This window comes from Oxyura jamaicensis, chromosome 14 (genome assembly GCF_011077185.1).
Source record: "Oxyura jamaicensis isolate SHBP4307 breed ruddy duck chromosome 14, BPBGC_Ojam_1.0, whole genome shotgun sequence".
In the NCBI taxonomy this organism is placed as follows: domain Eukaryota; kingdom Metazoa; phylum Chordata; class Aves; order Anseriformes; family Anatidae; genus Oxyura; species Oxyura jamaicensis.
This window is the reverse complement of record NC_048906.1, coordinates 1,745,794-1,802,513: the sequence shown is the minus strand read 5'-3', so window position 1 is coordinate 1,802,513 and position 56,720 is coordinate 1,745,794. Positions and strand designations below refer to the sequence as shown.

General features: G+C 50.0%; 6 protein-coding genes and 1 long non-coding RNA gene across 9 annotated transcripts in view; 4 read left to right on the top strand and 3 right to left on the bottom strand.

The window, feature by feature from the left end:
• CHTF18 (chromosome transmission fidelity factor 18) overlaps window positions 1-685 on the bottom strand; it is a 12,207-nt gene extending 11,522 nt beyond the window's left edge. The window contains exon 1 of the mRNA XM_035339484.1: window positions 524-685. The gene's annotated coding sequence lies outside the window, so the exon portion shown is untranslated. The remainder of the gene's footprint in view (window positions 1-523) is intronic.
• On the top strand, window positions 14-3,749 carry RPUSD1 (RNA pseudouridine synthase domain containing 1). Of its 2 annotated transcripts, none has more exons than XM_035339492.1 (5): window positions 14-202; window positions 360-483; window positions 630-732; window positions 813-914; window positions 1,179-3,749. In XM_035339492.1, the coding sequence occupies exons 1-5, from the start codon at window positions 102-104 to the stop codon at window positions 1,577-1,579; spliced, it is 831 nt and encodes a 276-aa protein (XP_035195383.1). In that variant the 5' UTR covers window positions 14-101; the 3' UTR covers window positions 1,580-3,749. The 2 variants fall into 2 exon arrangements, with proteins under 2 accessions (XP_035195383.1, XP_035195382.1); XM_035339491.1 differs by having other exon boundaries at window positions 17-283.
• A 2,594-nt stretch (window positions 3,750-6,343) lies between these two features.
• On the top strand, window positions 6,344-14,073 carry LOC118174400 (mesothelin-like protein). The gene is made up of 16 exons (XM_035339707.1): window positions 6,344-6,631; window positions 6,809-6,840; window positions 7,221-7,270; window positions 7,803-7,923; window positions 8,000-8,085; window positions 8,483-8,609; window positions 8,700-8,890; window positions 8,979-9,069; window positions 9,150-9,294; window positions 9,817-10,001; window positions 10,411-10,566; window positions 10,719-10,852; window positions 11,064-11,194; window positions 11,282-11,376; window positions 11,598-12,633; window positions 13,365-14,073. Exons 1-16 carry the CDS (start codon window positions 6,586-6,588, stop codon window positions 13,445-13,447), a joined length of 2,709 nt encoding a protein of 902 aa, XP_035195598.1. The 5' UTR covers window positions 6,344-6,585; the 3' UTR covers window positions 13,448-14,073.
• Window positions 14,074-14,836: 763 nt separating this feature from the next.
• Window positions 14,837-30,129, bottom strand: MSLN (mesothelin). The gene is made up of 23 exons (XM_035340014.1): window positions 30,101-30,129; window positions 29,685-29,770; window positions 27,031-27,071; window positions 26,411-26,432; window positions 26,269-26,296; window positions 25,249-25,420; window positions 24,716-24,931; window positions 24,440-24,610; window positions 23,378-23,524; window positions 23,175-23,224; window positions 22,792-22,912; window positions 22,382-22,467; window positions 21,683-21,812; window positions 21,361-21,551; window positions 20,502-20,592; window positions 19,923-20,034; window positions 19,495-19,679; window positions 18,540-18,686; window positions 18,170-18,303; window positions 17,457-17,584; window positions 16,731-16,825; window positions 15,953-16,142; window positions 14,837-15,394 (listed from the first exon to the last, which is right to left on the bottom strand). Exons 2-23 carry the CDS (start codon window positions 29,752-29,754, stop codon window positions 15,300-15,302), a joined length of 2,622 nt encoding a protein of 873 aa, XP_035195905.1. The 5' UTR covers window positions 29,755-29,770; window positions 30,101-30,129; the 3' UTR covers window positions 14,837-15,299.
• Window positions 30,130-38,329: 8,200 nt separating this feature from the next.
• CIAO3 (cytosolic iron-sulfur assembly component 3) lies at window positions 38,330-51,292 on the top strand. 2 transcript variants are annotated; one of them, XM_035340022.1, is made up of 11 exons: window positions 38,330-38,454; window positions 39,735-39,830; window positions 41,159-41,302; window positions 41,617-41,749; window positions 42,109-42,243; window positions 42,596-42,714; window positions 43,767-43,896; window positions 44,112-44,184; window positions 47,922-48,059; window positions 49,095-49,252; window positions 49,892-51,292. In XM_035340022.1, exons 1-11 carry the CDS (start codon window positions 38,389-38,391, stop codon window positions 50,128-50,130), a joined length of 1,431 nt encoding a protein of 476 aa, XP_035195913.1. In that variant the 5' UTR covers window positions 38,330-38,388; the 3' UTR covers window positions 50,131-51,292. The 2 variants fall into 2 exon arrangements, with proteins under 2 accessions (XP_035195913.1, XP_035195914.1); XM_035340023.1 differs by lacking the exon at window positions 38,330-38,454 and adding an exon at window positions 39,269-39,543.
• LOC118174597 lies at window positions 44,191-45,462 on the top strand. The gene is made up of 2 exons (XR_004754702.1): window positions 44,191-45,317; window positions 45,394-45,462. It is a non-coding gene; the product is annotated as an uncharacterized LOC118174597 (long non-coding RNA).
• Window positions 51,293-53,138: 1,846 nt separating the features above from the next.
• Window positions 53,139-56,713, bottom strand: HAGHL (hydroxyacylglutathione hydrolase like). The gene is made up of 9 exons (XM_035340035.1): window positions 56,563-56,713; window positions 55,836-55,900; window positions 55,623-55,740; window positions 55,229-55,337; window positions 54,970-55,073; window positions 54,722-54,823; window positions 54,553-54,632; window positions 53,980-54,232; window positions 53,139-53,713 (listed from the first exon to the last, which is right to left on the bottom strand). The coding sequence occupies exons 1-8, from the start codon at window positions 56,665-56,667 to the stop codon at window positions 54,067-54,069; spliced, it is 849 nt and encodes a 282-aa protein (XP_035195926.1). The 5' UTR covers window positions 56,668-56,713; the 3' UTR covers window positions 53,139-53,713; window positions 53,980-54,066.
• Window positions 56,714-56,720: the final 7 nt, after the last annotated feature.

The following is a 56,720-nucleotide window of genomic DNA, read 5'->3' as shown; positions in this document are numbered from 1 at the left end:
CGCCCCGGGACGGGCGTGCGGGGCTGCGGCGGGCAAACGGCCCCGGTACCGGCCCCGGTGCCAGCCCCCAGCCCCGCTGCTGTCCCCGCAGGGCGCTCGCCATGGAGCCGGGCACCATCGACAACCTGTGCATCCTGTACCAGAGCCCCGACTTCATCGTGGTCAACAAGCACTGGGACGTGCGCATCGACAGCAAGATGTGGTACGAGACCCTCACCCTGCAGAGCCAGCTCAAGCGCCGCTTCCCCGAGCTGGCCGACCCTGACACCTACTACGGCTTCAGGTGAGCGCCGGGCCCCGTGGGGGCCGTGCGGCGGTGGCCGAGCAGCCGGGTGCTCCCCCCTGCCCTCTGCCCCCAGGTTCTGCCACCAGCTCGACTTCTCCACCAGCGGGGCCCTCTGCGTCGCGCTCAACAAGGCGGCGGCGGGGAGCGCCTACAAGTGCTTTAAGGACCGGCTGGTGACCAAAGCCTATCTCGCCCTGGTAAGTGCCTCCCGCCGGTTCCTGCTCCCGGGTATCTCACCGTGCTCGCTGCGATTTGGCCTCCGCTTGCTTGTCCGGGTGCTGCTGAGGAGCGAGTGTCAGTGCTGGGCTTGCCCCACAGGCTGCCTCGTCCCCTGTCCCTGCAGGTGAGGGGCCACGTTGCCCAGAGCCGCATGACGATCTGCTACGCCATCGGGAAGAACACCACCGAGGGCATGACCCACATGATGTGCATCGATGGGACCGAGGGTGAGCGCCCTGCCCGCGCTGCCCCCGCCGCCCTCACCCGGGGGGCCACACAGAGCTGACCCCTGCGGATCTCGTTGCAGGCTGCGAAAATCCCAAGCCGTGCCAGTCGGAGCTGATCGTGCTGGAGCACGGCTCCTACAGCGGAGACCCTGTGACCAAAGTGCTGCTGCAGCCGCTGACAGGTGGGAGCTGCGGGGTGGTTGCAGCAGTGGGGGCTCCGTGGGGGCTCGCACTGCCTTAGTGCAGAGTGCTGGGGCCGGACAGGTCATGCAGTGGGACCCTGTGCTTGCAGCCGTGGGGCTTGGCTGCATGGTGCAAAGCCAAGACTAGAAAGCGCCAAGCAGAGCTGAGAGCTCGTGGAGGATTTGAATTCTCTGGCTGGGGGGCACTAACGCCGTTTGGGAATTGGGTGATAACCTGTGTTCCTGCTCCTGCTTTCCCCCCAGGGCGCACCCATCAGCTCCGCGTTCACTGCAGCGCCATCGGCCATCCCATCGTGGGGGACTTCACCTACAGCCACAAGAAGGACAGCAGCCCCTACAGGATGATGCTCCACGCCTACTACCTGCGCATCCCCACCGGGAAGGAGCTCATCGAGGTCTGCGCGCCCGACCCCTTTATCACCGCGATGGACAGCAACTGGGTGCCCCAGCACGTCACCCAGCGGCTGGATGACACCATCCAGGAGCTAAAGGACAAGGCGATGCAGAAGGGGGAAGCGGAGGAGAGCCAGAAAGCCGTGCTTGGGGACAGAGGAGAGGAGGCGCCGAGCGAAGCCAAGAGCCCGGAGACAGAGGAGCAGCGAGCCCGGTGTGAGCAGTGGCTGGCCGAGTGGGCTCTGGAGTGAGCACAAGCCACGTTCCTGCATTTCCAACCCACTGCTCCATTTGTGTCCCGATGGGTCCCAGAGCCCAGCGCTGACTCCGCATCCGCACTTTCCGTATGCCGTGGCATCCCTCACTTCTGGGGCTGGGATTAGGCAGATTTTAGCAGCAATTAGGATTGGTTTATTTTTTTAACGTACCCATCACCCATCTGGCCACCGGACGCCCCTTTCCTAATTGTGTGCCTCAGCAGCCGTCACTGCGTCACGCGCCAGCTTAGAGTGACCCCAGAGCTTCACGGCCCTGTGCCGGGGCTGGGGCTTGGCCACTGGCTTTTCTGGGAACGTGGAGGGCAGCTCCAGAGCCCACCCGTGCTGGGATCCGAAAGGCAGCCCACCAGGACGTGCTGGGTGCAGCCACAGGATCCAGCAGGTCTGCGCCCCCCGTTCCAGCCTCCTGTGGTCAGCGGCAGGGCCCCCAGTGCAGGGGACGCGCTGCCTGCCCCCTCCCCACCCCCTCGCTGCTTTTTTTTAAAGGCTTATTGAAGATGGATGAGTTGATACTAAGAGATTTTAAACTTTTTTCAGGTTTTTATGAGAAGAATCTAGTCTTTTAGCAGTTGTGAATACCGATGGTCCCAGAGATGCATTTATTTTTAGTACTTCCCTTGTATTAAATTTGCCAGCATCCCTCAGCTTTTTCTAACAGATCCCACTATTCTTTCTACTAGCTTTTCCTTTCCTTAGTGCCCACCTTTTTCCTGGGTGCGGAGGTAACTCCTGGTGAGACGGATCAGAAGATGGAGGCTTCTTTCTGCTTTCCCCTAAGGAAGGGAGCAGTTACCACGTTTTGGTCCTACAGCTCGACCGCCTGCCCAGCGGGTCGCTGCGGGGCTGTTGGCACTAGATGGTGCCGGAGACAGGCCCTTTGCTTAGGCTGTTTGTTAGTGCTCTGGGGCAGCGAGAGGAGCGGATGAGACGACTGAACCGAAAAGAAAAGCTGCAGGCAGCAGGAAGGAGCTTGTCTCTCACCTTGGCGCTCAGGTTTGCAACGTGCCAAGATTCGTTTCTGTAAAAACGCCCTTGCTTCGCCGGCCAGCTTCGTCCTGCTTTGCTCTCCAGTTTCCACCCCGCTTCTCTGCAGCCCTTGGAGAAAACGAAGAGAGCAGGTCAGCGTGAGTGGGATGAGGAGAGACAGCGCGTGGGCCACGGCGCCCAAAGGGACGGGAGCCACTGAAACGTGTTCCTGCGCACCGAGCACCAGAGCCCCGGGCACCAAGCTGCCCCGGCAGCGCATGCCGCAGGTCCCACCAGCCCACGAGAAGCCCTGGTCCGTGTACGATGCACCATGTAAAATCTCACGTGATGCTCCGACCCAGCGGGTGAGCCGAGCAGCCCAAAACCCTGCAGGGTCTTGCATCGCACGTGGCCCTCACCCTGCTTGGCATGAAGCTGCTGGGGGTCAGGACGGGCGCATGGCTCTGGCACCGAGAGGGCACCGAGTGGGCACCGGGGGCTCGCTGGAGCCACCTCCTCCGTGCCAGGTACCATCCCCACCTCCAGGTGTGGCCGGGGAAACAGCCACAGGCAGGTCGGAAGGCTGTGAATTGATGACATGAACTGTTTGCCAAAGAATTAGCGTCAGCGATGTGCCCAATGGGGCCCAAAAGGTTACGGGTGAGGTTTGCTGCCTCGGAGCCGGGATGCGCCCGTCACGCAGGTCCTGCGTGGGGACGTCCCCGCTGCCACTGGTGGCTGCAGGGACAGGGGCTGCCCTCGGCTGCGTGGGGACACGCTGTGCCCCCGCACATGGGGATGGTCATGCAGATCATCACGGCCTGGGGCTGGCACCAAGCCCTCACCTGGGAGCACCGGAGGAGCCCCTGCATCCCGCGCCGTCCGTCGTGTGTTGCACTCGATGTTGCAGGAACCAGAGAAATCTGTAATTTTCCTTACGCAGAGAGGGGGTCACCGGAGCCCTGCCCCTGCTCTCCCTCGTGCACCGGTGGGCAGTGCTGCCCGCACTCACTTCCACGGGGCATTTGCTGCATCTTGTGTGAACCCACTCGTGCATGTGCCGTGGGGGGGGTTGTGGTCGGGTGTGCGTGTTTCGTGACATTCTGTACCTCCGGGAGTAACCCTTCTTTGTTGTGTGTTTGTGGACATCACCATAGTAAACTGTCACCTGCAGGCACCGCGGTTCCCCCTGTGGTCTCCTCCTTCACCCCGTGCTGCCAGGCGAGCCCAGGGGCTCTCAGGAATGAGCACGGACCGGCACAGCGGGGCCGGCCCCAGGGCTGCAACCCGGCCAACCTGTCCTGCCAGCACCCACTTTCGTGCGGGCACCGGCTTTCATCCTCACCCTGGTGAAACCCCCCTGGCCAAAACCAGTGGGATTATCCGCCCAAAAGCCCTCCCGGGAGGGCAGAGGAACTTGGAGCAGCTCCACCACCATGGGGGATTCGGTAGCTCCCGTGCGGGCGGTGAGGACGCACGGGGAGGTTGGGGCAGATGCTGCCTGGCCCTTCCCCAGCCCAAACCTCGCACCCCCTGTGCCACCCCACGGTGCTGTCTCCAGGGATGGGGTCCCCAGGGATGGGAGCAGGGAGGGTTGGCTGTCCTTGCTTGCACAATCCTTCCCCGGGGACCTTTCCCATCTCAAATACCCACAGTCCCACCCCATTTCGTGCTGCCCCAGAGAAGGGCTGTGGGTCCCAGCCCTGGCAGCGGCGTTGGCACTGGTTGAGCCCCCCATGTCCCCGAGGGTATGGAGGGGTTTGGGACCCCGGGGGCCACCTGGGGCTCTGTCCCCTCCTGCACACACACCCCGGGGTGTGCTCAGCCCCCTCCAGCCTCACCCTGCCGCAGCTGCTCCGGCCCCTCTCCCCCCCGCAGCCCCTGGCAGTGTTATGCCAGAAGCAGAACCCTGCGTCACCCAACAAAAAGCACCTGACTGACAACACCGGCGGCTGGGGCTGTCCCAAACCAAACATCAGAGGCGAATGGAAAGCACTTCCTAACTGCTAAGAGTGCAGACCTCTGGCAAGGACGGGCAGGAGCAGCGCAGCCCCGCGCTGCTGGGCTCCGTGGGGGTCGTGGGGAGCGCTGCCTACAGGCATTGTTTTTCGGTGACGCTTTTACACCAGTAGTTCATTCCTCACCTTGGTGCAGCTGGAGAAACAAAGATCCCGAGGGATTACGTGCAGCCTTCATGTTGTGAGCCTTTAGGGTTGTAGCTCTGGCCACAGCGGGGAAGCAGCCGCCAGGAGCGGGGGCTCTCCTGCTGCCTCCCGACGCGGGAGGCTGGGGATGCAGCATCCCCGTCTCACTGCCAAAAGGCCCCCAGCACATGGGGTCTGTGGCCACCTCCCGTGATGGGTCCAGCACGGCCCCTGAGGTTGTTTCAGGGCCAGGTTTGTGCCCCGAGCAGATTCCGTGTCCGTGGTGCCCCCACAGGCACCCACGGTGCCCTCGCCCCTACTCCCACCCTGCACTGGCTGGGAGGGCTGGGGCGGTGGCCACATCCTGCCAGCAGCCCCACACAAGCCAGTTTCTGTAATTGCACCATTCCAGCAGCAGCTATTTTTATCACAGATCCTTCTGAAATAGAAACCAGAAACCTCTGCCAGCAGCTGCCCGAGCCCCTGTGCTGTGGGACCTGTTCACCGGCTCGGGGACGCGGGGACGCGGGGGGCAGTGGGCGCTGCACGGCCCCGCAGCGAGCAGCCCCCAGCCCTGACAGCACCAGGACACGACCCCCACATCCCTCAAACAGGAGACACAGGGAGGGGAGTGCGGCCCCTCTGTGAAGGCTGACGTTCCCCAAAATACGCCCAAGGGCAAGGGGAGCTCCCACCTCTCTGGGACACGCAGCTGGTCCCCGCTGCTGCCCAGCTGCCGTCTCCTCCTGGGCTCAGGGAAGGGCACGGGCACTGCGTTTTCTGTCTTGCGTCGTCGTTTCCCTCTGGCTTTTCATTGCATCTCCTTGGAAAGGCTTTGCTTCCTCTTTTTCTGCATCTTTTTTCATGGCACGTGCTGGCTGGCACCAAGGAGCACGACCAGAAATTCCAGGGAGAAACCTGTGAGAAAGGAAACAGAGATTGTCCACCGCCAGGGCAGGAGGAAAACAGTGAGGAAAAGGGGTTCCGAGCCCTTACCTGAGGACTGCTGTGTTCCGAACCCCAGCTGCCCTATAAAATATATCCCCGAGCATCTCAGGGGGTTGTGACTAACCCGGAGGACCTTTGTCTCCATGAGGAGCACAGGAGCTGCCGGCCCGGAGGCATTAATTCATTAACCCCAAAGTTGAGAGTGACCCTTTACATAACTTAAAAAAAAAACGGGGGGGGGGGGGGGACACGGACGGTAAAAGGGGAAAGGGAAGAAAGCAACTTTACAAAACACTGTTGAGAAACTGCCTCCGTCACACCCCGTTTTTCAGAGCACCATCCCCACCCCGCAGGAGATAAGGGCTGCACCGCTCCCCGGCGCTGCTCATCCCTGGCGGCTGGCGCGGGGCAGGCGGGCTCCCGGTGCAGGTGGGGGCCTGAAACCCACGGCAGAGCAAAGCTCCAAGGTCAGTCAGGTAATTCTCAAGTCTGCTGATCCAGCTTCTGGAGCAGGGACTTATTTTCTGTAGGGGGGACTCTCGGGGTCGGGATGCAGGGGGTGCAGCACCTGCTTTTGCTCCCCACGGGCTTGGTGCAGGGCTGACAGCCGCCTTGTGCTGGATTTCTCCCCACCTGCACTGGTGTGGCCCCATGAGGAGCCGAGGGACCACGGGGAACCCAGCTCTGGGTGCCAGCGAGGACATCTCCTTATGGAGTTCATTGTATTAACGGGCAGAGAACGAGATCTGTCACCCACTACACAGGATTCAGAAACCTCCCGCGGCTGCACGAGGCCCTGTGCAGGCAGCACCGGGGCTCAGCTCCAGCCCCAGCTCCGGACGGAGACAAGCAGCACCAGGACCCCCCGGCGGCAGCCCCCGCTTGGTGCCCACCTGCAGACGAAGCCCCGGCGCAGGCAGGATGGTGCTGGTGGCCCCCGCCCTGGCCGCCGTCGTCCTCGGCCTCCGTGAGTCACCGCCTGCCTCCGGGCTGCGCTCGGCCTCCGCGATCCCCATTTATTAAACACTGTTAACTGAGGAAGGAAATCTTCCTGGCCTGTAAAGCCGGAGCTGCTCCAGAACAGCCCCCATCACCTCTACACGCTCTCCTGCCTGTTTTATAACACTGTCTTGCTTTGTTGCAGGATTTTCCACAGGCCTGGCACAAGCCGCACCGGTAAGCCCCTGCGGGTTGGGTTGTTTCAGGGGCTCCAAAGGCACGGCAGCGGTCCAAAAGCAGCAGAGCTGTCACCGTGCCCCGGCCCCATCCCCATCCCGGCCGTGCTGTGACCCCACAGTGCTCCTTGCAGCTGCCCCGCAGCCTCCCTGTGCTGCTCCCAGTCCAAGGAGGGGGTCCCAGGGGACGCAGGGGGAGCCCCGCTGCCGAAGGGTTGGTCCCCGACCTTGACACGGGCTCTGGTGGCTTTTGCACCTGCGCGTGACCTGGAGCATCCCCCGGGCTGCGGCTTGCGGGCACAGCAGCCAGGCTGGGAGCACTGCCCAGCCCCGGCAGATTTCGGGCTCGTTGCAGCTGATTTCTGCCTGTCCTCCCCCCAGGCTGCCCTGCTCTTCGGCACCGTCCTGTCCGCCACCCAGCCCTTTGCCGAGTAAGTACCGGCCCTGGCAGGGCTCAGCGAGCGCGGGGGGCTCAGGGTGCGGCCGGGGGCTGCTGGCTGGGGCGGACGTCGCATTTCTCCTCGCGTGCGTCACCACCGCCGTGACAGGGAACTTGGGCTGGAGAAGATTTAAAACCTTGTGCAGCCGGTTCTGGTACTGGGCTGGGATTTCAGCTGCATCGTCTTGTGTTGTAGCACAAACAGACAAAAAAATGCCCTTCCCTTTGCGGGGCTGGCACAGATACCACAGGAGCCTCCCCTGGGCCAAAATCTGGGCTCTGCTGGTTTCTGCCTCACCCACAGCCCCGGGCGCCCTGCTGCAGCTGGAGCACCCGCACCGCCCCAGGCTGCAGGGGAGACATGCCTGTGGCTCTAGGGCATCTCCTTTGTCATGGCATCTCTGCCCCCTTGCCCCACACAGCCACAGACAAGGCAAAGGGGAATTCCCCGAAGGGTAGGGCAGGTTCAGGGAAGGCAGGCACCCAAAAGAGGGGTGCGATGCAGCTGTACCTGCCCGATGCAGCCTTCCAGCCTCGGTCCTGCAAGGATTCCGGTGCTCCCAGGCCCATCACCTGCCCGCCGCCGCCGTCCTCGCGCTCACCCGGGAGATGCGGAACAAAAGCGTGGAGCTGAGCAGTGCCCAGGTGGGCAGGGGGGGGCTGTTGGGGTGGGGGGCTCACACCTCCTTGGTGTGGTTAATAAAAGCGTTTCTTTGCCCAGCTGTCGTGCCTGGCCCGGCTACTTGCTGCCAACAACCTGACAGCCAGCTTCAGGGGCTACCCGCCTGACCTGCTGCTCTTCTTCGAGTGAGTACCAAAGGTGCCCTGGCACCCCTCGGGAGCTCCACACGGGGAAGGACGTGATGAAAATCACCTGCTGCTGGTGGCACCTTCAGACCAACATGGGGCACTCCCAGCCCTGCAGACCCCCAGCCCCTTCCTCACCCTGCCCCTCTCCAAGGCCAGGCAAAGCAGCGTGTGGCTGTGCCACGCTGGCTGCGGCGAGGGGTGCGTGGGTCCCTCATCCTGCCCAGGGCGAGAGGAGACCCCCCAGCACGGGCTAACGCACAAGCTCACCCCATGCCACTCATTGCTGAGAAGGGAGGGACGCCTTAAAACAACTCTCCAAAAAGGGGCAGGGCAGCCGCTGTGCCCTGATTTCCAGGCTGTCCCTCCCCACACCGCTGACTCTTGCTCCCCGCAGCGTGGCCGAGGTGCGCGGCGAGACCTGCGAGGAGTTTTATTCCCTGGCTGCCCGCGGGAACCTGGAGCTGCTGCCCCGGGGCTCAGCACAGCGCAGGGCAATCCTGCACGGGGCTCTGGCATGCGTGGTGAGTGGGGGCCGTGCCGCGGGCTCTGCGCTGGGGATGGTGAGGGTCCCCTGTGCCGGGCATGGGACGAGCACCACATCCGTCTCCCAGGGCGCAAGCGGCTCCTGCCTGCACCCCGAGCAGCTGGGCAGCCTCGGGGCGCTGGTGTGTGACATGGAGCCAGACACCATCACGGCCTCGGATCCTGGCATCCTGGAGAACCTGAAGCTCTGCCCAGCGCTGACGGGGGCCCAGCGGGTTGCTCTCAATGCCGTGCTCCTCGGGGGCGGCACGGCGTATGGGTGAGGAGCCCCCGCTTGCCGGGCGGTGAGCAGGAGGGGGTGTGGTGTACCTGTGGGGATGCTGAACCGTGCCTTCTGTCGGCTGCAGGGATCCTTTGGGCTGGGATTTGCAGACTCTGCAAAGTCTGGGGCCGCTCGTGCTGGCTTTGAACCAGACCACGCTGAGCCTGGTGGCCAAGGTAAGCTGACCCCAAAGTGCCCATCCATCGGGGCCAGCCCGCGGCCGTGGGACCCAGCACCCTCTGCCCTCCCCTGGCAGGCAACAAGGGAGGCATTTGCAAGGAGCATCGCGGCCACCTACAGCAGCCAGGGGTGGTCCCAGCGGGAGAAGTCCCTGACCCTCCTGAGTGCCTTCACAGCGGCCTCAGCAGCCTCTCACCCCCGGCTGAAGCGGAGCGCAGACCGTGAGCCTTTCCCTTCCCTCTGGATCCATTCTGTTGCTCAAAGCTCGTGGGGTGAAAAATGCCCCCAGGGAGGGGGAGAGGACAGGCAGAAAGTGGAGATTGCCCATAAAGGAACCGGGGAGATGGGGGAAATGTGGGAAATGTTCCTTCTGCACGCTGGGGGCAGCGGCAGGGGGACAGCGCTGTGGGACCCGTGCAGCTCATGTGGCTTCGCTGTATCAGAGAGCTTTTAATTGACTTTAACAAGACAAAGCACGCGTGGCCTGCAGAAACATAAACACGTTCTCCAGGAATAACTTTAAAACTAATGAATGAAAGTGAATAAGCCACAAGAGTGAGAGGGAGAACTGGGGGACGGGAAGCTGCCCACAGTTCCACCCGACGAGGTGGTTCGAGCGGCATTATTGCAATAACCTGCCCGTTCCACAGAGCTTTTCTGGGGGGCTGTAAGGCCCCATGATGAGATCAGGGCCAGGTGTAGGGGGAAAACGCTGACCCCTAACTTGTCCTCCCCACCTGCAGGCTGTATGTCCAAGCCCATCACCCCCAGCACCCTCTCTGAAGGCCTCCTGCTCCTCGACTATGACACCCCCGAGCAGTTCTACCTCTGCCTGAGCGTTCTGGTTCTGAAAAGCAGCCTGGCACTTGTGCTGGAGCAGCCGCTCACCACGGGATACCTCCAGATGGTGAAGAAAAAGCTGCAGGAGGTGATGGATGAAACAGGGCAGGGGCTGCTGCTCGGCCCCTGGTTGGCACGGGTGGGACCGGGCTCCGGGCGCTGCCGGGAGCAGGAGGTGCTCACCGGCGGGCTGGTGCTGGGTGTGATGCCCCTTTGTGCCCCACAAAGCACCAAGGAGTTTGGGGGCTGGGGACAGCGTGGGCAAGGCAGAGAGGCAGCAGGGTGGGGAAACAGGTGGTGAAATGAGCTGGGTGAAGAATGCGTGGCAGAAAGCAGAAGGGTGGTGTTGCGGTGGAAACAGGACTTTCTCAGTGCTTGTTAGGCTGCTGGAATTTGCCTCGGGATATGGAGAGCACTTCCTGTCTTAATATAGACAACGAGAGAAGTATCCCTCCTTCCCGACACCTCTTTTCTGACCCCCTGGCCTGGCCGTACAGATCTACCCCGCGGGGATCCCGGATGACCAGCTGAGGCTGCTGGGGCCGCTGTCCCGGCAGTACACGGCGCAGGAGATCAGCCAGTGGCAGCTGACCTCCAGCGACACGCTCTGCGCCCTGCTCAGCCCCCTGGACGGCCCGTGGAGCGCTGCCCAGGTACCTGCACTGCTGGGGGACATGGGGGGACAGCTGGTGGCAGCAAAGGCAGTGCCTGAGCGTGGCACGGGGGGGTTTGCAGCTCGCACGTGTTCCCCCCAAGAGCGTTTTCCTCCTCCGCGCACACACAACCCTTGGATTGTGTTTTCCAGAAGCAGCAGCTTATCGCAAGGTACCTGGAGCTAGGGGGCAAATTAACCGGCCCCTTGCTTCAGAAAATCGGTGGGAGCTGCCTGTGTAGCCTGAGTGAGGAGCAGATCGAGAAAGTCACCCCAGAAGCAATTGGGTAAAGCACTCTGTAGGGGTATTTGCCAGTCCTGTGAGGTGCCTGAGATCGCGGGGGAGGAGGGCAGAGGGGCGGCGGGTTCCCACCTCCGTTCTGGCTCTGTGATGTCCCCCTTTCGGCTCCTGTCTGAGCCAAACCACTTGTCCCCCCGGCCATCCAAAGGGTTTGGATGGTGCCCCCTGCTCTGACCTGTGACCCTCCCTTCCCCCAGGAGCGCTGGAGAACTGGACGTTTCCTCTTGCTCTCAAAGCAAGAAGGACCAGCTGTACAGAACGGCCCGGGAGGCCTTTGCTGGCCAGGCCGGCACCAGAGCCTATTACTGCCAGATCCGGCCCTACCTGGGTAGGTGCTTCAGCCCTGCACCTTCCTCCCCACGGCAACCAGGCATGGGGATGCATGTATTTAGGAGCCCCACATGCTTTCTTCAAGGTGGAGCTCCAGTAAAGGACCTGAAGGACTTGGCTAACGCTGGCATCAACATCAGCATCGACACTTTTCTTGCCCTAAATCCCAACGAACTGCAGGTACGTTCCTGGTGTGCTGCTGCTCTTTTCCCTGCTGAAGGGAAGGGTCAGTCGAGGGCTGCGCTGTGGGGCTCAAGACTGCAGTCCCATCAAATCACCAAGGCTCTATTTTTTACCTTTTCATTCTTTTGTAAGTTACCACTTGCTCTGCAGCCCCGTTAGAAAAACACTTTGTGGCAGTGTCAGCTGTGGGGCTGACCAAAGGTGTATGCATATTGCAGAAGCTCAGTGTCATGGATGTCAAAAACCTGCTTGGGACAGAAGTTCAAGAACTGAAGAAAGCCGAAAATCAGACCGCCGTGCTTTGCTGGATCAAGAAACAGTCCCAGGAGGAACTGGACCGAATCCTGGGAATTGGCCTGCACGGGGGGATGGAGGAGCCCAGCCCCACGGGGACCACCACCCTGCCTCACCTCAACACCTCTGCCAGTATCGCCCCCACAACCACGGTCCCCACCACCACCGCCCTCCTCGCTTCCCCCAGCCCCACTGCCACGAGCAGCCGCCCTCCTACTGCGCCAAACACCAGCCCCAAGACCCTCACCCCAAATGCTGTCAGCCCGACCCTCCCTACCAGCACTATCCCACACGCTTCCACCCCCCGGCCCAGCACCACTGTGGGTCCCGCTGCCACCCCCACAGCCCGGCCCCCTCTGGCCCCCAGCTCCATCGCCCCATGCCTCATCCACCAGTCGGCCACCCCAAAGAAGACCACCACCCCAGCTGTCACCCTCCTCGCCACCATCCTTGCTGCCACCAACCCCAGGGCCACCTCTCCCAGCTCTGTCCCCCCACCAGCTGCCACAGGCAGTGCCACCCCCAGCACTCGTGGCACCAACCCAGCTGTTAGCACCCATGGCACCAGCACCCTGCTGGTGCCCAGTAACACCCCAGCACCCGGGGGCACCACCAGCCCAGCTCCTGCTACCCATATCACCACCATCCCGAGCACCCCCGGTGCTCCCAGTGCCCTTGTCCCAAAGTCAACCTCTGCACCTGCTGCCATCACAGCCACAGAAATGAACCTTCCCCACAAGCCCACCCCAGTTCCCAACACCACTGTGTCCACCCACAAGGGTGGCAGCTCCTCAACAGTCAAGACTACAACGTTTGCTTGCAAGACTGCTGCCCCTCCGGCACTTCTCGGACCCTCTTCCACCACCTCCAGCAGCGAGAACACCAAGAAAACACCCACAGGCGTGCCAGAACCACCGAAACCAACCCCTGGTGGATACATCAATCTGCAACCCGAACCTGGTAAGGCGTGTTAAGAGTCAGGAAAGGCTTAGGAATCAATACCAAGGCAGAAATCTTCACTGACCAGAGCAGCCGATCCACCTTTTTCCTTGCCAGGTTCAATACTGGCATGCTGCTGTCCACAAGAAACCCCAGATAGTTCCTGGCATGCCAGGGAGCAGTGTGTCTCCACAGGGCCTCATAGCCCCTGGGTCTGCAGCATACTGCCTTCACACCCTGCAAGTCCAGCAAGGTGCATCTTAGGATGTCTTGTAATGTTCTGAGAGCACAGCAGCCCTCAGGTGCCCTGCAGAAAGCTGGAGAAATTGCAGTAATGCCAGAGCTCTGCTTCATTTTTCACAGGGCAAGGATACAGGCCTTCCGTATTTTAGCTGCACATAGTGTTCGTGAATAGGCATCACTGCCCTAAAATCTGAAGTCCTGTATCCTGACAGAGCTACTTCAGTAGTTTTATTGACTCAAACAGATTTACTCCTGTTTTACACCAGCAAAATTAAGAGAAAACTCAGTCCTCCTGACTGCTTATGGTAAGGTGGTATTTGCAGCTGGGGTGCAGGTCCAAGCCTGAAGGTGCAGGGTATGGCCAATGTGACAAATGGCAGAAAAGTGTTGTCCTACACATGCAGTCCCCTGGGGTACCTGAACCCTAAAGCAATTCTACAGCCCTAACAGCTCACACGTGCTATTGATATGGATAACGCAGTTATTTCTCATCTGTGTTCTCTCTTCAGGATCAGGATCCAGGCTCTCCTCCTGCCTGGTGCACATACTGACCACAGCCGTGGGATTATCGCTGCTGCAAAGGCTTCTCTGACACTACACCACCACCTCTAGCACCATACTCACTAGATCCCTCCTTTAATTTTTCACCATTCTGCAAAATAATGGTGCTGGCAAGCTCCCTGCTGAAACGCAAAAACTCAGGAAAGTAAAAGAGTTTGTCTGTTTGCTTCCAGCAAGGAATTTGCTCATTATTTTTGAAGCTGGGAAGTGAAAGGAGGACAGATGATTTTCCATCCCAAAGCAGCCCAACAGATAATTACTACCTAGATGCTCTATATAGTACAAGTATTAGTAACACTGACTGAGCTGGCCATGCATTAATGCTGACAGCAGGTACCGTTCTGACAGCTTCACTCACACGGGGTGGCGTTTTACTTCTAAGCAGTCCCAACAGGGATCTGTTGAAAACAGTGGGAAAACTCAGGGATTCAAGTCACTGGCCACTGCAAGATAGGTAAAATATGGCCCAGGAATGCTGCCAGAAAGCTCGGCCAGAAATCCACTAAACTGCATTTAACTTGCTGCATAAACATGTGAGACTTTTGATCAACGTTTGTTCAAACTTCGCCAAGCCTAATTAGAGGGAAAATTAACTGAAGATAGTTTGTCTTGATTACTGTTGCAATGCTATATAATAAAATATCAATCATTTTTTTTTCCCCTAATCAAATGTGTTCTTTGATGTATTTAGTGCTTTGGGTTTTTTTCTAGCTAACAGACCCGAACAGTTTCCACTTCTTTGGCTCTGACCTCCTTCTGTCTTCTCCTCTCATAGCTCTTCTGCAAGCGAGCATTTCTCCCTCCAGCTTGCAGACCTCACAAATTTAATTTTTCACAGGCTGAGAAGACTCTCCCATGTCATTTACTGAGTGAGTAAAGGCATGAGGAAACAAATCAAGATTTCTATTTAAAGGATCAGGATTTGGGGAAATGCTGCTAAAAATGTAGGGTGCCTTACTTGGAATCCCACCCCCTTCCCTTCCAGCCTAGGTAGTGCCCCAGCACCACTGGATGCTAGCAGTGGGGAAATGTCTCTTGCCACCCCAAAATCTGCAATGATGGACAGACCAGTCTCTCACATTGTTTTTCTGTAAACCACAGACAATAAACATTTATAATGCCTTTGCAGGAAACAAAAAGGGATTTCAAGGGTTAGATTCTGACAAAGTACAGTTTGCAATAGGGCTTTTTCAGACAGAAATCCCCAATGAGTGGAAAAATTATGCTGAAAGCCTTATGCAAAGTTCTTATGTCCTTCCCATGAGGAAGCTGAGAACAGACTCAGCCCTTAGATTTGAGCAGTCAGCACCAAAGAAAACTAACAGACCAGTCTGGGGCTCCTGGACACTTACTTTGATCAACACCTGCAGACACTAAGGTGCAGGCAGTGCGAACGAAGAGAAGACAACAGCAACTCATATTTTGCTTCTGGCATTTTTTACTTAGTTCCACCATTTCTTTACAACCAGCCGGAAAACTTTACTCCCACTCAGAGGTCCTGGCAGTGTCAAGAGATCAAGCTCTTTGAGAAATGTAATCATTAACATGCAGAACAGCTGATTCGCTCACCCTTACACCCACTAGGGTTGCACAATAAAATATTGGTATTGGTTTTGTTGCAGTAATATGGCTGGGTATTACCTGGGCTTGGTCTGTACAAAAGGAAAAAAAGATCCTGCTCTGAAGAGTCTGAAATCTTCCCTTCAGATAGAACACCATTTTTTTTTTTTCTATTGATTTGAAAGAGAAAAGTACCTAGCAATGAACACCGGGCTACGTAGCAGTTGCCTGCTAACACTGAGTCCCCCTTTATCCCCCCGGCCTGCCTCAGAGCAGGTCACAGGCTGGTCCCTCTCATCGTGCTGCCTGCCGAGGGAAGATTTTCAAGACAAGGCCATCGTCATCAGGAAACTGAGAAGCAGAGCAGGCAAGAGGTGGGCTGCCACAGCCACAGTGCCCAGAGCCGATGAGGATGGTGCTAGAGGAAAAAGAGGGAGGCATCAGTGCAAAGAAACCAACAATTGAATCATTCCCCGTGGGGAGAAGATCCCTTTGTGCCACATCTGGGGAAGATCTTTGGCTTTCTGACTCAGGCTTTCTAACTGGTAAGCAGCCATCATCCTTGGCAGAACTGAATTTGCTTCCCCCCCATGCTGGGAGGCAAAAGGAGCAGGTGAGCACCACCCAGTGTTTGAAAGGGGCTGGGTGGATGGGCAGTGACAAGAGCCACTGGAAGGGGTCTGCAGTAGCCCAGAAAAACAGTCTCTGCTCTCCTGAACACAAGAGTAGCTAAAAGGACTTTCCAAGGCCTTGGCACAAGCACAGCTGAGAGCAGGACTAGAACTGCTTGGCAGTGCTGCCCAAGGCAACCACCTCGAGCAAGGTCCTGATTCAGGGCCCACATCAGCTTGGTGCACTCACTTCTCTTACAGACGACCAAAGGCACCTCACTTCCACAAGCCAGTGTTTATCCTTACTGTGGCCCCAGAATAAATATTTAAGGCACAACGATCAGAGGCCCTAACATACTACGTACGCTGAAATTGAGGTGTGACAACGATCATGTAGCCTTCTTGTGTTCCCCCAGTGAGCCCAATGTTCAGTTTATCCAGTTCTGCTTGTTTCCGTGTTCGGACCCACTCCTGGATGGGAGCCTTGTTCTGCCATTTCACCAGATCTCTAAGATTTGTCCCCAGCAAGCCCTTAACTTCAGCAGGCGTCAGGCTCTAGGAGAAATCGAACAGCAAGACTTACAGCAGGAATGGCAACAATACCTCTGATCAAGGAAAAGGTGAAGTTTATGTTAGCCCGAGTGTTAAGAACAAGAAAGACAAACTTCTAGTGAGTAGTTTCAGTTGGAATAATCTTGGCTTAGGTTAGGGGGATAAACACAGTGATTCTTCAAAGCCTCTTTCTGTTGTGCTCTCATGACACATCTCCTTGACACAAGCGAGGGCCTCAGTCCTTGCCCAGATCAGTAGGCTTTCTTCTAAAATTGATGATATCACTGCTAACGCTCTTGTTAGGAGATTTGTCACATAGCTGTGTACTGTAGCCTAGTGGAAGTCTCCTACTACTGCTCTGAGAGCTTGGACTAAAGAAATTCCCCAGTGAGATTGGGTAAGCATCTGTGTATGACTCCAAATTAAACTTCTTCAGAAGTTCCAGGTTGGTTCTCCACTTTCCACTAGTCAACTATCACTCTGAATGTGATGGAATGACTCCAGATTTACACCAATGGACAATGCAACCAGAAACAACCCTTTAGCATGACATACATGCAAGGAGTCAAACAATTTCAACATTCAGCTTACCATCAAAGAGTCTCTTCTTAACTTTGCCAGAGTATCAACTTTCATGTTCACGTTGTCCTTGCTTAGGGCTCTGAGATCCACACCAGGAGCACCACCTGTGACCAAAAAGAGAATGTTTTATTCCAAGCATGGAGATCAGCCCTCAAATTAGCAGTGATGTGTATCTGTATAGACTGGAGCTACGGTGACATCTTCTAAATTTATTAGGCTGGGGCTGCTAAAAGAGTAAGTTCCAACTGCAAAAAAAAAAAACCATGGATGCTAGTTCATTTTGCTGCAGGGTTTTATGATGTTGGTCATTAAATCAACTGCATCAAAGCCAGATGCTAGATGGAGGGGGGAAGAAGAGTTCACTCAGGCTGTGAATAAATTCTTGGGTTAACAGAGTAAATCTAAGTTTTGTGACATGGGGAATGGCTGTGAGATAAGCATTAACAATGAGCAGCTGGATTTCCAGGGGACCTAGCAGACCTTACCCATCCCAGAAGCCCCGAGTCTGATTTTCCCTGTGACAGCTGGGCAATTGATCTGGGGAATTTTATGTCAGGTACAGATTCCTTCAAGAATATTTAATGCCACCTACAAGTTGGAAAAGGATATAGACCCCCCAGAACTTTTAACAGTTTGGCTTTGAAAATTCCCAAATCTTAAGATGGTATTTGATCCCCACTCAGCTTCTGGCTACGACCTCCCTCTTTCCCTGTAAAAGACTGTTCTTTTACATACCTAAATATGGTTCAATGTGCGTATAGTAAGAAGATAAATAGTGCTGGTCTGAGAAAGCACGTTTTGCTTTAGCATATAAGATGTCTTTCGTAAGCTGGGAACAGGATGAAACATTCAGAGAAACCAGTCTGTAGAAAAATGAATATTTAGGAAGAGTTTTTATTATTTTCAATGTGAGCAAGTTTTTAATTATTCTGACTATCTCTCTGGGTTTCTCTACACAGGACAGATTACCTTCTCTTCCATAGAACCCTGGGTATTTCCCAGTAGATAGAAAAAGTATGGAGAGAAGCTAAATTTTAAAAATAATGACTCAGGCTACTGCTCAATATGATATGTCTCCTAAGTAATGATGGCTCTGATGGTGTAATGATAAGTTTGTGTGTTTGAAAAGATGTAGTTATTTAGTTAATTTAATTTAGCAGTCTTTCAGAGGAAAGTAAATGTCATCAACTCTGTTTTGCCTTTAGACACAAGCACGCATGCAAACCATGTTTTTTGTTGTCACTTGATGTACAATAAAAAAAAAATAAAATGCAAATTGGAGCCCTTCCTGGCAGAATGGAGAACAGCAGGCTTTTAAACCCGGACACAAAGCACATAGTGAGTTGCTTCCTAGATTTCCTTTCACTGGGTGCAGAGAAACCAAACTGAACCTGCTGATGCAAAAGTGTTTTTGCAAGCAGCCAAGAGCATCACAATATTTGACTCACTTCAAGCTGTTGGAGTCTATCATATTCAGCAAGGTTGCATTTAGAAAGCACAAGTGTTTTCTATCAATTGCTTTCAGTGCAGTGGCGTCCAAGGGATTTCCCAAGGCAACATAACGCTCAATCAGTGTAGTAGCCTAGAAACACAATTATATTTTTTTCAGAAGTTAATTTTAGCCAGAATCTAGGGTTTCATCTTCAAAAGAAAAACAAATGCAATAATTACAAAAATAAAAATAAAAAACATTTTAAATCTACTTGTTTGGACTTCAAAGATGGACCAACCATCTTTGAAACCACTAAGCTGGTTCTAAACCAGCAGTTCCCAAACAAGGAAGCAAACTTAGGCAGAAAAGCAAATCCAAATCCCCACCTGTTTATCTTTGGGCAGACGTTCTAGCAAGAAAGCCAGAGTGTTAGGTGAAGTTATCCTCCATTTTTTAATTTCCTCCAAGGTGGAAGAATTAATGAAGAGGCCCAGTTTGGAGAGTAGACTGTCAGGATACCCATCAGGGTATGTCTGTGGAAAGACTTTTGTTATTGCTATGAAGGCTCTTTATCACGCCTATGCTCTTTGCAAGATTACTGTGGAAAAGCCTAAAAGGCCTGCAAGGAAGAAGAACCAAAGCCAGTGAGATTACTTGAGCACATCTGTCAGGCATTTTTCTGTATGATAGCTCAGGCAATCAGGGCCCAGGGATGGAACAAAACCTGCAGCAATGCAAACTGACTCAACAGAGACCTGAGTGGAGGTATACCTTGAAGCGGTGAAGGCTAACCAAACACTGGACCAGAAGCACAGTCAGCAGATCAGGAGAAGTGATTATTCCCCTCCATTTGGCTCCTGTGAGACCCCATCTAGATACTACATCCAGTTTTGGACTCCCTGATACAATAAAGACTTTGATAAAATCTAGAAAACACTAGGAAGTCTAGCCGAGGTCCATACTGGCTGAGGGGCTGGAGCCACAACATAGGACATGGAGCGGTGGGGCTGGGGAAGCTGGGTATTTCAGTCTGAACAAGAGAAATTTAATTACCAGAGAGGATTTAATTACCATCTTCAGCTACTTACTGGGAGATTATAGGGAGAATGGTACCACAGTCTTCTCAGAGGTATATGGTGAAATGATAAAGGTCAACAAGCAATGAGAATTCTGAATAGGTATTAAGAAAAATCTATTTTCACATTAAAGGTGGTCAAACATTGGAAGAGGAGTGCAAAGAGAGGGAGGAGTCTCAGTCCTTGGAGACACCAAAACTCAACTGAACAAGTCCCTGAGAAATCTCATCAGTGGGTAATTTGGCATTCTTCAGCCTGGCATTACCTGATCCAGATTCTCCTTCAGCACAGCCAGTTGCTCGTTACTGAAGGCATAGGTCAGGAGCTGAGAGAGGTGATTCTCCAGAGAGACATTCTTCAGGCAAGCACGTAACTCTTCAGGTGTATACAGAATAGGCATCATGTCATCGTTAAGAACTGTCTCTGTTATCTTCTTGTCATCTGGGCAACCTGTTGAAGAAAGTATTAAATATACCAACACCACTGCCCCTTGTTAAATCCTTTTGCTTCAAGCTTTGAGTGCTCCCTTTATGGAGATAGAGAGGTATGCATTGTCCACCCTCCCCCTGGGCAACCCACCACCAAGTGTTTCATAGCTCAACTCAGACAAATTCAGGGAGTCCCACGGGCACTGGGGTCAACCCCGATACCAGGGGGAACACTGCTGTTATGGATCAGAGAAAGCTCCCATACCACTAGCACGCTTGTGCCTAGAAGGCAGGAGTTCTTCAACAATGGTGGCCAGCTGTTCCCTTGACAAAGGCGAATCGTGCGCAAAGTTTTTCAGCCAAAGAGTTAAAGCATTCTGCAAAGAAAAAGTTTCATCAGGAAGATTTTCCAATCTTGGGTATATCATCAGCATAATAAGTGATTATTCACACAGGTGAGAAGCCTTACTGTTGAAATACTATGGGCAGGTAGACTCCTGCTAGAAGGTTAGAGACCTGTCCTTGGTTTGCCATAGTCTAATTTCTAAGTGCTTAAACTCTACCGTATTCCATGCCCTGTAAATGATTTTAACTCCTCACAAAGCTCTGTATATAGTTAATACTGCTTTCTGCCTCTGGTCCTCTTCTGACAGTTATAGGAAGAAGATTACAGTGATCTGGATGGGCAGTTGCAGGCCATCTGACTTGATTAATCCACACTTTTCATAGACCATCTGGCTCCTTTGGCATGAACAACTGCCGACAACAGCCCCCATCATTTTTCTACTATACTGCAGAACCAGGAGTGCTTCCCAAACTCCTCACACCCCTGTGAGTAACCCACCTTGGGGATCTTCTGCAAGATGCTGTGATCAAATACAGGAATCAACCCACTGAGCTCATTCAAGGTAGAAGCTGACCATGCTGAAGGAGGCCTGCATACAAAAATTAGCAGGGATTAGCTTTCAAGGAAAAATAAATCACACACACAAAAAAAAAACAAACTTAAAAGTTGCCAGCATTATGCCTTTATAACATTTTAAGTTAAGAAAGTAGAAGATTTATATCTTGAAACTTCTCAATCACTTCCTGTTACACCAACCTTAATTCCAGTGGAGCAGAAGCAACTGTTAGTAACATGAATAGGGCAGCTGTATAAGAAAATGGCATTTAACAAACACATTATTTTCTTAAGCATGAAAACCAAAGAATATCATATCTGCTACTCACTATTGCCCATTCAGTGCCAAGATCTTAGATCATTTGACACAGGAAGAATTTTGCCTCTTTGCACAATGTCTCTTAGATACAGCAAGGGACTTATTAAGCATCTGGCAGTTTAGGAGGTGGAAACAGAATGTTTTCTGAAAACCGTCAGCTGATAAACAGCTAGAGCCCACCTGTGTTCATCAGGACCATCTCAGAGGAGTTTGGTTAGGGAAAAACAGACCACAGAAAAGGGGGGCTATAACTACAGCAGGTGAGACACAGAAATGACTATATATTTTTCAGTTGAATTCCAGGCTAAATTTTCAGCTGAAAGAAGTTCAAATAAAAAAAATTAAAAGGCCCAATGTGAAATTTAAAACAAATTATTCAACTTTATGATCAAGCTGGTCAGCTGGAATTCACCTACATATCAACAGGACAAGGGTTTTGTTTTAGGGAAGTATTTTGCAGATGCCAAGAAGATAAATGCATACCCAAATGTAGTGTTACCACTGCTGATCACACTCTTAATAGCCTCTTCTTGATCAGGCAGGAAAGATTCACACTGGCTTAACTGCTCCAGCAAACTCCCACCAGAACCTCTAATGTATTCTTCACCCAGGTCACAGACCAGATGACCCAGAATCTCTGCATTTTCCTCGTTCACTTGTGTTCCAGAAATTTTCTGAAGTAATACAAGACAGAGACATTAAATAGAACTGGATACCACCGTAGAAGAGCATTCTTGGTCTTGTTGACAGCTGACAACCCCAAACTCTCCATGGCTTTGAGCAGAGTAGTCTCCTGACCACATACCAGACATGCTAGAGCTTCCAAGAGCAGCTGTTGTCGCTCAGATGACTCTCTTTGCAGAAGATCAAGATTGGCTTTCCCAACACTAGCAAAGTACTGCCTACAGCTTCCTGTTGCTGCGTAGTCTGAAGGACTAGAAAGACAAACATTGTGAATTCTGCTGGGTGAGATCAAAAAAATGGTCAAATCAAATGTTTTCCACACCCACAGTCTAAACTCCATGCAGTTTTCTTCTCAAAGATTGAAGTCCACATTTTCCAAAAACATGTTTTCACCTTAAGGACTCTATTGTGAGACTCAGATAAAATTGTTCAAGATCTGGATACAGAACCACAGGGGATAGCTACTGGAGCAAAGAAATCCACTCTACTGTCCATTTCATCCAATGCTGTAAGGGAAAAGCCCCTCAGAGAGGCTGAAAAGTACTAAAAAGCCATAGTGGTTTCACATCAAGACAGAAATATCTAAAAAGAGCTTCATTCTGTTTTACCAGTACAAAGGTAAAACTTCAGATTAAATCTGAAAGGACCTTAAAACGGTTTGAAAGCTTTCCACAATATGATTCTTTTTCTGTAAGGATGCCTGAACAAATTGGAAATTTATGTCAAACATGAATTAGTCATTACCAGCTAGCTTATAAAGTCATGCCTTTTTTTCCCACCAATGCCTAACACAACAACATGAAAACCATAGCACATTTACCTTAAAAATAGCAACAGGTCTTTAGGATAGCTATCTAAATCCTTGGGAATCCCATGCAGCGTCACCATCTTCACTAAGCAACTCAGCTGAAAGGATACCAGAGTTTATATCAGAGAAAGAAAACAGCATGAGAACACAAGAAAATAAAAAATAAAAAATAAAGATTTTACCCCACTTGAAAGAAAGAAAGAAAAAGAGAAATCAGAGATTTTGGTTCCTGAAACACCTAGCCATCTGAGTTTTGACTTTACCTCTCCCTGAAGAAATTAAAAACAGTGTGATTGAGACCCAAGACCAGTTACATTTGTTCCAGTCCCTTAAGCTGAAAGTATTCTTGTTCTTGCTGAACAATCCTGATTGATATCTCCATTGCAATATCAAATGCAGCATTTTGGAACACAGGAACTGACCTGGTCTTCTCCTAGCTGGACGTTCTTCTTCTTCATGGCTTTGGCCAGCTGCTGAACTCTTTCTGTTCCTATTTCATTGCCAGCTGTGCATGTGTAGCCTTGGAGAACTGACTGGGAAAGCCTGAACATTTACAGAAAGCAAATCAGAGGTGCAAGAACTTCAGGAGAAAAGTCAGTGATGATCTGGCAAGTCTGGCTTACAGGCACATTTTGCAGCTAAAACCCTGGTAGGCCTTGGTGCTACATGCCTGTGTTTGTGTTTGCATGGTATTTTCCCATCTCTTGCTATAGATTGAAAATGATGGGACAGCCATTTGTGACAAAGGAAATATGGTAACACAAGCAAAGCAAGCAAAGGAAACAGGAGAGTAAAATAACACTACCTGCTGAAGTCAGGCTCTCTCTTTATCACATCACTGAAAAACATGGCAGCCTGCGGAGCAAAGCCAGATTGATAGTGGTTTACCATGCTCTTCTGCAACATTCACTTGTATTTTCATACAGATTTGCAGAGTGGTCTCATAGCTCTGCAATGTCCAAGGCTGATACTGAGGGGTGAGAAGGACATCAGCCGCTAGCATGTTACCTGTTCTCGGGTCCACATTTTTCTGTTGAGATCTTCAATACTGGGCTTCTCATCCTCAAAAACAAGCAATGATTTTGGGATGTAACTAGCCAGAGCGTCAGGGACACGTTTAACCAACTCAGCAGGGTGGCTTACACTGGAAGAAATCTTCAAACAAACAAACAAACAAACAATACATACATTCACATATATACAAACAAACAAAAAAAATCATTCCAACACTGTGGCTAAAATTAAAAAAATCTGGAGAAGAAATGAAAATTTGGAAAGAGGCCATGGAATATCCTCTGCTGATCATCTGGACATTTGTCAGAGACCTAATATGAAATATTTCCTGTTTGACACATGCATCAGACTAGGAGAGCTGCATGGAGCTAACAGTTGAGGCCCTGATGGAAGGGAATGATTCTGTCTCTATCGCTTTCCTGGCTCCTGGCTTTGTGCCCTAAACATCTTCAGTAGGTCAGAAAGGAGGGACACTGCTTCCCTCTCTGACAACCCAAACAATAACTCAACTTTTGAAGATATGTTGCAGAGCAATCCTGTGCTGAAGGAATGCTGCACATGCAACTTGAAGGTTAAAGTAGTAGCTGGGAAAAGTGGGAAAAGAAATCCAAGACCTGTACAGTCACACAAGGGAAATGGCATAGTGCATTGCTAGAGTCTGTCCTAAAAGGGGCTTCCTGAGAGCAGCCTTCACTTCTCACACAGTCTCACCCCAAACCATGGCAATAACCTTTTCCTGACAGCATCTTATCAAGTCAGGGGGGAGTAGTTTCTAGGTATACCCTGTAGAAAAACTCTCTCTTCTGCCCCAGGCCCTAAGAGGCTTGGCAGGTCATGCTGGCTGGCAGCCAAGGACATCTACACAGGTCCAGGGATAGGGACATGGGATGCCTGTCCTGCTGCACACTCCGGTTAGCAATGACAAACACCCCCGAGGGAATGCTGTGTGTGTGTGCAGGTATGTGCCAATGCCTGGCCCCAGGTAACCAGTGTTCTTGGCTGTGAGTCATGGGAGCTTTGCTAATTTGTGACGTCCATAGAGAAAAACAATTTCACCATTTCCACAAATGTCCTTTTCAGAGCAGAGGGCAGGGTCACCAACTGCTGGACAAACTCAGGCAACTTAATGGCTTCCAAGATCACTTCTGGAGGGAGACTTTGAAGCGTGCTGCTGCTGAGGCCAGCCACCAAGCTCCCTAGCTTTGCCAGGCTCTGTCCATCTGAAATCTGAAGGGTAATACATGCAGGCATGAGTACACAAAGGGCCAAAGATCAGTTGTGCAACTATCTATACTGAGTGTAAGGTGCATTTCTGGACCTCATCCTTTGTACCTGATAGCCAGAGCGGAGCAGTTTATTGATAATAGCACTGGACTGGTCAGCATTCCAGCCACGAACTTCACCCAGGGCAGGAAGAGATGCGTCGAGGTCTTCATCACTTATTTTATTTTCGATGTCGGATACGGACAGCCCAACAGCAACCTGTCCCAATTCATGCAGGATTGCAGGAGTGAAATGGTCAAACTTGCTCACCAAAGTAGATGCAACCTGAAAAGGTCCCAAACATACAGAAAAGAAAGAAGAAGAATGAGATGAGCCTATTGGATCCTACAGGCTTCGGATGTGTTAAATCACTAGATTTTCTGCCTCAGATTTGTGTGATGGACTGCCTCTACCAATGAGATGTGCAGATCAGAAAACACCAGCCAGACACCACAATAAAAATAAATAAATAAATAAATAAATAATAAACAAGGTGAGCTCTAGGAGTGTATATGGGAGGAAGCACAAGAGTTGAATCCTCAATTCTCAAAAATATTGTCTAGCTGAGTGAAGAACTGAGGTGAGGCTGGACAGCAGATTACCTGCAGTTCCTCTGTTGTCAGGAAGGAGGGAGCTCGCTCTCTATTTATTCCTCTGTGTGTCACGTTCAACGGGCAGTTCTTAGTGATCCTGTGGGCCAAGCTTAAAGCATCGTCTCTGCTCAGGTTGCTCACTGCGGAGGGGCTCAGGTAGCAAACAAATCTTTCTGGGAGACTGCAGGTGGGAGAGAAGGGGGAGAGGTTACCGGTCTGATAGGCAATGACTCTGATTTTTCCTCTTTTTCCAGAGGATGCTCTTTTCCAGTGCATATTTCCCCTGATTCGTCTTAGCTCCGATGATGCTCCTGTTTATGGAGAGCACAGCTGTGTCATGCAGAACTGCCCAGCTGCAGGATGCGCAGTTGGTCATCCACTGGTGAATGGCACTGCATGACAATCCTTTCTCAATGATTCTCATTTCTCACTGAATATTTGTTCACTCAAATACCTGCAGCAGGGACAGCTATTAGCTACCCTCCCAGAAAGGGTCCAGCCCACCCGTTAATGCCAGGCAGCCTTAATGAGGCACAGCCCAAATAACGAATGGAGAAGAGCAAACAAACAACCCCGATGACAAGAATCATTTGCTGGCACCATTTGGGAGCAGGGAGAAGGTACTTGTAAACTGCTTACCCTTAGGTAGAAACTAAATTAAATGAAGGTCTGAAGCTGACCTGTCTGAGTCCTAGGCCCCCATCACCAGCTAAGCCAAGCTGAGCACTGATGCCAAGGTTCTTGGAGCAGTAAATCCTACCTGTGACGGGCTGTCTTGCACATCAGGGACTTGCCCTGCCTTTCTTTGCCCTGCACAGACACTGAGCCCCAGGAAACCATTTTCCCTTTATTATTCATCTGAGCAAAACAAGGGCTCTCCCTGCCCAAAGGCATCTCTGGGACTCAATAGGGAGGAAGGTGCTACACCAGGTTTCAGAGGCTACCTGCCACCCAAAGTGACATCCCCAACAAACCAGTAACACTCCCAAGGGAAACGGTGCCAAGATAATTTGCTGATGGTTCACATACCTTCTCACCGAAGCACACACGGCAGTTTCTGATTTCCCAAAAAGAGAGAGAGAGAGAGAAAAATAAAGGCACTGTGATAGGAAAACGTATACAGAGCCATGTCTGAAACTTCCGTAGGGAAATTAGTTGGTAAGAAACTCACCATTGACAGGGGAGCTGGAGCACTGAGCAGGGAGAAAGAGAGAAAAGAGATACCAGTGTAACTGCACAGTGATGTTAATGCAGTGCTATCTGTGATCATTTCATACAGAGAAGCATGGGAGCTACCACCATTTGTACTTGGATCTGGCCTGAAAACACACAAATACCTAGATCCAAAGCTCCTATCCTGACATGTTAGGTAGTTGCCATCTGCAAAGTTGATACCACTACTGGTTTTGTACTTTAAGCAGCCAGAACGTTCAGGGTTATGCAAGTCCTCCCATCACTCAGGCATCAGGCCCATGGGACGGACTGCTCCCAAGATCTGAGTGTGGTCAGTCAGCGACACCTTCCCTGCAATGTCTGGTGATGTGCGTGTGCCACAGGTCTGCAAAGACCTGGAGAAGCCATCCCCACCATGCTCAGCACTTCGGAGACACCACTCCAGGTGTCTCTGAAGGGCAGTTAGCACCCACCTCCCTCACAACACCCTTCATTTGGTTTGTAGCAGCTGATGCCCATCAATGCCCTGCCGTCGGGAGAAACCACGCTGACCACCAACCTACACATGCTTTGCAAGCAAAGACATGGGTGACCTTTCAAACACAGAGTTTGCCTTACCAGGTATGTCTCAGCAGAAGCTGTATCAGCCGCCAGCCAACCTGGAAGACAACGTGATGTGATTTAGCAGCAAATGCAGGACACAGGCTCATTCTCAGTCCAACCCCCAAATGGCTTAATACGTCCTGACCCTCACTCATCTCACTGCATTATTCTGTTCTTTGTTCTGGGCACAGTATTTCACAGAACCATTTCTGTCAGTTGTGGCCAAGCTTTCGTTGTTTTTCACACCTCTCCTGCTAAGTCCTTCACTGGATTAAAGCCCTCCAATGCTGCAAGACTGCACAGGGCACAGGCAGTGCCCATCAGTGCCAGCCCTCGCTCCAGCCCTGCCTAAGAGCTCGGCAGGGATTTACCAAAAGAAACCAACCTGTCACCGCCGGCTCTCAGCAGGTCTGTGCAAGCTCTCCACTACCCTACACTTTGTTTCCCAACAACTTCCCTACTCTACACATTGTTCCCAAAGTAAACTTGCATCTCCCCTCCCAGTACCGTGAAGTTGAAAATATGGTGAAATGTGAGCTTAGAAACCAAACCAGCATGCACAAACTCAGTTCTCCTTGGTAATACTATTATTTTCTTCAGATTAGAAGCCTGCCAAGCTCAGTGTCTCTTGTGTACAGAAAAATGAAAAAGGTTAAGGCAGGGACTTCCATTGGTTTGTGACAGGACAGAACAAGTGACTGCAACAAATGCCACACGAAACCAGAGGCTGGGAGAGGGAGAAGACAATGGTTTAAGCTCCTGAGGTTACACTGGAAGCTGACAGGCACAATTTGGGTGGTGCTGAGTCACTGCCGAGTTGTTTTTGTCCGTGTACTTCTCACACAGGAGTGTTCTCCCTCCTGGGGAAGAGGGAAGATCCCCAAATGCTGGTGTACTGCGTGGTGCTGTGACCTGTTGTTCCTCCACACCCTATGGCTAAAAGCCTAGGCTGTGCAAGACCAGAACAGTCCCAGTCAAACCCATGGCAATATTAGGGCTCAAATCAATGTGATAGGAGACCCTTATCACTGAGCTGCGGTGGGGAAGGGGGAGGAAGTGGCTTATTGGGGGTGAATAAGTTCTCCATACAATGACCCACATTAAGAAAGGGATTGTAAAATAGCTTGTAGGGATGGATTAGAGGAGTCCCTAATTAGTGTAACAGCTTTTTTGAGTACTACTTGCTACACCTTCTTAATCATTTAATTAATAGAGAACTGCCACTACATAATAGGCAAAGGAACCATACCCATAGGTGGCCACATGCGTTCCTCTAACCCTAAGACACGTTAGATTTACTCCTAGATAAAGTCCCAGAGGAGTTACCGAAGTAACCAAGAGCTCAGTGCCAGAGGCCATGCTTCCCTGCTTGCAGAAGGAGCTGGGACTATTTCCACCCATAATAATCCCTTCCTCCTCACCTCAAGATTAGACCTTGGAAAAATAAAGCCAAGCCCTCTGGCCCTGGTCTTGGAAAGGTCTTACACATATGTTTATCTTTAAGCACAGAAATCATCCCATTGACCTGAAAGAGCAGTGCTCAGAGATCCATGTGGGAAAGGAGGAAGAGGAAGATTGGCTTCTCCTTCTGCAAGATCAGGGAGGCCCCCAGTTCACTATCACAACAATCCTAATTCTATGTAAGGGCTACAGACTCCTCTTGTGTCACGACTCATCAAAGATATGTGTTCATTGCTCTGGAAACAAAGCCTTTCCAGAACACTGCTGTCACTCCCGTGCCTTGTTAGTGCCCAGGCACGGCAGCCGTAAGGGACGGGACCAGCTCCGTCCCCCACAGGCATTGTGCTGCTCACTGTTCAGATGCTCTCCAGAGCCTCGCCTCACTGTTGCGCCATCAGGTTGCTGAGCACTGCCCAGTCTCTGCACTGTTTTTTACCCTTTACAATAATGCCATTCATGTTGGTAGTGTGGCACTGCCACGCTTAGATCTCCCGTCCTTTCCTTCAGGAACTTGTTTCAGAGACTCTCTGAAACTCGTGTTTTCTTTCCTCTTTGATTCATCCCCAAAAGAGAAGTAGAAGCAAACCATTACATTCAAATTCTCTATAAGCTCAGCACATTTCTGATACTCTGTCTTTCCTCCATCTCCAGCTACCTGGGGCATTTATAGAAAATGGGTAGATGAACAGAGGCAAGTATAGCAAGAAGTTGGATGATTTCTCAAGGCTGCACGCTGAGCTGCTGGCCACCATGAGAGCACACCACCAAAGTTACTGACTTGCCAGTCTTAAAAACAATTGCATTAAGAGCCATTAACTTTTACAAGCAACCTGTGCCCTTCTACTGGACAGAGACTTCTCTCCCTGTACAGGATGTCAATATAAAATTGGAAAATCAGATTTTGATCAGGGTTTCCCAGAGGCACCTGCACATTCCAGTAGAAGGAGCAGTGAACAGACAGCTCTGCGATGACGGGAGGAAAATGAATTCCATTTTTGTACTTCCATTCTGTTTGCTACAGAAACTAATACATTTTGGTTCGCAGACACAATAACAAGCAGTGCTAAAGGCTGGGGATTTCAAGCAACCACCAAAGTAATGTTCAATGACATTTCAGCACAATCTTCCCTTTTGAGGGCTATCTCAGCTACAGCTGTTTGTGAGGAAAATCCTCCCAGGACACCCGTCACCCTCACGGTAATACTCACCAACCAAAAGGAGGAAGCCAAGCCGTGGGAACAAGGGCAGCATTTCTGCAGAGGTCTTTAAAGTGCCCATGCACACAAGGAATCACCTTATGTCAGCCAAGAAAAATCGAATATGAATAATACTTAATTATAAAAATAAAAATAGGAGAGCTGAAAGGTGCTCATTCAAATAACTGTCCTGCAAATGATCTTGCACATATCAACACACTTCTCTAAACCTACCTGAAACTGGATCCAAAGCACACAACTATTGAAGGTCTGCTAAGTCTGGCAAAACACTTCATTACACGAGAGTTACACTTCATTACATGAGAGTTACACTTCATTGCATTCAGTTAGTTAAGCTAGATTCCTCTCCGGGAGAAGACAGTATCAGTTTGCAGAGCCCTGCTTGGACGATTACGGGTGGCACTCACCTTCCAGCTGCTGGTTGCTGAGTTCTTAGCACGCAGGTCTCCAGTTGTAGAGCGCTGCTTTTGACTGAGCAAACCAGGGTGTGTCTCCAGCTTCTGAAAGCTACATCTGAAATTACAGGATGGATTTGGAGCGCTGGACACACCTGTAAGTTCTTGAAGATGCAAATGTTCAACAGTACAAATAAAAGTCTGTTATTTGTTAATGCTTGCCGTTCCCTAAGATACCACAGGATACCAAGCCCACAGCAAGGCTGCGTAGAGGGACAAGAGCAGTGAATGGATGCATTCCTTCCTTGCCCTGCACAGGACCCATCTGCCACTCACAACAACCTCACAGCTCCAGAATTGTACTCCCTGAGATCCCTGTCTCCCTATCACCAGAAACAGCCTTTCCCTCAACAAACATGCAAATTTACTAGAACATTTACTAGAACTTTACGGGCTTTCAGTCCAGCAGGCTGCTCTACTCCAAAAAGTAAGCAACGTTTAAAGAGCTGGCATTTGGTTATAAGGGATCTGCATGCATGCAGAGGAATGCCGTGACGGGTTTGCCCCGCTCATTTGGTTGAGCAACACACAGTGGGATTCCCCACCAACTCCCCAGAACGACGCGTCAGCAGCCAGGGGGATCTCCTCGATTGAACTTGTGTCCTCTCCAAGCTAAAGGTCAGTTGTAAGGACTTCAGCTAAGAAATTGCCCACAGGAATCTCTTGATTTCTTTGGACGCAAGTGAGTAATTCTGTGTACTCAGAATTGAAAAAATCTTTGTTTGGTCACTTTATTGATGTTTTTCAAGAGAAGTTTGAAAAGACAGTTGTGTCCCAAAGTCCGGCTTGTCCCATCATGCCCACCTACAACCCAGGTGTTTGTGGCAACATGGAGAAAAGGTGGTTTTGACTCACGGCACGTACCTGAACCCCTGCTCCCTCCCCACTCCCAGCTTTCTTAGCACACTTAACATGTTTATCAGCTATTTTGAAACTAGCATAAGAATACTGGTTCATACTTGTGGTTTGTCTGACTCAGAAGTCCAAAGGATGCCAAACATGAAAGCAACTCTCATCAGCACCCATCTAAGCCACCTCTGTCTATGTAAACTTGAAACTCGTAATTTTATAAATAGTCAGGTTCATGGATTCCCAGTTCAAAGCAAGAAGACTCTTCTCCAGAAAATCCAGGTCTCCTTGAGATGGATGGAAGAACCTTCAATCAGGCTTCAAATACCACAGCTTTCAGAGTCTTGTGCCTTTTGGAAAGACAGCATTGCAAGCAGGCTGGCCAGGAAGGGGGCTCAGATAGGCACGCGTTGCTCTGGAGCCCTGATCATGCTGCTGGGAGAACTGCAGGTCCACAAAACAGTCAACGAAGAAAGCAACAAAGAGCACGTGGCACAGCATGCCTCTGCCATCTGCAGCCAGACCCATGGCTCTTCACCAGGGTATCAGGAGGTGAATCAGAAGAACAGGGAAGAGCTGAAAAGCAGAAAAATCAACAGTGAGCCTCGGCCACGGATGAGGAAAACAGGGGAGGGGGGCAACGCAGAGCGTCAGGATTTTCTGCTTGTGTTAGTCAGGAAATCATGCATACCTAAAAAGTGTGCAGATCACCCTCCCTTCTGGGGAGAGAAACTAAAGTTCACAAAGGCAAGGAGGAACTTTCATCTGTAAACAAACTTATTTTTCTTAACTCTGTTCACAAGGTGGCTGAGCAGAAGTATCTAGTACCTGGCATTTGTGTTCATACCAAAGAAAATTTCAGACTATTACACAGGATAAGGCTGGAGATGATTTGTGGTATTGTATCTGCTTGAGTAAGAATAAATAAGAGCTGCAGCCTCCTGAAATAGGCTTCCAGCTAGAGGGTTTGGGCTGCGATCCCACCTCCAGCCACACCACTCCGTAGCACTGGATCAGCAGCTGGGCCTGTTGCAGGTTTTCCTGTACTTCCTAGATGCCAGCCTGCCCCAGCCTGGGACACAGCCACAGAAATGCGGGAGGCTCAGCACTGCTTTCAGAGCAGGGTAAGATCCCTCTGGTGGACGGCCAGTGAGGAGAACATCACCACCTCTCACAAAGTGACGTGACTCTAGAAAAGCAGATTTTATGCCACAGTTCAGTAATAACCTTCACGCTAACCAGCGAGGACGTGGCCTAGGAGCCTCACTCCTAAAATATTCTTAGCAACGTGCAGCAATTCAGATAGCACCGTGACTAAGGAAGAATTTGCAGCCCGCACCCAGGCAGACAAGTCTTTCAGGGGACAGAGCCTCGCACGCCCTCCGCTACCACCTCCCCTGAAGCAGAGCTCTCCCTGTCATTAATGTCATTTGCACCACGTTCACTTCCTAAGCCCTGCTTTCCCCACCCTCTATGAACCTTCCTCATTTTGCAGCATCAGGCCTCTCGGGTCTCTTGCAAACAGATGGGAACACAGCGCACGCAATGGGAGTGCTGGTAAAACTCCCTCTTGGTGGGAGACAACCAGAGATCTCCTCTCGCCCAACACACAAAGAGCTGGAAGAGGTCGCAGCCCTCCCCTTGCACCACGGTGCAACTGCAAATACCTGGATTGGTAGAGGTGCATCCAGCCTGCCATTGCATAGGCATGTGGGGAGGATTTTAGAGCTCACCTCTAAAAACAATCACTTCTAGCTCAGTGCAGTTACCACAGAGACCTCCCTCTGCCTTCTCTTCCCTCTTGCATTCCTCCCTCAGGTGTCAGGGCAGGAGGGAAGTCAGTGAAATCTGCAGAGGGTGGCCAGGAGCAGGCCAGGTCTAAGCTGCAGTTTGTGCCATGGAGAAACGAGTCAGCACATTGACAACCCTCTTCTCACCCAGCCCGACCCTGTGTGTGCAGCATCAAGTGCAGCTCACGAGTTCTTCAGCAACACCAAATGGCTGCCGAGGTGTTCCTGCCATGGTAAGCCAGGTGTGGCAACAGGCAATAAATCTCCCTCGATCCCAGCTCCACCATGCACGCCACACACCCCGTTCAGCCCAAAATCATTGGACTTCCCCATAATTTTCATGACAGGGCCTTTGTACTCTTCCCGAAAAGGCAGGGCTCCCATCGGTTCGGTCCCACACGCTGGGGCAGCAGAGCCAGGTCAGCAGATAGGTGCTCGCACCACGGGTGAATCCTCATCAGACAGGTTGGAAGGTGACAGGCACAACAGCAGCTTTTAGGGAGACTGGACAGAGAACCAGAAAGTGAGGTGGATAAGGTTAAGTCTCAGCCTAGAGCAAATCCCTTTGGTGGGGCAAGGAAAGGCCCAGCTTGCTGTAAGAGTCGGGTGAGCTCTGTGAATCCCTTGCAAAGGGCCGTGCCTAGAGTTGACAGAAGAGATAAAGACAGAAGTGATGCAAAGCCTGCGGCCTAAGGTATAAACAGACCAAAGCCCACAAAAGTGGTGTTATAACACAGTCATCACTTGCACTTAGCTCTTCTGTTATCCTCCCTGCACAGATCTCAGGCTTACTGGGACTTGGCACACAAAGGAAGACTCCCCAGTAACTGAACTAAGCCTCTGTGAAACCTCTCCTCTCCTTATCTCTCTAGAAATGCAAACAAGGAAATAGTGCTAAATAAACGTCCACATCTGAGAACTGTGATTTCATTGATAACAAACCAGGTATTGCTCCATTGCTCACTGTTTCCACTGCAGAACTGTCCTGCCCTCGCTCCTGCAGCCCTGGACCACAACTGCTGTCGCTCCTTGCTTCTTGCAGAAAAGAAAGTCAAGAGGCCTTTCAAAATGTTTATCAGAACAACTCTTGCCTTAATAGTGGATCAGACCTAAAACACTTTGCCTGGAGCAATCTTCCAGGTCAACAGTCTGAAAGGTTCTGGGTTAAGGCATTTTTGAGAGCTCTGTCTTGCAGGTAGCTTATAAATAAGGCTTTCCATTTGAATATGCTGTTGGTCAGTGTTGGTAAGAAGAGAGCTTTAGCATAATTATGCAGCTATGATGTCTGGCATCGCAGCCTTTGCAGCACAGAACGTTTTGGCCCATTTTGGCTCCATATCTCCCTTTCTCTGCACATCAATGGATTCAAAAGGACCAAGCAGAGGCAGCTCAGACTAGAGAAGGAGCTGACCCTTCACACAGGCAATTAAAATTGCACAGCTTTGTCTCAATGGGTGGCAGATACTAGAAGTAACCACTGGTTCAGAAAGCAACTGTACAAAAATCCTCTGTTTGGATCTATTACAAATGCAAGTGTGGTTTTGAATTGACAAGACTGATTCTTATCTCGGAGAAGACCTTCAGAAGAATGCATAAGCACACAGGTCACATCCAGCTATGCGACTCTGGCATTGTGTATCTGCTCGTTAAATGTCAGCTAGAGATTTTTATAAACAAGGCAGCATTTCGCTCAATACACAGCTTGTCTCACTTCTACTTGCTTAAGCATTCAGTTACAAGTAGGGAACATGTGAAAACAAACATCATTGGCTTTGAGATGTCACTGTGCCCACGCCTACACATGCCAGTGTGGTCACAAGAACCTGACTCTGAGGGTTTGTGTCTGGTATCTCAAGCAAGTCAGTTGATCCTCACCCCCTACACTAACAAACATTCGCTTAAGGCTCTTCCTAAATTGCGAAGAAGACAAGAAAGTTGAGGGTCTGCCTGCCATCAGACACGTGGGCTCCTTGGACACCTCAGGACTAAAACTCAGTCCTGATCTGTTCCCATGGCATCGACTCCAGAGCAAACCCTGCTCTGGCCATTTTGCACTTCCAGAGCTATTCTCTGCACACTCCTAAAGGTGTCACAGAGACAGGTAAATATAAAGGCAGCAGAGATGAGTAAGAGTTGGGATAAGAAAGGCCAACCAGTATCAAATATCAGTTTATAGCTAGAAGTACAACTGAACCTCCATGCTAACACCTTGCCAGAAGTTTACACAAGAGATTTTGCTTATTTTCTACATCCCTTTCTTCCTTATAATCATATTTGTGTTGCATGAACTCAAAAAAACACCTATATTTATATACACTCACACCGCCTGAATTAAAAGCCTAAGAAAGCTAAGGAAGTACTCTGAAGTCTGATTTTCATCTCTCTCAGCAAGGTTTCTATTTGTGTTGGTGACTGACCGGCTGCTCTAGCGAGCAGAAGTGGTGTTTAGTACTCCCCTAACCCTACCTGCTCAGCACTCCCCTAACCCCACCAGTTCAGCTGACCATCAGGGCCCGGTCTTAGAGGCTCTCCTGACACATCAGCAGCCAGGAGTCAGAAGCAGGACCAGGTTTAAGGTAAGTGACATTGCTGGAAGGAGGCTCAGAGCTGACAAAGGCTCTGAGGAGCTCAACCCAGCACAGGAAGAACCAGGCTGTTACGACACTGGCCCCTCAGCCATCAGTGCTGGCATCCAGCACTCTGGAAAAGTGCTACTTGCGTCAGCTGCTGTGCCAGGTTCTCAGATCTCCCATGTCTTTTGGGTGAGCAGGTCCTCCCAAAGCACATACCTTCTGTAGTGCCAGGCATGGAAGGGGGAGTATCCCTACAGGGAGTGCCGTGGGTGTCCAGCAATGCTTCTGCCCATCTTGCCTTGCCGCAGTACCATCAGCACTTGGACATCTCTAGTATGCACTCAAGTGCAGCAAAAAATAGCTATAATTGGCAGGCACTCCTTATTCTCAAGGACAAAGAAGCTCTGTATTTTATAGCTTTAAGCAAATGGTCTCCTGTGTGAGTCAGCTGCCTGCTAAAAAACTTCACGTGTTCTTAGTTGCTTCCCCTTACAACAAGGCTGATACCTTGTGATGTAGTGGAGCAGCCTAACCTCCCTCTCTTCATTTATAAATACACAGATGTACATGCACGGGTGCGTACACAGTCACCTACAGACGGTGACACCGCACACAGCCCTAAAAGAGGGGAAAAAGAGAGAGACTGCCTAGGGAAAGTCAGAGATCCCGCTCAACCTGGAAAGCCTACCTCAACCTGTAGCACAACCGAAACCCATCTCTCATTCTCCCTAAAGCCCATCAGCCAAAGGCCCCCAGCCTTAAAAACCCTTTCAAAGTAACTTCTCACCCCCAAGTAGCACCTTGCAACGCCCTGCAAGGGATGTATTTCAGCTCCCAGTCTCCTGCCTTGTCATGCCCCCTGCAGTGAGTGCTCTGTAAGGCAGGCTAGGGAGCCTTAATCCCCTAACACTGCACCGACGTGTCTGATGAAAAACAACTTCCATGCGGCAAGGGCTAGATGTAAAATATTTGGCATTTTATCCTTAGCCATGAAACAAGAGGATAGGAACAGAGTTCAACTGCATTAGTTCCTTTTCTGTGTTGCTCAGGCACTGACCCAGCTCTCTGTTCGTAGCAAGACCATCTATAGCCCCTCAGCCATCCAGATGGTCCTGGCGCTAACTGGGAACGAGGAAGAGCCTCTCCAGTGCCTTCCCAGAGGACTTCAGCACTTTTGTCCTGAAGGTGAGCAATCCAAGTGACTGCAATAATCAAGTCCTTGGGAGCACAGCAGGTCAGAGGTGAACTCTCAGACTTTGAACTCCGGGAACCTCGCGGCCAGACATAAAGTCAGTCTGGAAGACGAGTCAGAAAGGAGTTCCTCCTGCTCCAGCATGATTTGATCTCAGTCCAGCCCTTACTCTGCTTAACTTCTGTGCACAGACCAGTGTAAAAAAGCTTCTTCCTCAGAGGAACTTTGGGAAGCACACCAGTCCAACATAGAGCCAGGAGCAAGGGCTTTGCTATTGCTGATCTGTGGTGACCTAATGACTAACAACAAGTTTTGGACCAGGCCCCTAAGCTAGTTAACATCCCTTAAAACCTGTGTATGAGTGAGAAAGACCTTCTCCTGCTTGTCCTAGCTCTGCTGAGCTGAGGCTCTTCATAAAATAAGTTAACAGTAAGTTAAGCAGAGCAGCCTGAGCCTGCCCCAGCCTTACTTTATACATAGCATGACTACTCTGCTGACTGCCGTAACAAAAGCAGTGGCTGTGGGAGTGTAAGAGAGAGGAAATCCAAGCACCTGGCTTGCTTTGTTGTCCAACTCTGCTGACAAAAGAAAACCTGAAGTGCCAAGGTCAGTTCCCCAACAAGGCCACTGTTGGGCCATATTCCCAACTTTTATTGTTAAACAGGAGGAGGAAGGAAGGGGAGGGGAGCAGCAGAGTGGAGGAATTGCAGTTACTTTGCCAATTTTTCCTTCACCACTTTTCCTGCTTAGCTTCAACATTCAGGCCTTTCTAACAGCTCTGCTCATCACCTTCAATTTCTTCCTCCTTCCTCAAAGCCCTGATTTCCTAGGAAATGCTAACGTTCGAGAAACGATGCTAGTGAAGGCAGCTGAGATCACCTTCCCACAGATTGCTGACACGCCCTGGGAAGACACATCTGCATGGCTGCACGGACTGCACATTTTGCTCCCCAGTGTGGAGGAGACAGTGCTGGAGGTGCTGCCCATCAGCACGCTGTGCCCATACTACCAAGCTTTTAAGTGTCTGCCGGCAGGGCTGCAGCTGTTTTAGCCCTGTGCGGCTGTGGGGGCAGTCGCTCTTGCACCAGCATTTATCGCAGAGAAATAAGATTTCCATTTGGTGATTTCCCATCTCCAAGTGAATCAGAGCGCAGACCAGACCCTGCGTGCGGAACAGGACAAACATTAGCCACTCTTCTGTTGGCAGCTAAGCAATTAGTCACAGGAAGGATGCCTAGACGCATCACCCTTCAGAAGACATTGTGGCTTTTAACTCTGCGGGTGCTTTCTTTACAGGATCAGCGTGCCAGGATGGAACAGCTGGGACTGAAGACTGGTTGCCAAAGAATTTGGCCGAGCTGTGTTCAGGAGCTCAATTGAACGAACTTCAAGCCTTTTACCCAGACATTGCTGGAGTCCATGCACCGAATAGCAGTAAAATTGGCACCAGCTTCCAAGCGAACCGGACAGCTTCCTGGGCTTTATGCTGCAGTAATAAGGACAAGGTGCCCGCGGTTCCTCCCAACGCCACCACCTCCTCAAGCAAGGATCATCTGGGGCGTACACGGGAGATTTCTAGGTCTGAGCCATGTGCAACATCATCTGTATGTGGATCCGCATCTGGAGGCGCAGCTGTAGGGCTTTAATCAGAAATAAACGGAGCCCAGCACACCTCTTACGCCGCCCGCCCCTCCAGCCCTTGCTGCCACACTGCAGCCCCGCGCATGCGCGCCCCGTTCACGGCGCCGCGCCTCGCTTGACGGCAGCGTGGCGGCCGCCTTTTACGGCAGAGTGGCAGCGCCGCCCTCCGGCCGGCTGCCGCGCTTGACGGCGGCGATGGCGTCGCGGCTGAGCGGGGCGCTGCGGCTGGCGGGCCTGGACGACTACATCGCGCCCTCGCAGGTGGGCCGGGGGCGGTGGTGGTGGGCTCCGGGAGGAGCTGGGAGGGAGGTGGCGTCCTCCAGCCGCCGTCAGGGGCCGGGGGACACGGGGGGGAGCGGCTCCCATGGGTGGCAGCCGCCCCCATGGGTGCTGGGCGCTGGCAGGGCCGGGCCCCGCGGCCTGGGCCCAGGGGCGCTGCCACGGGCACCGTGCCACCCTACAGGGTCACCGAGCCACCCCACGGGGTCACCGAGCCACCCCACGGGGTCAACGAACCACCCCCAAGGTCACCAAGCCACCCCAAAGGGTCGGCCTGTGCCACCCCGAGCGGGGCTGGTGTCACAGGGGCAAATATCAGGGCAGCAGAGGCACAGAGGTTTCTTTCCACAGTCTTCGAGCACCAGCAAAAGTACAAAATCCCAGATGTTTGCTGACAAATAGGGCAGAGAACTCCTGAACTGGTGGAATGGGGTGGAGCAAATCCCATTAACTCCTCCTGTAATTTGTGGGTTTCCCAGTGAAGCCTCCCACGTAAATGATGTGACCTGCTGCTCAGCTTCAAATAGGGATCCTTGTTTGATTTATTCACTGAGCAGAAGTGAAGAATCATAGAGACTTGTGCTTGTAGTCTCTGAATCTGGCAAAATGCAGAACAAAAACGTAGTAAGGTTGGATTAAGTTAGGGGTGATTCTGTTTAAAGGTGTTGGCAGAGCAAGGATGCTAAAAGGCAAAACGAATTGTAGCTGTGGAAGTAGGACAAGGAGTTGTAAGGTGTGTAAACAATAAAAATCGCACAAAATGTGAAAATACCCCTGAGACTTCATCACAGAACAATACAGAAAACTGGAAGCTGTCCATCTGAGGTCGTCAGAGCCCTTCCGACATCGCATGAGACTTCATTGGCACTAGGCAGATATTGGCTGCAGCGACCACGCCTCCATCGGTTAAAATTCGCAATGAAGGCTGCACGATCATCTGTCAGATTCGAGAGAGGAGGACTTTGCAGGCAAGGCTCCTGAAAACACAGCCGTGTTATTTCAGAAAGAACACGGAAACTCTCCTCTGGTTTTGGTATGATGCTGAAAAAGTGTTCCTTCTGTAAAAAAGGGGTAAGCGGATTTTGCTGGTACGTTTTCCCTTGGTGGTTATAAACACCGTAAGTAATTCCAGCATTGCTTAGGGTAGAGTAAGAGACATTCACTCTAGAACGAGACTTTGGGTTTGATCATTTTAGTTTCTTTTAAGCCTGCCTTCCACGCTTCATTGCTCATCTCGTTTTGGGGTTTTATTTCTCTTTCAGGAATGTATCAAGCCTGTAAAGGTCGAAAAAAAGCCTGGAAAAGCAGCAGCTAAGATCAGAATTGAAGCAGATGGGAGCTATTTTCAGATCGGTCAGGTATTTGTGATTTTTCTTTATTATTGTGTAAAATATGCAGAAAATGCTAATGTATTGTTACAAATTAATAGGTGTAACCCATTTGAATACTTCACAGAGGACCAAGATTTGTTGCTTTTGTCATCAGCATTCTCTCTCTTTTTCCCAAAGTCCAACTTGTTAATGATTAATTTTTACAAGTAATAATTCTGATCTTGTGTCTATTATTATGCTCTGAAACATAGACAATAACTAGTGGTGATTTTTAGTACTAGAGCAGATAAGCAAGTCTTTTTTGCCATCAATTCTTGAATATTACTAATTCCTAGAGTAGTTGAATGTCTTTTTTATTGCACTATTTCATACGGTGCAGTGTTACTTACAAAGAGATTCAATTAGATCAGATGATCTTTTAACTTTAAAAAAGGGGGAGCAGGGGATACAGCACTTCTAAAGGAGCCTGATTTCTTACTAAATGTTTTAATTCAGTAGTACCTAATTGCCCTGTCTGTGTCTGACTTTACTGAGAAATGAAGTTTAAGGGAGAGTCTCACTGGAAAACTGACTTACTCAGGTCAATTACTATGAAAAATATTTCCTTCCATTGCCATACCACGCAGTGATACTTGGCCATACATTTCCCTTCTAGTGTCTAAGTTTTGCACGCACAAAATCTGCAGAACATTCAGCATCACCAAAAAATATTAGCAAGCTGTAGTCTGGTTACACGATCTCTTTAGCAGGAGTGAAATTCAAGACGCCTGTGAAGAAACAGCCCCAGTACTATTCAGTAATAAGAGCTGCGTCTGATAGAGGTGGCAGAGCTGTTGTGCTTTCTGCAGCGTAACGTTCAGTGCACACTGGAGGTTGGTTCTTAAAGGCTTAGGATCTCTGTGGTCTACAGCTGTGTGGTTAAAGTCGCAGCTGCAATCTGTAGTATGTTAGCCATGGAGGCCTAGTCTTCAGCCACCCACAAGCTGAAAAACTAAGCAAGACAGGCCGTATTTGCTCCTGGGAAAGTATACAATTGCAGTGTTTTGGAGCAATGTCAGCCCACCGGATAGCAGAAATAACTGTGGCCTAAGCAACTGTTCTGTATTTGCTGACAAGTTCATGGTCTTGCTAAAGTTTATCCTGAAGTTCCTCAACGTACTTGCGTGGGTATGCCGAATAATGCCATTAAAATCAGCAGCCTGCAAAGATGCGTCCTCCTCCTTATTTTACTGAAAAAGAAACCAGGGGGTAAAAGGAGCAATATCTTTGGTACTCAACAGAGTAAAGGTGAGAAACTGCCACCCTGCCTCATTCTTTATTGGGATCAAAACGGAGTCTAATCTGTTTCTTCCCAGGATGGAGAAGCACAGAAACTGGAGAAGGCTAAAATTACTCTGAACGACTGTTTAGCTTGTAGCGGCTGCATTACATCAGCAGAGAGTGTGTTAATCACTCAGCAGAGCCACGAAGAGCTCTGCAAAGTACTGTCTTCTAACAAGGTAGGTGACAAGACATGGGGAAGGTGGGCTGCAAAGTTTTAAGGTCTTAACAGATTGGTGCGATGCACCTGCAGAAGCTTGTTTGGAAACAGCACGCACAAAAATTAGTTTCAAGGATGGGAAGGATCTGAATACGTTCTCAGTACAAAAACGTAGCCTTAGGTTTGGAAACGTCCTTTTTGTGTTGCCAGCCTACGTTAGTAACTTGGGAGATAAACTTGGAGATATTTGGTGAAGTTCTAACGTGCTACAATCCTGCAGGTGCTGTATTCGTACTGTCTGAACAGGTTGGTGTTTGTTTGTTTGTTTGTAAGACTGCAGCTCCCAATGAACAGAAGGTGGTGGTGGTTTCTGTTTCACCACAGTCCAGAGCTTCACTAGCTGCAAGATGTAAACTGAGCGTTCTGGAAACAGCAAAGAAGTTGACTGCGTTCTTAAAGCGTTTAGGCAAGTGTGGTAATGTGTTCTGTTAATCACAGGTGGGACTGCTGGGATACATGCTAGCTACACATTGTATGAGCTCACCAGGGCGATGTAAATTAACCTCCATCTGGATTCATAACATTTTGCATTAAGCTAAAATGCAAGCATTCTGCATTTTCAGTCACAAAGTAAAGTTGGGAGTAATGGGGAGAAGGAACTTTAAATGATTCACAGTTCTCCTGTGACTTTTGCTCTTGCCTATGCTGACACGCTGGGGAAAACAGTTCCCTCACAACTGGAGAGGTTGATAGCTGTAGATATGATGTGCAGATTGCTGCTTGTATCCTCCCTGTGAATTTTAACACGTGTGCTGTATTGCCTAGGTGTGCACTATGTATTTGATACAACCTTTTCAAGAAACTTCAGTCTGCTGGAGAGCCAAAAAGAGTTTGTAAAACGCTTCCGAAAACAATCTGAAGACAAAAAGGCTTTGCCGATGCTAGCTTCTGCCTGTCCAGGTATGGTGCTAAATTAGTTACAGAAATGATAAAATGGCGTGCTAAAGTACATCAAAACAAGAATTCAGAAAGCTAGTCAGAAAAGTTCATGTGGATAAATTTACGGAGAGGATTACTTCTCAGTACAAAGAGATCTTGGTGTTAATAGCAGTAATGGTCTGTGCAGCTGCCTACTGATCTTTCCAAAATGAATTGTGTTAACACTTCCTTTGCTTTTTGCACTGAAGTGAGTCTGAAATGGTTATTACTGGGTAGTAAGTCTGGGGTTGAGGGGCTGTGGGCACAGTGAAGGGGTGCTTGTTGTTTTTTTTATTTATTTATTGCAGCTGTTTGCTAATTAGACTCTTCTCAGGTTGGATCTGCTATGCAGAGAAAACCCATGGCAGTTTCATCATTCCTTATATCAGCACCACCAAGTCTCCGCAGCAGGTCATGGGCTCCTTGATAAAGGGCCATTTTGCAGAACAGCAGGTAAGGTCTATTGAACAATATCTTATATATACATATTCCTTTGTGTTTTACAAGAGAATCTGAAAATAAAAAGTTGTCTTGTAAATTGCCAGCAAAGGCAGCATCTATCTCACTTCCGCATAATCTAATAAGCAGCTGGCCAGTGGGCCAGTAACACTACGCTTAAGCTTCATGGGGTGCTTAAAACCTCTCTATATTATTCAGGAAGGATAGGGAATCTGATTTTTCAGCGTACTTGTGCTGACATCTCAAATACCACTGTGTGCTATTTTCATGCTGTTCACAGTTGGTGGATAACTTTTAAATTAACCTAAGAGAAAACTTCAGTCAGTGCATACGTGCAGATCATGTCTTGTCTAAAAATTACTTGTTCTTTCCCAACTTAATGTTCTGTTTCAGTTTGACTCAGTTTTGTTCTCAGTCTATAACCTTTGGAATCTTTCCAGATGTAAATTTGATACTTAAAGGCTAGAGCTATCCTAATAGCCCAGAGTTGTCCAGCAACAAACTTAAGCACCGTTTCTGATTGCATGATTTATTGGCTATTAACGAGCACTGGTTTAACGCTTGCATTAAATAATTGCTGACATCTGCATACTTGTTACAAAACTTGGCAGCTACTAAGAATATTTGGCACAAGACAGCGAAACAATGGCCTTGAGTCAATGACTTATTTCCTCAGCTTGTACTTAATTCTTGGATGGTCCTGAGTTTTTTGTCCAACTCGAGATTATTTCTTTGTTACTGATGCAGGGGTTTAGTAGCGCATTAGAAACATATCATGTAACTGAAGAGGATTTCTCCACTGATCGGATCACCTGCACTAGCAGTAGGTGGGGAACTGTGAAAGACCGTATTGTTGGCACTTGCTACAAAGTAGAGTTGGGCTCTTTGAGAGAGAAAAAATAGATTTTTTCATGTTCAATAATCAAGAGTATTTCCAGAGGCATGGCAGGGGTAGTTTCTTCATTCTCATTTGTACTTGGAAAACATCTTGCAGGAGATAGGTTTGATATTGACCAATCCAGCTACGTTGCTGTGTCTTTTTCCAGCACTTAACACCTGACCAGATATACCACGTAACAGTAATGCCCTGTTATGACAAAAAGCTAGAGGCTTCAAGGCCAGACTTTTTCAACCAAGAGTACCAAACTCGTGATGTGGACTGTGTAATCACCACAGGTAAGCAGAGCTAGAGACAGTCTAGATAATTTCTGGACTGGTTATAATAATGTTTTTTTTTTTGGTGATGGAGGAAGTAATGCATGGATATTGCTGTATAATTTCACTTCAATAATACAAATCATGTCCCGGTGAAGACTGCAGATGTATGCTTAGGTATTGTTCTGTGGGTTGTTTTCCTTTATCCCAACAATATTTTGTGCTTCTGTTTTTAGGAGAAGTGCTAAAGTTACTGGAACAAGAAGGAGTATCTCTATCAGATGTAGATCCTGCTCCTCTGGATACCATGTAAGAACAACATCTCATTTGTACCTTTCAGGCATGTTCTTGTTCAACCAATATTCATATCAAGTTCTTCAACACAATTTGCCTTCTACTGCTGTTCTGCTGTGTACAAGGCTGCACACATTTGCATTTGTTTTCTTGCATCACTAATTTTGAATCAGCACAATTCTGCATAAAGTTCTTTAGCAATCTATGACAAATTTATACTGTTGGAGCACCTGTAACTATTTACTGGATTTTAGTAGTTAAAGGATTAGCAATTCTCACTGTAAATCAGCAGGATGGCCATAGCTAGCTCAGTAAGAGTCTAACAGCAAAATAATTGTGCTAAGAACAAATGACATCACAGTCGTTTCATTACTTTTACTCCCAATGTAACTTGTGGAATCCTATGAAAATCTACTTGCATGCTCAGAGGAGCGAAATAATCTAGGTCAGCAATAAAAGAGTTTGCTGAAACAAAGCCTGTTATTGCACTGTCTGCAAACACAAGTTTGCGTATGTCTATTTGTTACCTGAGCTACTACAAGGATCCCAGTATTAAAGCATAAAAAAATATTTAGGTCACTCAGCTAATCTCTGGGAGTCTTTATTTGCAAAAACATGACCTTAAACATATGCAAACCAGATGAGACTTCAGTTGCACTAACTGAAAACATCTGGTTAAGTGACAACTGCAGAGATCTAAGAGATTATAGAAACATTGAAATCACATTTTTATCCCTCTAAGTTGACATGCAGTAATGGTTCCACACTGGTCACTAAAGCAAAGCATTCTCTTCGTCAGTTTAGAAGAAATGTCTCTGTAGCACTTTGTACCATAATAAACAGGCTACATATGTAGCAACCTTTATAAAGTTTAAAAGATGATTAACAATATAGTTCAGAAGCTTACTGTTCAGACTAAGTTTCTGGGAGAGATTTTCATGCCCCAAATACGCAGCAGATAGCACACGACCAGGATGTGACGCTTGTCTGTTTTCAGTTGTACCCGTGGCAGATACGACACTTGGTTTTGAAATGTAGTGTATTTCTAGATAGGATTTAAGTCTTTCTAGTACAACTAAGTGCCATGGGCAGCTCAGAAGTTGTCTGAACAGCACGTGTATGTTCACAGACCTGTGAACAGACGAATCGTTACATGAGACCTGTTTCCCAGTTTAGCTTTTACTGTTGTGAACATTGGTCGTTCCTGTGCTTCTGGAAAAAAAGAAGAACGTGAGATAGAGATTGTCTATGCAGTCTGATCCCTATCATTTAAGGGATTCTTTAAAAAAAAAATAGTAAATGAGATTTGTAGCTTATACAGCTGCTTCTTCACTTTTAGGTAAACTTAAAATGTGCATTCACAGAACCTTGGTTACCACTGATACGTAGCGGAAGGAAGACTTTTCCAATAATACGCTGAGTCAGTTCTGTAGAACTCAGTCTCTCGTTCTTGTTGCTCAGGAGGACTTCCTTAAGGAACTTAAGGCACACCAAGGCAGTAGTCACTCTTTTTCATTTACTGTGACTGATCTTATTTCACTACTGTATCTGCCTTGAAAGACAGGGTGATATAAATAACATCAGGTGATGCATAGCTGGAGAACTGATAAAACTTTAGGAACTGAGAGACTGCATAGCATGGATGCAAGCATGGTTTTAGTGCTGCCATTAAGCTTGTATATTGAAGGAGTTTACATCAGTGCATGCGTATAAAGCATTTTACTAGCACAGCTGTACTCATGCATTCTGAATTTATAAACTCTTCCCGTATCACCTTTTTCTAATGTGGCTTATGCACAAATTGCTTTCACATCAAAAGAATAAAAAATGTCTTCAGCTGTAATAAACGTCTGCGTGGCTAATTCCCAAAGTACAAGTTCAGAAGCTGCCCGTGTAAACAAGCACTTCTGTTCTACCTGTTTTATTGCTATACTATTAACAGAGTATCAAGAGGGGGGAAAAAAAGCATTCTGAAGTGTTTGGGTTCATTTAGGAAATAACATTATGGAGGTGTCAGTTATAACAGAACAAAATGTCTAATTACTTGATAAAAATCTCTGGCTCACTTCTGAGGAGTACATTCTGAGCACAAGGCCTCATGCTTGTGGTGATAAAGTGCTTCTGTAACCTTTTGCTAGCTTTAACTTACTCAGTAAATTGACTGCTTACAAACTGCACGTATTCATCAGGACTTAGAGCATTAACATAAGCAGTCCAATGGCTGTTGTTCTGCTCTATCCTCCAGCACGTGGAAAAGCCCATTAAGAGGTTATTATATTTGGCAGCAAGAATGAGATAAAGTGCCAGAAATCTGAGGACTTTTGCTGGTATAACTGTTTGCTCCAGGCCAGCACTGAAGCTTACTGGCAGCCTCGTTTTAAGAGAGTAGCAGTACGTGAGGCCAGACACACTGAAACATTTCATTAATGAAGCTCAGTTCCTGTAAACAAGATGAAATTAAAAATAGTTTCTGAAGGTGATTACAGGCTAAAGTGTTGCCTTCTGCAGTTCTTTTAAAACTAAGATTTTATCGGCAAGAGGCAACATCTTCGATTTGACTTGAAACTGCTTGGCCTGAATTCAAGTGTTTTCCCTCCTGCAGCTGTTAGTAGGAGAATGCAAGTGTCACTGCCTGATGAGTGCTTATAAGCATACCCCACATTTTATTATTCTCTTACAACAAAAGCTATTGTTGTGGCTTCCATCTGGTGAGCTGTTTTTCAAGAAACATTATCTTGACCTCTAAGTACTTGGTCGTGTTTTAGGATATCAGTGAGATGGAATTATTTGTGCAGAACTTGAATTAACAGAACTTATGCTAGCGCAGTTATTCAACACCAGAGACGTGTTGAACCAGAACCCGGTTCCTGCTGAGGACAACCATGTACAGAGCAAATGCCCTGGCGTTGTTAGGTTTGTTCATCTTTATGTTCTGCAACTTTGATAACCATGTGAAACCACAGCAACACAGGTTTCATCTCTTCGTGCTTGGATGGACAGCACTGATACCTCCTTGAAGCATTCTCTGATTCCCTGGCAATTAGATAAAAGTACCTGTTTTTTAAAAAAAAAATGTAAGAGGACCAGAGAGCTTTAAATAATGAACTCAGCTTTTGCTGATGTTGCAGAAAAGCTTTATGACTGATGTCTCTTGACTGACTCTAGATTGTGTTCTCCACGAGAAGCACAGGCTGCACAGACCCATACCCCCAGTGCTTCATTATTTCCCTCCTCCCATTTCTAAGTATAACCCAGGATGTTTGTAAAGATATTAAACAGGAAGCTAACAGCAAAATACGTTCGCTTAGACATCTCAGGTAACTGCCCTCATAACTCAAATGTTCCCAAATGTAGTTTTGACGTGTGAAGATTAAGTTGGCAGTGGGGTCAGGTCTTATGGGGGCATGTGACAGTATTTCCACTGAGCTTGACCCAAGAAATGTTAAGACAGCACAGAGTTAAGTCCGCAGGGCACTGAAGCTATAAATAGTCTCTTCCCAGGAGAAAAGGAAAGGCTAGGAGTTCAAAGGGAGCCGGTCTGTGGCATGTTCTATTGCTTTTGAATTCCCTGGATGAAAATTCTGCTATCAGGGAACCTCACAGAACTAACAACATGATGCTTCTATTAGGAGTACTGAAGCTGTTCTAGCACTGGCATAATGACACTTCTGTTTGAAGGAACAGTGGGCTCTGTGCTGGCTGTTGTTTTATCAAAGAGTCCCTTAAAACTGCTTCTTTCTTCCCTTCCTCAGGTTTAGTGGTGCTGCAGAAGAGGAACTCACTAGCCACTCAGGAGGTGGTTCTGGTGGTTATTTGGAGCACATATACAAGTATGCAGCCAAGGAACTCTTTGGAATTCAAGTGGATACAATTCAGTACAAACCTTTAAAGTAAGTTTAAAGTTTTTACAGAAAGCACTATTTTTATTGCAATTCTGTTTATGCTTTATCTTGCTGATGGGCCAAAACTTTCTTTGCAATGTTAAACATTTTACTTTGAGGCATGGGAATTGGCTTCTGACTCCCACAGTTGCTGAGCAATAAATCAGCCAGCACTCCATGCAGCCTGGCCCTTGGAGACTTCTAGCCCCTTCACCACCCACACGTTTTATTTTGGCCTGATGGATTTTCCCAGTATCAAGTTTCAGATAATCTTAGAGCAACACAGAAGTCAGAGCTCACACGAATCTGAGTTGTCTCACCTGCAAAGAGGCCAATAATGTAGCTTTGTTACTGATGTAGCTATCACAGAACAGAAAAAAAACTCACGTCCCAACTTTGGAACTGTTTTAACAGTGTTATGGTGAGACAGAAAAAAAGTCACTTCAGTTTGGGCATAGAGGCACATTTAGCTGAGATTCCTGCATGCTTCCCAGGTATAAGCTTAATGTGACCTTCGTAGTGAATTACATCCTGATTAACGATATTAGTGCTTAGGATTCTCTGGTGTCGGAAGCAGAAGAAATACAGAAACCGTTCCTTGCAGTCTCAATACAAAACACTTGATAAAAGTGAAATTACTTATTATCAGGAACAGGTATTTCCACTAATGCTAGGAGTTTGGAAGCCTTCAATGATAGCTTCCTCCATGGTTTTATGACCCACTACAGTTTAAGTTTCCTTCCGTAGCCTCCCTGATGTGTAAGTTGGCTGAAGCCAGCTCAGGTGGCCTGTCACAATGAAACTTCAGTTTAGGCTCCATTTGTTGTAAGGATTTATTCAATACAGGGAACAAGCAGCAGGTCCTCAAACAGGATCTGAAAGGATTTGTAAGATAGCTCTGCCAACTGTTTTGCTTGGGTGGCAAAGAACTAGGACAGCCTTCTCAAATAAGACTTCATAAAGAACTTTGTTTCTACACAGGCTTCTTTGAAGTTTAAAATAGAAGTTAATTTTGATAAGACATTCTCTGCTCTTGTTCCTCAGAAACAAGGACTTCCAAGAGGTGACACTGGAGAAGGATGGAGTAGTTCTGCTCCAGTTTGCCTTGGCATACGGATTTCGAAACATACAGAACTTAGTACAAAAACTGAAACGAGGGAAGTCACCCTATCACTACGTTGAAGTCATGGCCTGCCCATCAGGTAAGGCTGCATAGGGATTTCACTGCTTCAGTCCATAGCTGTAGGAAGCCATATGGAGCTGTAACTAAAATGTGAGACAGCAGCAGCTTCTCACATCCCTCAATATTGTGGCAAGTCTTCAAATTCTTAAGATGTGTTAGTCACAACATGGGATTTCAAAGGGGTATATATGTTTTCCTACCTAGAAGCTAGTAATTCTTCAGGATTTAAGTAATTACAGTTAAATTTCATGTTGAAACAGCAAATCCAGAACATACCCCGAGATATGTATCTTACCTTCAGTTGTGACTGCAGGGCTGTTTTTGTCTAGGTTGCATACTGGCTTTTTTTTTCCCCTCCCCTGACAACAGAGGAAGAAAACCAGCACTCCTTGCTTCCTCTTATCTGTTTCTCCCTGACACGTCCCAGGAAGCCTTGGAGCCCCGTCACAGCTGGGCTGAATGAATTAGCAGTGGGTCACAGCAGGCAATGATCTTGGGCTGCTGCCTGCCCTCCTGCTGTTAGATAATGGGGGCGTGTTCTCATTTCTGCAGCTGTTCACAGGTGGAAAGTAAGCTTAACTGGAGTTGGTTTTGTTTGCCTGATAAAACTGAAGTCATTCCTAAACTCAGTGATATTTTCCCACTTTGTTTTACGCAGGCTGTTTAAATGGAGGTGGCCAGATTGAACTGGAAGGTGAATCCAGCAAGGACTGGCTCCAGCAAGTTGATAAGCTGTATAATTCTCTTAAACCTGAAATTCCAGAGGAGAACCGGACTGTAACCGAACTGTATGAGCAGTGGCTGGGTGGTACGGAGACAGAAAAGGCTGGGAAAGCTTTGCATACAGAGTACCACGCAGTGGAGAAAACAAGCACCGGATTTAACATCAAATGGTGAAGAGGGATGCTGGAAGCAGATCTGTGAAGCCCAGATAAACCCAGTGCCTTTTAAAGCTGATTGTATGTAAGATTCTCAAGAGACAGCTAAAGCTCCGCGCCATCACTGCTGAACTGCACTTTCTGCATCTCCTGAGGGAGAAGGTAATGTGCACATAGGCAGGCAATACTAATTCCTACAGCTTTATAATTATTATAATGATGTGAATAGAAGACAAACACTGACTTAAATACATGTTAAAAGAAGCAGTAATGTATCTTAGCCTCTACAGTCTTTAATGACTAAATCTGCACTCCCTTCACAATCCTGTTCCTAACGTAAGTGACAAATTTAAGGTACTGAAGGACTTGGCTTGCAGTAGGCTGTAACCTCACTGAGATGAGCTTTATGCTACCTGAGTATTTCCCATCCAGGCTTTGCTGTATTTTTCACAGCACTAAGTTTTATGGCCCTCTCTTTTGGGACATCCTTGTTTAGTTATAAATGGTCTAATTAGACCTTGGGTTTTCTGTGTTTCTCTGCCCCTGACTGGATGCCCTTGGCTGCAGCATCTCTGCACTGGCACGGGGGGGCGGGTACCAGCAGCCTGTAATCATGTGAGGAGCATCATCTCTAGGGCTGTTCTGGGGCCTGCTGAAATGTGACTCGAATGAATGTTTAAGAAGAAAAAGCTGTGTGTTTTTTCCTTTAATTATAACAATTGTCCATAACTGGGGCCAATTACATCTCTCTCCATAAATACATGGAGACACACAGAACTGTCACAGCTACCCTGGCCTCAGCAGTCACTTACGGATGAGTAATATCCTTAAACTCAGCAAAAAACAGTTTTTACACTGCTTCAAGTAAGAATTTATTGCTACTTTTCTTTTTGACAAAAGTCCTTGGTGTCTCTGAAAGGTGCTAATTTATAAAAGGTCATAGAAAAAGAAGGCTGGAGGATGTAATCATTATCAGTTTACCAGAACAATCCAAGAGGTTAGCAAAAATACATCTGGTTTAGTGTGGTGCATTACAATGCTTTGCCAGAACACGTGTGGATGTGAACTAGATTTGGTCTTCTGTTATGGGAGATGATGTGTGTTTGACTTCCTATTTGTATTTTTACGTATCGGTGTTTCCAGAACTATTTACAGAAAACAAACAAACTGTGAATGACTGACTCTGTTTTGGTCTATTTAATCTGAATGTCATTTCATGGAGTGACACCGTGTGTAGGAGGGGGACGGGGTGGTGGGAGGAGTTGCAGCTGTACCTTGAATCTCCTCGTGACCGCTGTAGCTACAAGTGAAAATGAACTTAAAAATCACATTCTTGCTTCACTTAACTATTTCTCCTTTTCCCAGTTACTTTCTGCAGAGTCATTCTCCATCACGTAGCAGTGAAGGGGATGAGAGCTGAACACAAAGCTGCCCTTTTGCTTTGTTCCTTCAGAGTAAATACCAACAGCCGAAGCTGGTTACTGCATCTAGCCCAAACTGAAACCTTGCCCAGACCCTCTGCAGAGATAACCCTCGCTCAGTTACTGCAGGCCTTGAGCTCAGGGCTGGCAAAAAGCAAAGCTGCCAGACCTCAACCTGCCTCTTAACAGCTTCTCTGACAACACTTCCCGTGTCCTTCTCAAAGCCTCCCAGTATTCATTAGAAGTAAGCCAACGTTGTAGAAGACAATTTAAATGTTTTTAATTAAAAGCTTTACATATTTTAGGTGTTGCCGATTAATCAGTGAATTCACAGTGTTCGTAAGGCAAAAATCTCCCCCCGTCTCCCCCTCCCTTCCCTAGTCAGACACGAGCAAGTTGGCAGCTGCAGTGACTGCCCTTCTCCATGCATAGTTCAGTAACACAGTGTTACGCTAAGTCAGAACGTTTTTATCTACAGGAGAGATGCCAGTGCTATTGCAAACTAAGTCCACCATGCCGAAGTGCTGAGACCATAAACTTTGTACATCAGTGCAAAAGAAACACATTCTGTTTCTGTTGAGAACATGCACATCCAGCCAGAAGTGCACAAGTAAAGCTGACGTAGCTGTAGGTTAAAGAGAGGGTTTGCCTTTTGTTGCCTCCAGTTACCCACACCTCACCAAAGCTGCCACAGGACTCTACCCAGAACACACCCAGACCACAGCTCCCACAACCTCTCCCAGGTGTCTGCTCTTGCCACGGTATCAAGAACAGCTCCAGTTTCACCCTGCCTGCGAACCGCATGCTGCTATCGACGTGAGCAAGCCCCATGCTAGTTGAGAAACCCTCCCGCAGGCACCCAAGCGCATCTTCACTCAGTATAAATCATATTCCACAGGCACTCGCCAGGTAACAGATGCGGGTCAGGGCATCACCTACAAATTGTACCATTGCATCTGAACTGGGTAACTGCGAGGCAAAAGTACTGAGGCAACTTGTGCAGCAGGACTGACTCTTTCCCTCCTGTGCAGGAGAGTAAATTCTAACAATATAACTTAAAAAGGCAAAAAAGAAAACCTTAGTCAAGTGTCTAGCAAGGGAAAAAAGGGCCATAAATCAGGCCTCAGTGGTAACAGATGCAATTCACAGTCTACACACGACAGATCCTGAAGTCAACTCTATTCCAGTGTTAGGAGCTATAAAGTTTGTAACCAGTGCTTAAAAGGACACCCCCTGTGGTATGGGGCTATGGGGCCAGCTCCTCTGTTTGCTTCTCCCTGTTCTCATTTAATCTGCATGAACAGGGGGTAAACTGAGCATCACGGAGACAACTCGTCACGCGCACATTGCACAACTGAAGTAAAGAAAAAAAGAGATTTGTGTGACTGCCCAACACAGAGCGACCTGCCCCAAGCCAGACCCAGCGGAGGGATTTTCACAGCTATTTACAGCGCTACCTTCAAGCCCTATTTTTCCCTAGAAAAAGAAAACTACATTTCTCAGTTTTGTAATACAACTCACCACCACCTGCAGAATAAAAGCTCTACACCTTTCTCAGACTTTAAAAAAAAAAGAAATACAGTAGTGATTCTGCACAAACTGATTCTGCACAAACTGATTCCGCACAAACTGAACAATGAGGGCCGCAAGCTCAAGAGGCATACAAGACCCAGCTGCTCCCTCACTCTTATTCCAGAGGAAAGGCGAGGTATGTGTGAAGTTCATCCAGTATTTTTCCAGTATTCTATCTTGGGGAAAAAAATGTAACGGATCCATAGCAGCATGTTGTTGCTTGCTGCCTAAAAGCTCTCCCACCCTGAAAAGCACTGTACAGAGTGGATGAGAGCATGCTCTCCTCCGCACCTGAGCTCCACCTGGATGTATCCTGCAAGGTTTAAGCAATTTGGATGGCTCCGATAAGTCAGCAATTGCCTTAGAAACCCCTACCCGATCTCCTACATTGCCTACTAAAAACCAGAAAGTAAAAAAGGGAAAAAAATACACAAAGCACAAGGCAGGCAGGGTTTCTGTCAGCCCAGCTCTGAAGTCCAGCGGCTGCTGCTGACCTCCAGCTCGACGCCCGTCCCCTGGCCGCTGGGAGCCTGGGGCAGCTCCTCCTGCGTGTCCCCAGGGCCTCGCACCCATCCCTGCCCGGGGCCTGACCAGGGCACGGGGATGCCCGAGCGGAGCAGCACGAGGCAGCTGGAGGAGGTAGGACAGCCTGGAGCCTGCTGGGTGCCGCTGGTCTCCCCGCTCCCCCAAACGCCCCCTCACCCTCTGCAGCAGCACCCCCATCCTCGTGGTGCAGGGCTGACCGGCACAGTTGCTGGAAGTAACCACACGTTTCCAAAGCTGCCGAGGGCAGCAGGAGCCGGGCTCAGCGCTGGAGGGAGCGACAGCAGATTGGGCTGAAAATGAGCAGGTTTGGGTCAGGAGCCCCCTCCCAGTGGCGAGGCCCCTGCCACCACCAGGACGCTGCATTTTGGTGGCCGTGCCCGTGGCCACACCAGGGAGCCGCCTGCTGCAGCCGCGGCTCACTTCTTCTCCAGAAAGGGGCCGAAAAGTCCCCAGTCGAAGGCCAGCACGGCCTGGGGATGGGGCCGCTCCTTGGGCTTCTTGAAGTTATCCTTCTCGGTGCGGAGAGCCCTCAGCACCTCCACCGGCTCCGTCTTGCCCGTGAACTTCTGCACGGCCTCCTCCCTGCAAGGACAACGGCTCCGCTGGAATGGTGGGGACAGGATGGGGACCCAGCTCACCACCAGGACAGCGGGGGGCACGGCGGGCACGTAGGGCTGGTCTGCAGGTACCCTGCGGTGGCAGTGAGGGACCCTGCATGCAGGCACCCTCCCCTCCCTCGGGGTTTGGAATTCCCACTGTCCAACAAAGCCACTGGGAGAAGAGGCAATGCTGGAGGGGAAGGGGGAGCAGGTCTGGGGGCAGGACAGGGGTGGACACCGGCCCCGTTTTGGGGCTTACCCACACGGGGCCCTTTGTGCCCCCAAGGTGCCGGCTCTACGTACGTGACCCGCAGGAAGGGGTTGTAGAGGAACTCCTCCTGCAGCGTGGAGGGCACCGTGGGCAAGTCCTCGTCATCCCGCTGCTGCAAGGAACCAGAAGCGTCCAAAAACCCGCTGACACCCAACATCCCCCACCCCCCGCCATCACCCCCACGGGGGCACGGACACTTACTTTGGCCCACGCAAGTTTCTTCTTCACTACTTCGTTCTCCGGTTCCACTTTTAAGGCAAACTTGAGGTTTCGGACAGTGCACTCGTGGCCGCAGAACACCTTCTGCAACGGCAGCGGGAAGCACCCCGTGTCACACGTGCTCCTGGTGCCGGATCCCACCCTGCTGCGCCCCAGTGCACGGAGCCCCAGGGATCAGATCCCCCCCCAACATCTCACCCCCCCCCCCAGGCCGGGATTGGGGTGCTCACCGTCTCCTTCGGCAGCGCCCCCAGCACTTGGGTGAGGTTGGTGTACATCTGCTCCGCCGTCCCCTCGAAGAACTTCCCGCAGCCTCCCACAAACAGGGTGTCACCTGCGGGGACACGGGGCTAGGCACGGGGGGGGGGGGGGACCCCAAACCCGCAGCAGGACAGGGCAAGAGCAGGGATACGCGGCAGATTTGCCCCACGAGCATGGGGTGGGGATGGAGTGGGCAGCGTGGGGTGCACGGCAGCGGGGTGGGGGTACCTGAGAAGAGAGCCGGCGCATCCGGGGAGCCGTCCTCCCACATGAAGTAGCACATGTGGCCCGAGGTGTGGCAGGGGGTGAAGAGGCACCTCACGCGGATGGCCCCGAACTGCGGGGAGGGAGGGTCAGGGCCGTGGCCAGGCACGTCCAGGCTCACCACGGACCCCCGGCCTCCCCAAGCCCCGCAGCGCCGCCTGCCCAGGGCCCCCAGGCGGGTGGGGGACACCGAGGGGGATGCTGCCTTGGGGGTGCCCCAGCGCCACCCCAAACGTGCCGGGAAGGGGACAGGGCCTCTCCCCATGGTCAGTGCACCCACCCCACACGAGCGGTGCTGGCTCTGCATCACCCTGGGGGCTGCACACCCACAAACACCCCCAGGTAGATGGCACCTCACCGTCAGCTCCTCGTCGGGGGCCACCTTGTGCGTCAGGGCCCCGATCCGCTCATCGGCGCCGTACACCCGCAAGCCGGGGCAGAGCCTCGCCAGCTCCTCATTGCCCCGCGCATGGTCCCTGCGCGGGGAGAGGAGGCAATGGGCACCACGGGGCACCGCTGGGCACGGCCATGGCCAGCACCTACGTCCCGCACGGCGGCCAGCAGCACTTACCAGTGGTGGTGGGTGGTGAGGACGGCTCGCAGCACCACGTCCTCCCTCCTGACGATCTCCAGCAGCTGGAAGGGGCCGGGAGCAGCAGGACGTGAGCGCAGGAGGTGACGAGCAGCCAACACCGAGCACCCAACACTGCACACCCAACACCCCGCAGCCGCCCAGCAAAGCACGGCCACTCTCGGAGCAGCCAGCACCGTGCAGGATCGGTCCTGCACCGCGAACCAGGGGCCTGGCAAAAGGAAACGCACCCCAAAAACCACGCACGGCCGGGGGGGGGCCGGCAGGAGCCGAAGGCACGGCTCACCATGCACAGAGCAGGGCAGGGGGGTGCAAAGGGGCAGCTCCCGGGGGGCTGGGGGCTATTTTGGGGCCCTGCTCGTTTTGGGGCCGGTGTTAGCACAGCAGCAGCAGGGAGGTGGGCCCGGCGCGCCCCCCCCCCCCCCCCTCCCGCTCCCCCTCCGCAGCCGGGGCTCTGCCGCCTGGAGCCTCCCCGGGGAGCCCCAGTTCAGCGCCCCCAGCCCCCCCACCCCGGGGCTGCCCTCCCGGAGGAGGAAGGAAACGTGCGAGCAAGCGGCGAAGGCTTAAAAAAAAATAAAACACAGGGGAGGGAAGGGGGGTGGAAGGGGTGGGGGGGGGGGGGGGGGGAATCGGCAGGGGGGGGTCCGCTCCGCGCAGAGCCCCCCCGGCCCCCCCTTGATAAGGGGAAGGGCCCGGCGCCTCTCACCCTTTTGGGCACGGCGGCGTCCACGGCCACGGCGTCGCGGGTGCGCTCCTCGATGACCAGGTACATGTAGTTGTCCTCCAGCACCGAGATCACCTTCACCTTCATGCTCCCGGGCCCGGCCGCCGGGACACCCCCGCCACCCCCCCCCCCCCCCCCCC

Bases quoted from the DNA above. Each gene is read 5' to 3' on its own strand.
- HAGHL (XM_035340035.1), bottom strand. From the start codon at position 56,667: ATGAAGGTGAAGGTGATCTCGGTGCTGGAGGACAACTACATGTACCTG. The intron at 55,338-55,622 runs GTGAGGTGCCAT...CCCTCCCCGCAG, and splicing joins CCCCCGACGAGGAGCTGACG to TTCGGGGCCATCCGCGTGAG. The intron at 54,824-54,969 runs GTGAGCACCCCA...CTGCCGTTGCAG, and splicing joins GGGCGCTGCCGAAGGAGACG to AAGGTGTTCTGCGGCCACGA.
- LOC118174400 (XM_035339707.1), top strand. From the start codon at position 6,586: ATGGTGCTGGTGGCCCCCGCCCTGGCCGCCGTCGTCCTCGGCCTCC. The intron at 8,891-8,978 runs GTGAGGAGCCCC...TGTCGGCTGCAG, and splicing joins GGGGGCGGCACGGCGTATGG to GGATCCTTTGGGCTGGGATT. The intron at 10,567-10,718 runs GTACCTGCACTG...TGTGTTTTCCAG, and splicing joins GCCCGTGGAGCGCTGCCCAG to AAGCAGCAGCTTATCGCAAG.
- RPUSD1 (XM_035339491.1), top strand. From the start codon at position 102: ATGGAGCCGGGCACCATCGACAACCTGTGCATCCTGTACCAGAGCCCC. The intron at 484-629 runs GTAAGTGCCTCC...CTGTCCCTGCAG, and splicing joins CCAAAGCCTATCTCGCCCTG to GTGAGGGGCCACGTTGCCCA. The intron at 915-1,178 runs GTGGGAGCTGCG...CTTTCCCCCCAG, and splicing joins GCTGCTGCAGCCGCTGACAG to GGCGCACCCATCAGCTCCGC.
- MSLN (XM_035340014.1), bottom strand. From the start codon at position 29,754: ATGGGCACTTTAAAGACCTCTGCAGAAATGCTGCCCTTGTTCCCACGG. The intron at 25,421-26,268 runs GTATGTGAACCA...TCCCACCTGCAG, and splicing joins GTGTGTGCTTCGGTGAGAAG to TCTCCCAGAAAGATTTGTTT. The intron at 17,585-18,169 runs GTGAGTCAAATA...ATTTTTCTACAG, and splicing joins ATAGACTCCAACAGCTTGAA to ACTGGTTTCTCTGAATGTTT.
- CIAO3 (XM_035340022.1), top strand. From the start codon at position 38,389: ATGGCGTCGCGGCTGAGCGGGGCGCTGCGGCTGGCGGGCCTGGACGAC. The intron at 38,455-39,734 runs GTGGGCCGGGGG...TTTCTCTTTCAG, and splicing joins ACTACATCGCGCCCTCGCAG to GAATGTATCAAGCCTGTAAA. The intron at 42,244-42,595 runs GTATGGTGCTAA...GACTCTTCTCAG, and splicing joins GCTAGCTTCTGCCTGTCCAG to GTTGGATCTGCTATGCAGAG.